This window comes from Salmo trutta, chromosome 8 (genome assembly GCF_901001165.1).
Source record: "Salmo trutta chromosome 8, fSalTru1.1, whole genome shotgun sequence".
NCBI lineage: Eukaryota > Metazoa > Chordata > Actinopteri > Salmoniformes > Salmonidae > Salmo > Salmo trutta.
In genome coordinates this window covers 49,631,903-49,703,991 of record NC_042964.1, presented here as the reverse complement: position 1 = coordinate 49,703,991, position 72,089 = coordinate 49,631,903, and the positions used below count along the sequence as shown (strand labels likewise).

The 72,089-nt window shown below is 44.9% G+C and overlaps 2 protein-coding genes and 1 non-coding gene across 5 annotated transcripts; all 3 read left to right on the top strand.

Annotated features, from left to right (window-relative positions):
• The first annotated feature begins 33,710 nt into the window (after nt 1–33,710).
• LOC115199155 (nucleosome assembly protein 1-like 1-A) lies at nt 33,711–61,051 on the top strand. Of its 3 annotated transcripts, none has more exons than XM_029761767.1 (14): nt 33,711–33,841; nt 38,863–38,904; nt 42,683–42,771; nt 44,270–44,372; nt 50,692–50,833; nt 51,576–51,668; nt 52,511–52,639; nt 53,162–53,233; nt 53,372–53,511; nt 54,096–54,261; nt 54,515–54,637; nt 54,734–54,766; nt 55,323–55,373; nt 59,135–61,051. In XM_029761767.1, the coding sequence occupies exons 2-14, from the start codon at nt 38,888–38,890 to the stop codon at nt 59,171–59,173; spliced, it is 1,197 nt and encodes a 398-aa protein (XP_029617627.1). In that variant the 5' UTR covers nt 33,711–33,841; nt 38,863–38,887; the 3' UTR covers nt 59,174–61,051. The 3 variants fall into 3 exon arrangements, with proteins under 3 accessions (XP_029617627.1, XP_029617629.1, XP_029617628.1); XM_029761769.1 differs by having other exon boundaries at nt 33,712–33,841; nt 51,576–51,656; XM_029761768.1 differs by having other exon boundaries at nt 33,732–33,841; nt 38,866–38,904.
• LOC115199277 (small nucleolar RNA SNORA14) lies at nt 53,588–53,717 on the top strand. Its single transcript, XR_003879371.1, has one exon. It is a non-coding gene; the product is annotated as a small nucleolar RNA SNORA14 (small nucleolar RNA).
• A 4,536-nt stretch (nt 61,052–65,587) lies between the features above and the next one.
• On the top strand, nt 65,588–68,159 carry LOC115199154 (pleckstrin homology-like domain family A member 1). Its single transcript, XM_029761766.1, has 2 exons — nt 65,588–66,258; nt 66,999–68,159. Exon 1 carries the CDS (start codon nt 65,774–65,776, stop codon nt 66,230–66,232), a length of 459 nt encoding a protein of 152 aa, XP_029617626.1. The 5' UTR covers nt 65,588–65,773; the 3' UTR covers nt 66,233–66,258; nt 66,999–68,159.
• Nucleotides 68,160–72,089: the final 3,930 nt, after the last annotated feature.

Here is a 72,089-nt window from a genome sequence, read left to right as displayed (position 1 = left end):
CATTGTATATAGTCTTATTTTTTTCTACTGTATCATTGATTGTATGTTGTTATACTCCATGTGTAACTCTGTGTTTTTGTATGTTGTCGAACTGCTTTGCTTTATCTTGGCCAGGTCGCAATTGTAAATGAGAACTTGTTCTCAACTTGCCTACCTGGTTAAATAAAGGTGAAATAAATAAATAAAATACACACTCTCTAGACTATATATATGGTTATATATGGTTAAATAAAGGTGAAATAAAAAATAAATAAAAAATAGTATAGCAGGTGCTGCCTCTTTAGTATAGCAGGTGCTGCCTCTTTAGTATAACAGGTGCTGCCTCTTTAGTATAGCAGGTGCTGCCTCTTTAGTATAGCAGGTGCTGCCTCTTTAGTATAACAGGTGCTGCCTCTTTAGTATAGCAGGTGCTGCCTCTTTAGTATAGCAGGTGCTGCCTCTTTAGTATAACAGGAGCTGCCTCTTTAGTATAGCAGGAGCTGCCTCTTTAGTATAGCAGGTGCTGCCTCTTTAGTATAGCAGGTTCTGCCTCTTTAGTATAACAGGTGCTGCCTCTTTAGTATAGCAGGTGCTGCCTCTTTAGTATAACAGGAGCTGCCTCTTTAGTATAGCAGGTGCTGCCTCTTTAGTATAGCAGGTGCTGCCTCTTTAGTATAGCAGGTGCTGCCTCTTTAGTATAGCAGGTGCTGCCTCTTTAGTATAGCAGGTGCTGCCTCTTTAGTATAGCAGGTGCTGCCTCTAGTATAACAGGTGTTGCCTCTAGTATAACAGGTGCTGCCTCTTTAGTATAGCAGGTGCTGCCTCTTTAGTATAACAGGTGTTGCCTCTAGTATAACAGGTGCTGCCTCTTTAGTATAGCAGGTGCTGCCTCTTTAGTATAGCAGGAGCTGCCTATCAGTGAGAACAATTAGCTGGGAGAATATCTGATACATACAAAAGATGCTACATATACAGAATATCGGTCAGGCAAATCTGTTACAGAATATCTATCAGGCAAGTCTATAACAGAATATCTATCAGGCAAGTCTATATTTTCACTATCATGTGGATTGTGGTGTGTATCTGACTGGGTTTCGGACTTTTGTCTCCTGCGAACAACAAAATTGTTAGCCCTGCAATGTGCTGGTGATACCCTGTGAAAGTGATGTCATTCTACCAGGGTCAGTACCCTAATCTTTTGATTAGGCTTGACGATTATATCATCAAATTTGTGAAAACGCAGTCATTTAAAGATGTATATAAAATAATATTTGTGTTTGTGGATGAATTTACTTCTGCCAGATGCCTTTAATGAAGTTTTGTCTCTGAAGACTACCAGGTTACTTCTTAGAAAAATGACGTGTCACTTTCATAGTGTATTGTGTGTCTGCCTGTCCCACTGGGTTTTCATCCCAGGTCCCCTGTGCACCGGGAGACCTGGTTAGACCACTGAGCTAAGGCCTGGTCAGTATATTGGGAAGCTAATGCAAGTCTTCAGATCTCAGGCAAGATTACTAATCACATGAGTACGTGTCACAGAACCACATCCAGTACCTATGGATGATACACTGAGCTTGGTCATTGTCCCAATCAATGCGTAGAGAATAGTTTATTTTGGGCTCTCCTCTTGTCTCTTTACCAACCAAATCTCCATATTAGGCATATTTCACACGTCCTGGTGTAGCCTGTGTCACTGTTGCTAAGCTACCCGCCCCTGTCTGCTCCTCAACCGTGCCAGCTCAAGGCTGCAGAGCTCTCTGCTAGTTCTCTCTCTGTGTGTGTGTGTGTGTGTGTGTGTGTGTGTGTGTGTGTGTGTGTGTGTGTGTGTGTGTGTGTGTGTGTGTGTGTGTGTGTGAGAGAGGGTGGCATCTCGCAAGGCTGCTGCCATCCTATCCACATATGCTGCCTGGCAGGCCAATGACATCCATCCTCAGTACCCGCATTCTCTTTTTTTCCCACGTGGGGTGGAGAGAGGGAGGGAGGACGTGGGGTGGAGGGAGGACGTGGGGTGGAGAGAGGGAGTGAGGACGTGGGGTGGAGGGAGGGAGGGAGGACGTGGGGTGGAGAGAGGGAGGGAGGGAGGACGTGGGGTGGAGAGAGGGAGGGAGGACGTGGGGTGGAGAGAGGGAGGGAGGACGTGGGGTGGAGGGAGGACGTGGGGTGGAGAGAGGGAGGGAGGACGTGGGGTGGAGAGAGGGAGGGAGGGAGGATGTGGGGTGGAGAGAGGGAGGGAGGGAGGACGTGGGGTGGAGAGAGGGAGGGAGGGAGGACGTGGGGTGGAGAGAGGGAGGACGTGGGGTGGAGAGAGGGAGGGAGGACGTGGGGTGGAGAGAGGGAGGGAGGGAGGACGTGGGGTGGAGAGAGGGAGGGAGGGAGGACGTGGGGTGGAGAGAGGGAGGGAGGACGTGGGGTGGAGAGAGGGAGGGAGGACGTGGGGTGGAGAGAGGGAGGGAGGGAGGACGTGGGGTGGAGAGAGGGAGGGAGGGAGGACATGGCAGGAAAAAAAGAAAGGAGGTGGGGAAGCACCTTATATATATATATGCTGAAGATTATGTAATCCTCTCCTCCTCCTCATCTCTACTCCCTCCTCCTTCCTTCTCTCCTCCTCCCTCCTCCTCATCTCTACTCCCTCCCCCTCTTCTCCTTCCTCCTCTTCTCCTCCCTGCTCCAAATATCTACTCTCTCCCCCTCTCCTCCCTCCTCCTCTCCTCCTCCCTCCTCCTCATCTCGACTCTCCACTAACATCCTCCTTGCCAGCTAGCATCCTGGCAGTGGACAGGCAGAATTGGAGCTTTTCAAGTAATGGTGCATCACAACCATTCTTACTTTTAGAAACACAACAGACAGCAGGCGACAAGGACACAAGGCTATATAAGGGCTGTGCGAGTATTTTGAGATACAGTATCTGACCCTTGATACCATTGACTCATTCGACAAGGGTGCGCCCTCCCCCTTCCTCTATCAACCTTTCCTCCCTCTCCCTCCAAAGGCAGGAATGCCCTTAACCAACATAAAAGAGAGAGGGGTAATCTGCAGCGTTTGCGTTGGTGTTTGGGGCAGGGAGCTGGCTCAGCAGTGTATTTATCCCCCTGTGGGATCGCCAGCGCATAAAAGAATTGCTGCAGCGAGGCTCTCATTCAGAGCAGGATTAGCGCATCATTACTCCATTTTACTAGTCCTGCCCCGGCCCACCACAGACATGCACAGAGCATTCAATGCAGCGACTGCTGGACAGTTCTATCTAGACCATACAGCCAGATAGTCAGCCCACTCACACTGCACTCATCCCTCCCTCTTTTCTCTTTCTCTCTCTCCCTTCTCTTTCTCCCCCTCTCTCTCTTTCTCTCTCTCCCTCTCTGTCTGTCTCTCTCTCTGTCTTTCTCCCTTCTCTCTCTCTCTCTCTCTCTCTCTCTCTCTCTCTGCCTGACAGGGGCATCTCTATTCCCTCCCTCTACAGTGGGGTTTGATGAGTGGAATCCTACATTGGATGACCGTATGTTTTGTAAATCTCATTGAGCCGGATGCTATTTTTAGCCGGAGGAACAGCTATGGGGTGGTGTCGTGGTGGTACCCCCTCTGTACAGCTACTGGCAATTACTCACTCACACCACCGCTCACTATGTATGCAATGTGCATCCCAAATGGCACCCTATTCCCTATAGACTGCACTACTTTTCACAAGATCCCTATGGGAGAGTGTACCATTTGGGACATAGAATATGTGTTGGATTCAGGTCTATTCTTCTCTGGCAAGCAAACTGATTAGCTGGATATGTTTCAGTCAGAATCAGCCCTCTGTGGGCACAATGAAGTGCTGCTTCTGAGGCTCAACATTTCTTTCAAAACCTGATGAGCTCATTCTATACCAGTATCGTCTCATTCGATACCAGTATCGTCTCATTCGACACCAGTATCGTCTCATTCGACACCAGTATCGTCTCATTCGACACCAGTATCGTCTCATTCGACACCAGTATCGTCTCATTCGACACCAGTATCGTCTCATTCGACACCAGTAGTGTCTCATTCGACACCAGTAGTGTCTCATTCGACACCAGTATTGTCTCATTCTATACCAGTATTGTCTCATTCTATACCAGTATTGTCTCAATCGACACCAGTATTGTCTCAATCGACACCAGTATTGTCTCAATCGACACCAGTATTGTCTCATTCGACACCAGTATTGTCTCATTCGACACCAGTATTGTCTCATTCGACACCAGTATTGTCTCAATCGACACCAGTATTGTCTCATTCGACACCAGTATTGTCTCATTCGACACCAGTATTGTCTCAATCGACACCAGTATTGTCTCAATCGACACCAGTATTGTCTCAATCGACACCAGTATTGTCTCATTCGACACCAGTATTGTCTCATTCGACACCAGTATTGTCTCATTCGACACCAGTATTGTCTCAATCGACACCAGTATTGTCTCATTCGACACCAGTATTGTCTCATTCGACACCAGTATTGTCTCAATCGACACCAGTATTGTCTCAATCGACACCAGTATTGTCTCATTCGACACCATTAGTGTCTCATTCTATACCAGTAGTGTCTCATTCGACACCAGCGATACCAGTAGTGTCTCATTCGATACCAGCGATACCAGTATTGTCTTCCCTGTGGCTCAGTTGGTAGAGCATGGTGTTTGCAATGCCAGTATGGTGTGTGCAACGCCAGGGTTGTGGGTTCGATTCCCACGGGGGGCCAGTACAAAAAAAAGAAAAAGAAATGCATGAAATTAAATTAAATGGATGTATTCACTACTGTAAGTCGTTCTGGATAAGAGCGTCTGCTAAATGACTAAAATGTCAAATGTAAAAATGTCTCATAAACCTTTCTGTTATATCAATAATCTCCACTCTCTGTCTCATGTTAGCTTTTTATCCACAAACAAAACAAAATGATATGTATTTCTAAAACTAGATAACACATTTCTTCCTCAATGGGAAACCTTATAAGTATTGTTACTTTCTGTTCTACATTTTTTTACTCCCCTTAGGTTACCTGATGTTAGCCACCTTATGTTACCTGATGTTATCCACCTTATGTTACCTGATGTTATCCACCTTATGTTACCTGATGTTATCCACCTTATGTTACCTGATGTTATCCACCTTAGGTTACCTGATGTTATCCACCTTATGTTACCTGATGTTATCCACCTTATGTTACCTGATGTTATCCACCTTAGGTTACCTGATGTTAGCCACCTTAGGTTACCTGATGTTATCCACCTTATGTTACCTGATGTTAGCCACCTTAGGTTACCTGATGTTATCCACCTTAGGTTACCTGATGTTAGCCACCTTAGGTTACCTGATGTTAGCCACCTTAGGTTACCTGATGTTAGCCACCTTAGGTTACCTGATGTTAGCCACCTTAGGTTACCTGATGTTAGCCACCTCAGGTTACCTGATGTTAGCCACCTTAGGTTACCTGATGTTAGCCGCCTTAGGTTACCTGATGTTAGCCACCTTAGGTTACCTGATGTTAGCCATCTTAGGTTACCTGATGTTATCATCTTAGGTTACCTGATGTTATCCACCTTATGTTACCTGATGTTAGCCACCTTAGGTTACCTGATGTTAGCCATCTTAGGTTACCTGATGTTATCATCTTAGGTTACCTGATGTTATCCAACTTATGTTACCTGATGTTAGCCATCTTAGGTTACCTGATGTTAGCCACCTTAGGTTACCTGATGTTATCATCTTAGGTTACCTGATGTTAGCCGTCTTAGGTTACCTGATGCTAACCATCTTAGGTTACCTGATGCTAACCATCTTAGGTTACCTGATGCTAGCCATCTTAGGTTACCTGATGTTATCATGTTAGGTTACCTGATGTTATCCACCTTAGGTTACCTGATGTTAGCCGTCTTAGGTTACCTGATGCTAGCCATCTTAGGTTACCTGATGCTAGCCATCTTAGGTTACCTGATGTTATCATCTTAGGTCACCTGATGCTATCATCTTAGGTTACCTGATGTTATCATCTTAGGTTACCTGATGTTATCATCTTAGGTTACCTGATGTTATCATCTTAGGTTACCTGATGTTATCATCTTAGGTTACCTGATGTTTGCCATCTCAGGTTACCTGATGTTATCCATCTCAGGTTACCTGGTGATATCCATCTCAGGTTACCTGATGTATATTTTCCTCCACATGAAAACAGAGCACAGGGGAGGCAGCTAGGAGAAATAAAAATGGTGTGTTAAGATCCACCTTTTAAATGACATCTCTGTGGCTCAGATGGTCTGAGTCCCAAATGGAACCCTTTTCCCTATATACTGTAGTGTTCTACATTTGACAAGGGCCCATAGGGAGAATAGGAGGGAATAGGGTGTCATTTGGGACTCCCTGGAACGTAAACGGCTCTCTATCCACCGGATGTGTACCAAACTCACTAAAAGTGGCAGTAATAAAGTCTCTCTTGAAAAAGCCAAATCTTGACCCAGAAAATATAAAAAACTATCGGCATATATCGAATCTTCCATTCCTCTCAAAAAAAATTGAAAAAGCTGTTGCGCAGCAACTCACTGCCTTCCTGAAGACAAACAATGTATACGAAACGCTTCAGTCTGGTTTTAGACCCCATCATAGCACTGAGACTGCACTTGTGAAGGTGGTAAATTACCTTTTAATGGCATCAGACCAAGGCTCTGCATCTGTCCTTGTGCTCCTAGATCTTAGTGCTGCTTTTGATATCATCGATCACCACATTCTTTTGGAGAGATTGGAAACCCAAATCGTTCTACACGGACAAGTTCTGGCCTGGTTTAGATCTTATCTGATGGAAAGATATCAGTTTGTCTCTGTGAATGGTTTGTCCTCAGACAAATCAACTGTACATTTCGGTGTTCCTCAAGGTTCTGTTTTAGGACCACTATTGTTTTCACTATATATTTTACCTCTTGGATGTCATTCGAAAACATAATGTTAAATTTCACTGCTATGTGGATGACACACAGCTATACATTTCAATGAAACATGGTGAAGCCCCAAAATTGCCCTCGCTAGAAGACTGTGTTTCAGACATAAGGAAGTGGATGGCTGCAAACTTTCTACTTTTAAACTCAGACAAAACAGAGATGCTTGTTCTAGGTCCCAAGAAACAAAGAGATCTTCTGTTGAATCTGACAATTAATCTTGATGGTTGTACAGTCGTCTCAAATAAAACTGTGAAGGACCTCTGCGTTACTCTGGACCCTGATCTCTCTTTTGAAGAACATATCAAGACTGTTTCAAGGACAGCTTTTTTCCATCTACGTAACATTGCAAAAATCAGAAACTTTCTGTCCAAAAATGACGCAGAAAAATTAATCCATGCTTTTTTTACTTCTAGGTTGGACTACTGCAATGCTCTACTTTCCGGCTACCCGGATGAAGCACTAAATAAACTTCAGTAAGTGATAAATACGGCTGCTAGAATCCTGACTAGAACCCCAAATTTGTATCATATTACTCCAGTGCTAGCCTCCCTACACTGGCTTCCTAAGGCAAGGGCTGATTTCAAGGTTTTACTGCTAACCTACAAAGCATTACATGGGCTTGCTCCTACCTATCTTTCCGATTTGGTCCTGCCGTACATACCTACACGTACGCTACGGTCGCAAGACGCAGGCCTCCTAATTGTCCCTAGAATTTCAAAGCAAACAGCTGGAGGCAGGGCTTTCTCTTATAGAGCTCCATTTTTATGGAATAGTCTGCCTACCCATGTGAGAGATGCAGACTCGGTCTCAACCTTTAAGTCTTTACTAAAGACTCATCTCTTCAGTAGGTCCTATGATTGAGTGTAGTCTGGCCCAGGAGTGTGAAGGTGAACGGAAAGGCTCTGGAGCAACGAACCACCCTTGCTGTCTCTGCCTGGCCGGTTCCCCTCTCTCCACTGGGATTCTCTGCCTCTAACCCTATTACAGGGGCTGAGTCACTGGCTTACTGGTGTTCTTCCATGTCGTCCCTAGGAGGGGTGCGTCACTTGAGTGGGTTGAGTCACTGACGTGGTCTTCCTGCCTGGGTTGGCGCCCCTCCTTGGGTTGTGCCATGGCGGAGATCTTTGTGGGCTATACTCGGCCTTGTCTCAGGATGGTAAGTTGGTGGTTGAAGATTTACCTCCAGTGGTGTGGGGGCTGTGCTTTGGCAAAGTGGGTGGGGTTATATCCTGCCTGTTTGGCCCTGTCCGGGGGTATCATCGGATGGGGCCACATTGTCTCCTGACCCCTCCTGTCTCAGCCTCCAGTATTTATGTTGCAGTAGTTTATGTGTCGGGGGGCTAGGGTCAGTCTGTTATATCTGGAGTATTTCTCCTGTCTTATCCGGTGTCCTGTGTGAATTTAAGTAAGCTCTCTCTAATTCTCTCTTTCTTTCTTTCTCTCTCTCAGAGGACCTGAGCCCTGGGACCATCCCTCAGGACTACCTGACATGATGACTCCTTGCTGTCCCCAGTCCACCTGGCCGTGCTGCTGCTCCAGTTTCAACTGTTCTGCCTGCGGCTATGGAACCCTGACCTGTTCACCGGACAGGCTATCTGTCCCAGACCTGCTGTTTTCAACTCTCTAGAGACAGCAGGAGCGGTAGATATACTCTCAATGATCGGCTATGAAAAGCCAACTGACATTTACTCTTGAGGTGCTGACTTGTTGCACCCTCGACAACTACTGTGATTATTATTATTTGACCATGCTGGTCATTTATGAACATTTGAACATCTTGGCCATGTTCTGTTATAATCTCCACCCGGCACAGCCAGAAGAGGACTGGCCACCCCTCATAGCCTGGTTCCTCTCTAGGTTTCTTCCTAGGATTTGGCCTTTCTAGGGAGTTTTTCCTAGCCACCATGCTTCTACACCTGCATTACTTGCTGTTTAGGGTTTTAGGCTGGGTTTCTGTACAGCACTTTGAGATATCAGCTGATGTAAGAAGGGCTATATAAATTAATTTAATTTGATTTGATTTACTGCTGCCCTATTGTTTTGGACAGGGTACAGGAAGTGAACCGCCTCATTTTTTTATTTTACTTTTGCTCTCTAGCCCCACCAAGATGGACCTGTCACAAAGACTAGGGGTGTGTGTATCTCGCATCCAGTTGTCTCCCTGTTCTCTCGTGTCATCTTTCATTTGTGTTGCTCTACCAGTGGAAAACATTCAGTAAATGTATATTTAAATGTTTAGCAGCGCTAAAATTAAAGAAAGTGATCGTGCACTTCCTTATGTAACAGAGGTGGTTTGGTGAACCACACTCCAGTGATGCCTTGTCTAAGAACTGAAGACTTGCAATAGTTCCCCAAGCTAATGCTTTCATTTTAGTTCAGTCTTGTGGCGTGCAGGAGACCCTAATTTCAACCCAGTTACACCAGGGTCTTTTAGTTACAGTACATGTAGTTTATTTTATTTACCCCATTAGGGGTTTGGGAATTTTGTGTCACTCTGGTATAAAGGATTTTGGAGACAGACGGAGGAATACACAAGAAGGGTTTTTAATCCATCCAAAACAAACATACAAAAACACTGGGCTGTACCCAAACAAAAGAGCGAGGGTAAACCTTGTTGAACGCCACGGGACGATACCAGTAATACACAATATATATAGCACGCAGCATAACAGCTGCACCAACACATAGGTACTCACACCACCAACGGACATGGGAACAATAATGGACAGCCCAATGGAAACCAAAGGGCACACTTATACAAGTACTAATCAGTGGGAATAGGGGACAGGTGTGTGTAATGAAAGTTCCGGAGGGATCCGTGACACTTTAACCAGTGACATTTACTAATGATTACTGTTGATTGTTGAACTGTGCACAATGAAATGGTTGTCACTGATTTAAACATGCTTTTCTACCATTGTAGAAACTGAGAAATGAATTGCTGAGATTGAGCCATAGCTTTGTGTTGCCGTAGTGAAGTGAATCAGAACATTCTAAAAACTCACCATATTGCAGCTCCAGCTTGGGAAGGAATGAAAATCCACTCCACACGCACACTATCCACACACACACACACTGGGTAGTGTGCTAACACTATCCATACACACACACTGACTATCCATACACATACTGGGTTGTGTGCTAACACTATCCACACACACACACTGGGTAGTGTGCTAACACTATCCACACACACACACTGGGTAGTGTGCAAACACTATCCACACACACACACTGGGTAGTGTGCAAACACTATCCACACACACACACACTGGGTAGTGTGCTAACACTATCCACACACACACTGGGTAGTGTGCTAACACTATCCACACACACACACACTGGGTAGTGTGCTAACACTATCCATACACACACACTGGGTAGTGTGCTAACACTATCCATACACACACACACACTGGGTAGTGTGCTAACACTATGCACACACACACACTGGGTAGTGTGCTAACACTATCCATACACACACACTGGGTAGTGTGCTAACACTATCCATACACACACTGGGTAGTGTGCTAACACTATCCATACACACACACACTGGGTAGTGTGCTAACACTATCCATACACACACTGGGTAGTGTGCTAACACTATCCACACACACACTGGGTAGTGTGCTAACACTATCCACACACACACACTGGGTAGTGTGCAAACACTATCCATACACACACTGGGTAGTGTGCTAACACTATCCACACACACACACACTGGGTAGTGTGCTAACACTATCCATATACACACACTGGGTAGTGTGCAAACACTATCCATACACACACGGGGTAGTGTGCTAACACTATCCACACACACACACACTGGGTAGTGTGCTAACACTATCCATACACACACACACACTGGGTAGTGTGCTAACACTATCCACACACACACAGTGGGTAGTGTGCTAACACTATCCATACACACACACTGACTATCCATACACACACACTGGGTAGTGTGCTAACACTATCCATACACACACTGGGTAGTGTGCTAACACTATCCACACACACACACACTGGGTATTGTGCTAACACTATCCATATACACACACTGGGTAGTGTGCAAACACTATCCATACACACACGGGGTAGTGTGCTAACACTATCCACACACACACACACTGGGTAGTGTGCTAACACTATCCATACACACACACACACTGGGTAGTGTGCTAACACTATCCACACACACACAGTGGGTAGTGTGCTAACACTATCCATACACACACACTGACTATCCATACACACACAGGGGGTAGTGTGCTAACACTATCCATACACACACACGGGGTAGTGTGCAAACACTATCCATACACACACTGGGTAGTGTGCTAACACAATCCATACACACACTGGGTAGTGTGCTAACACTATCCACACACACACACTGGGTAGTGTGCAAACACTATCCACACACACACACTGGGTAGTGTGCAAACACTATCCATACACACACACACGGGGTAGTGTGCTAACACTATCCATACACACACACGGGGTAGTGTGCTAACACTATCCATACACACACACACTGGGTAGTGTGCTAACACTATCCACACACACACACACACTGGGTAGTGTGCAAACACTATCCACACACACACACTGGGTAGTGTGCAAACACTATCCATACACACACACACGGGGTAGTGTGCTAACACTATCCATACACACACACGGGGTAGTGTGCTAACACTATCCATACACACACACACTGGGTAGTGTGCTAACACTATCCACACACACACGGGGTAGTGTGCTAACCCTATCCATACACACACTCCTTGCTGTCCCCAGTCCACCTGGCCGTGCTGCTGCTCCAGTTTCAACTGTTCTGCCTGCGGCTATGGAACCCTGACCTGTTCACCGGACAGGCTATCTGTCCCAGACCTGCTGTTTTCAACTCTCTAGAGACAGCAGGAGCGGTAGATATACTCTCAATGATCGGCTATGAAAAGCCAACTGACATTTACTCTTGAGGTGCTGACTTGTTGCACCCTCGACAACTACTGTGATTATTATTATTTGACCATGCTGGTCATTTATGAACATTTGAACATCTTGGCCATGTTCTGTTATAATCTCCACTGGGTAGTGTGCTAACACTTTCCATACACACACACTGGGTAGTGTGCTAACACTTTCCATACACACACACTGGGTAGTGTGCTAACACTATCCACACACACACTGGGTAGTGTGCTAACACTATCCATACACACACTGGGTAGTGTGCTAACACTATCCACACACACACACTGGGTAGTGTGCAAACACTATCCATACACACACTGGGTAGTGTGCTAACACTGTGCACACACACACACACACACTGGGTAGTGTGCTAACACTATCCACACACACACTGGGTAGTGTGCAAACACTATCCATACACACACTGGGTAGTGTGCTAACACTTTCCATACACACACACACTGGGTAGTGTGCTAACACTTTCCATACACACACACTGGGTAGTGTGCTAACACTTTCCATACACACACACTGGGTAGTGTGCTAACACTATCCACACACACACACTGGGTAGTGTGCTAACACTATCCACACACACACACACTGGGTAGTGTGCTAACACTATCCACACACACACACTGGGTAGTGTGCTAACACTATCCACACACACACACTGGGTAGTGTGCTAACACTATCCACACACACACACACTGGGTAGTGTGCTAACACTATCCATACACACACTGGGTAGTGTGCTAACACTATCCATACACACACACACTGGGTAGTGTGCTAACACTATCCATACACACACACTGGGTAGTGTGCTAACACTATCCACACACACACACACACTGGGTAGTGTGCTAAGACAATCCACACACACACTGGGTAGTGTGCTAACACTATCCATACACACACACACACTGGGTAGTGTGCTAACACAATCCACACACACACGGGGTAGTGTGCTAACACTATCCACACACACACTGGGTAGTGTGCTAACACTTTCCATACACACACACTGGGTAGTGTGCTAACACTATCCACACACACACACACACGGGGTAGTGTGCAAACACTATCCATACACACACTGGGTAGTGTGCAAACACTGTGCACACACACACACACACTGGGTAGTGTGCAAACACTGTGCACACACTGGGTAGTGTGCAAACACTGTGCACACACACACACACTGGGTAGTGTGCAAACACTACGCGCACACACACACACACTGGGTAGTGTGCAAACACTGTGCGCACACACACACACTGGGTAGTGTGCTAACACTATCCACACACACACACACGGGGTAGTGTGCAAACACTATCCATACACACACTGGGTAGTGTGCAAACACTGTGCACACACACACTGGGTAGTGTGCAAACACTGTGCACACACACTGGGTAGTGTGCAAACACTGTGCACACACACACACACTGGGTAGTGTGCTAACACTATCCACACACACACACACTGGGTAGTGTGCTAACACTATCCATACACACACTGGGTAGTGTGCTAACACTATCCATACACACACTGGGTAGTGTGCAAACACTGTGCACACACACACACACTGGGTAGTGTGCTAACACTATCCATACACACACTGGGTAGTGTGCTAACACTATCCATACACACACTGGGTAGTGTGCTAACACTATCCATACACACACTGGGTAGTGTGCTAACACTATCCACACACACACACTGGGTAGTGTGCTAACACTATCCACACACACACACACTGGGTAGTGTGCTAACACTATCCACACACACACACACACTGGGTAGTGTGCTAACACTATCCATACACACACTGGGTAGTGTGCTAACACTATCCATACACACACTGGGTAGTGTGCTAACACTATCCATACACACACTGGGTAGTGTGCTAACACTATCCATACACACACTGGGTAGTGTGCTAACACTATCCATACACACACACACCATGTCTGATGTGAGGCCCATCCTCACCTGAGATGTATGTAGTCAGAATAACAAAGACTATTACAGCTTCCTTGCTGGTCTGCTCTGACATGGAGGAGGAGGGATGCAACCCATTCACCTCTGTCTGTATACAGTAGGGTTTGGTTCCCTGGTCCAGCCCTGCAGTAACACACCTGATTCAAGAGGATGAATCAATTATAGAAATATAACTCCTTGGGTGGGTAATGGGTGAACTATGGTATCGGGTGCTAACACCCTTCTAGGAATTGCATTTCTATGGAGTAAAATGTTCCAATGATATATATATATATTGGAAGGCGTGGCCCCGTTTCCAGACAGTTATCCATCATGCAGTTAGACTTGTTGCCAGATCTGTTTGTGCTTTAGCCAACCTCCTCTATTGAGTGTGTTGCCGTGACAACAGAGGAGTTGGCTAAAGCACCAACCGATCTGGCCACCAAGATACAGTGACGGGGTAGTAGGGTTCATGACATTGTTCAACCATTGATTCACATAGCTTTTTCTCACACTGACAACCAACAGCCTGACTGCTCCCTTCCTCCCTCATCGTTTGACTCTGTCCTGGGTCCCCAAAGGTGGAAACATGCTAGGAGGAGGCCAATCTATTACCCCTGTAGTGATACAGTGATAACCCCCAGCTCTACCCTGTATTGATGCAGTGATAACCCCCAGCTCTACCCTGTAGTGATGCAGTGATAACCCCCAGTTCTACCCTGTAGTGATGCAGTGATAACCCCCATTTCTACCCTGTAGTGATGCAGTGATAACCCCCAGTTCTACCCTGTAGTGATACAGTGATAACCCCCAGTTCTACCCTGTATTGATGCAGTGATAACCCCCAGCTCAACCCTGTAGTGATGCAGTGATAACCACAGCTCTACCCTGTAGTGATGCAGTGATAACCCCCAGCTCTACCCTGTAGTGATACAGTGATAACCCCCAGCTCTACCCTGTAGTGATACAGTGATAACCCCCAGCTCTACCCTGTAGTGATGCAGTGATAACCACAGCTCTACCCTGTAGTGATGCAGTGATAACCCACAGCTCAACCCTGTAGTGATGCAGTGATAACCACAGCTCTACCCTGTAGTGATGCAGTGATAACACCCAGTTCTACCCTGTAGTGATGCAGTGATAACCCACAGCTCAACCCTGTAGTGATGCAGTGATAACCCACCCATCTCTACCCTGTAGTGATGCAGTGATAACCACAGCTCTACCCTGTAGTGATGCAGTGATAACCCCCAGTTCTACCCTGTAGTGATGCAGTGATAACCACAGCTCTACCCTGTAGTGATGCAGTGATAACCCCCAGTTCTACCCTGTAGTGATGCAGTGATAACCACAGCTCTACCCTGTAGTGATGCAGTGATAACCCCCAGCTCTACCCTGTAGTGATGCAGTGATAACCACAGCTCTACCCTGTAGTGATGCAATGATAACCCCGTTCAACCCTGTAGTGATGCAGTGATAACCACAGCTCTACCCTGTAGTGATGCAGTGATAACCCCCAGCTCTACCCTGTAGTGATACAGTGATAACCCCCAGCTCTACCCTGTAGTGATGCAGTGATAACCACAGCTCTACCCTGTAGTGATGCAGTGATAACCCCCAGCTCTACCCTGTAGTGATGCAGTGATAACCCACAGCTCTACCCTGTAGTGATGCAGTGATAACCCCCAGCTCTACCCTGTAGTGATCCAGTGATAACCACAGCTCTACCCTGTAGTGATGCAGTGATAACCCCCAGTTCTACCCTGTAGTGATGCAGTGATAACCCCCAGGTCTACCCTGTAGTGATGCAGTGATAACCCCCAGCTCTACCCTGTAGTGATGCAGTGATAACCCCCAGCTCTACCCTGTAGTGATGCAGTGATAACCCCCAGCTCTACCCTCTAGTGATGCAGTGATAACCACAGCTCTACCCTGTAGTGATGCAGTGATAACCCCCAGCTCTACCCTGTAGTGATGCAGTGATAACCCCCAACTCTACCCTGTAGTGATGCAGTGATAACCCCCAGCTCTACCCTGTAGTGATGTAGTGATAACCCCCAACTCTACCCTGTAGTGATGCAGTGATAACCCCCAGTTCTACCCTGTAGTGATGTAGTGATAACCCCCAGCTCAACCCTGTAGTGATACAGTGATAACCCCCAGCTCTACCCTGTAGTGATGCAGTGATAACCACAGCTCTACCCTGTAGTGATGCAGTGATAACCTCCAGGTCTACCCTGTAGTGATCCAGTGATAACCACAGCTCTACCCTGTAGTGATGCAGTGATAACCCGCAGTTCTACCCTGTAGTAATCCAGTGATAACCACAGCTCTACCCTGTAGTGATGCAGTGATAACCCCCAGTTCAACCCTGTAGTGATGCAGGGATAACCACAGCTCTACCCTGTAGTGATGCAATGATAACCCCCAGTTCAACCCTGTAGTGATGCAGGGATAACCACAGCTCTACCCTGTAGTGATGCAGTGATAACCACAGCTCTACCCTGTAGTGATGCAGTGATAACCCCCAGCTCTACCCTGTAGTGATACAGTGATAACCACAGCTCTACCCTGTAGTGATGCAGTGATAACCCCCAGCTCTACCCTGTAGTGATGCAGTGATAACCCCCATTCCTACCCTGTAGTGATGCAGTGATAACCCCCAGCTCTACCCTGTAGTGATGCAGTGATAACCCCCAGTTCTACCCTTTAGTGATGCAGTGATAACCCCCAGCTCTACCCTGTAGTGATGCAGTGATAACCCACAGCTCTACCCTGTAGTGATGCAGTGATAACCCCCAGCTCTACCCTGTAGTGATGCAGTGATAACCCCCAGCTCTACCCTGTAGTGATGCAGTGATAACCCACAGCTCTACCCTGTAGTGATGCAGTGATAACCCCCAGCTCTACTCTTTATGGATTTCCACTTCCTGTATCTCGCCTCACTCTTTCAGCGATAAGGGATGGGAAGACCCATAGAAATAGAATTATTATCATTCTACGGTTCTCCTCTCCTCCTCTCATCACTAGGTGTGGGTTCTCCTCTCCTCCTCTCGTCAATAGCTGTGGGTTCTCCTCTCCTCCTCTCATCACTAGCTGTGGGTTCTCCTCTCCTCCTCTCATCACTAGGTGTGGGTTCTCCTCTCCTCCTCTCATCACTAACTGTGGGTTCTCCTCTCCTCCTCTCATCACTAGCTGTGGGTTCTCCTCTCCTCCTCTCATCACTAGCTGTGGGTTCTCCTCTCCTCCTCTCATCACTAACTGTGGGTTCTCCTCTCCTCCTCTCATCACTAGCTGTGGGTTCTCCTCTCCTCCTCTCATCACTAGCTGTGGGTTCTCCTCTCCTCCTCTCCTCCTCTCATCACTAGCTGTGGGTTCTCCTCTCCTCCTCTCATCACTAGCTGTGGGTTCTCCTCTCCTCCTCTCATCACTAGCTGTGGGTTCTCCTCTCCTCCTCTCATCACTAGCTGTGGGTTCTCCTTTCCTCCTCTCATCACTAGCTGTGGGTTCTCCTCTCCTCCTCTCATCACTAGCTGTGGGTTCTCCTCTCCTCCTCTCATCACTAGCTGTGGGTTCTCCTCTCCTCCTCTCATCACTAGCTGTGGGTTCTCCTCTCCTCCTCTCATCACTAGCTGTGGGTTCTCCTCTCCTCCTCTCATCACTAGCTGTGGGTTCTCCTCTCCTCCTCTCATCACTAGCTGTGGGTTCTCCTCTCCTCCTCTCATCACTAGGTGTGGGTTCTCCTCTCCTCCTCTCATCACTAGCTGTGGGTTCTCCTCTCCTCCTCTCATCTTTTCTTTCTCTCCTTCGTCTCCCTCTCATGGACTCCTTGACACCCCACAGTCTGCAGCCGATCATCTACTTATTGTGTCTGGAGAGGAGCAGCCGCCCCTTGGCTGCAGACTGCTTTGAACAGATCCCTTTGCATTTACTGTGGATGGGAGGATGTATACCTTGCAGGTGTAACGGTAACGTGTGTTCGGGTGTTTATTTAGACCCAGAACATGTTGGTGTTGTTGTTGTCTAGTCAGACAGGGCCTCTAATCTCCCAAAAAAGATGGGATGTTATTTTCAGTTGTCAATTTTTGTTTTAAGAGATACTTGTGGTGCAGCCTGGTGCAGGCCTGAGATGTAGTTTTCAGACCCCTTTCAGAGGGAACATTTCTTAGACTGGCACCCGAGCTGCCTGTGGTGCATCCTTATTGGCTAAAACAAATTGGGGAAAATGGGTTCCCCAATCCCCACAACACACAGAGTCGGAGATAGGTAAATCATATTCTCTCTGCATGACCTCCTGCTCACAAACGTAATCACTAATTCACAATGATGTCATTATCCGTCCACATTTTTCCAGTAATTCATGTCTGGGTAGAACAAGATGTCTGTGCATTGTGAATAAGCCGGACGCCCACATCGACAGCCCTCATCGGAGAGGAGGCCATATTGTTTCTGACAGAGTTGAGGAAGTACAAGGAGATTAATGTGGGAGAGTGAGTCAACGGAACGATGAGAGAGGAGAGTCCAGACTGTGTGGGAAGCAGTGTTTGTTATCAGTGCACTGGAATGGGAGAGCTCTCCACTCCTCTAGCTTTGCAGGTCTCTCCATGCCTGCCTCAATCCCTCTGCCTAGTAGTGCCTCTTGATGGAACAGCCAGGGAGTTGAGTTCGCCTTCAGAAGGTAAACTAGCACCTGATATTCAGTCTTATTCCCAGAATAAAACACACACGTTTCACACCTCTACTCCTCAGGTAGGCAGGTTACCGCCAGGTTACCGCCAGGTTACCGCCAGGTTGGGCATTGTAATTCTAACTTGGCACAAGCAGACTTTATTCAACTACTCATGGGCTTTATGATTAGTTGAGTTGTTGAATCAGGTGTGCTGAGTTAGAACTACAATGAGCGACCATTGGGTTTCCAGAGAAGTGAAGTTGAGAGGCACTGGTCTTTGGTTCCCAAATGATGGTCCAAACCCATTGGCGAGTCTTGGTCAGTTTGTACTGGATGTTTCCTGGTTGAGAACCAGGTTACCACCAACTGGTCTCTGATACAACCAAGAAAATATGGCTTTTTCCAGTCCAGTTTTAAGTAAATACTTGCAGTACTTGCAAACTTTGCAATACATTAGGAGCTAAAGCAGATTGTGTTGTTCATTTCACCTGTCACATTATTTTACGTTATGAAGCTTACCATGGTTCTCCAGAACAGTTGAGCCAGTCACGTGTTTGTTTATAAAGAGCACAACGGGAGAAAGCTGGAGCAGGTGAGTCCAGCTGTGTATGGACAGGGGTCGTGTTTTATATTGAAAGTCAACAGTGTTGTTTTGCTTCAATAGAGGGATCAGGTACGTGCAACTATAGTTTTCCTTCACAGAAAATATATTAGTGCAACACATTCAGCAGAAAACAGCTTCATTGTCATCAGATGACAACAGAAGCGCAACACTATTTGGCTGGGAGCCACACAAGTAAATGAGCTGACAATGAAAAAGCAAAGTCTTTTTTTGCAATGTTTATCATAGAAAGAATGTAACCAGCTACAGCTTCTTCATGTTTTGCTTAAAGTTAATCTTGTATTTTACAGGAGAAAAGTAAGCTGGCTACACCAAGAAAAGTACAGTAGAAAAGTAGCTCCACATCAGTCAGAGTGCTGTCTGCTGATAGAATGCCAGTTTGGGAATTCTCATCCCAATGGAGAAGTTCAACTGAAGCACAAAATTAGTTAGATGCCGAGCAGAAATTCCAATACATTTTTGGGGGGGGATCTGCATTTAATAAAACGCAGCAAGATATTTCGCATGCGTTTTGTCTTTTGTTCCTGTGTGAAAAACAAAGAATTCTGCGTTAGGGCGACCCCTTAGATTAACTTGCTAGTTGTCTAAGTAAGTGGCTGAATTAATAAGGTCACAGGGCATCATATTGTGTTAGCTTTCTGTCTTGATTGAGAAGTCAAAGCCCTTTGGATGAGTTAGTTATCTGTGCAGCTGCCACTGCAGCTTGATTTCCTTACGTTTTTTCTCCTCTCAATTCTATGGCCCATCTGCTCCTCCTATATCTTCTCGGAGCAAAGCAGGCAGGCCATTTGCCCTAGCAACTCCCAGACTCCACACAGACACAGTGTGTACACAGTACTGTTCTTCATTCAGACAAGCATGCGACAAAACTTTCTTCATTTGCACAATGTTTCTCATTCACATTCACTTGTAAATGTCCAAACTCACCAAAAAGGACATTTGATAGCTCCTACCTATATACTGTATTTATAACTTTATGAGCTGGATTAGCTACTTAGCTAGCAGCCTCCATGGAAATGAGCTCTTACTTGTGCTAATTTTGTTAGCATTCTGATAATAGACACACAATGGGCTTTTTTGCGTTCTTTGGCTCCCCCTTGTGTACTAAGCTGGCAATACCATAAATCCTGGTGTGAGAGAAGGATGGTATGAGGATATAAAAATCTGGATACCGCTGAACCCTAGTTCAAATCTCATCATGGACAACTTTAGCATTTTAGCTAATTAGAAACTTTTCAACTACTTACTACTTTTTAGCTACTTTGCAACTACTTAGCATGTTAGCTAACCCTTTCCCTAACCCTAACCTTAACCCTTTTAGTTAACCCTTCCCCTAACCTTAACCCTTTAACCTAACTCCTAAACTTAACCCTAACCTTAACCCTAAACTCTAACCCCTAGCCTAGCAAACTTTAGCCAGCTAGCTAACGTTAGCCACATAGCCACTTAGCTTGAATTCGTAACATAAAGAATCATAAAGTACATTTTGCAAATTCGTAACATATTTTTTTTTCCAAATTCATAATATACAGTTTAATACAAATTGTAATTCTTAACATAATATACGAAATGGGTGATGGACATCCACAACTTAAACATTCCATACGAAACGTAAAATATCATACTAAATGGAGTGACTCGAATTTACATATAGAATAATACAGAATGCTCTGAGACCAGGTTACTTTTTCATAGCAAGGTCAAGATGTCATGGGAAAGAGGTCAAATTTTGGTTGTTACCTCATCAGATTACAACTGTTTATATAACAAACAGGGTGGAACAGTTATACTAAGAAGACATGAAGGCAATTCCACAGAACAGAATGATGCTGAGATTTTTCACTTAGAAATTGTTAAAAGTCATCCTTGTGCATAGTTGTATGGTTTGTTTGATTTTACAATCATTGGTTTTTGTTTGGCATACATTTTAAAGTGAAAAATCTGAGCATCATTCTGGTACCGTTGAATTGCCCATTAACAAAATTTGACATGGCACAAAGAAAGTTGGGAAACCACTAACGTAGTGATGTCAGGCTGCGTCTGCTCCACCACAATGGCTTGGGCAGACAACACCCAGCCCGGACCAGCCGATTGGGTACTTTTCTTTTTACCCCTGGATTAAAGACAAGCATGTCTGCCTCTTTTCTTTTAACCCCAGGATTGGCTACAAGAAGCATTTGTCTGCTCTGGCATGCCAGTAATTTTGTCCATGCCATTTGTGTTTTATTTATTTATTTGTTTTTAACTTAATTTAGAAGAAATAGAGACCAGTTAATGACTCAACAAAAGTGAAAGGGTACCAAAATATTTGGCCACAACTGTATTTTCTCCTGTACACAACGATAGTAAACTGCTGTGCAACCTAAGTAGTTATTAGTGTGTAATGAATTCATGAAGGATTTCTGTCAATAGGACATGGCACACACACAGTGTCATATGCCAGCCAGAGTAGTAATAACACATGCACAGGCTGGGTCCTGGTCAAAAGTAATGCACTATGTAGGGAATAGGGTGCCATTTCAAATCAAATCAAACTTTATTTGTCACATGCGCCGAATACAACAAGTGTAGACCTTACCGTGAAATGCACCTTAACCAACAGTGCAGTTCAAGAAAGAGTTAAGAAAATATTTACAAAAACAAACTAAAGTAAAAAAAATAAAAAAGTAACACAATAACATAACAATAACGAGGCTATATACAGGGGGTCCCGGTTCCCTAGTTAATGTCCGGGGGTACAGGTTAGTTGAGGTAATTTATACATGTAGGTGGGGGTGAAGTGACGACGCATAGATAATAAACAGTGAGTAGCAGCAGTGTACAAAACAAATGGGGGGGAGTCAATGTAATAGTCCGGTGGCTGTTTCATTAGTTGTTCAGCAGTCTTATGGTTTGGGGGTAGAAGCTGTTAAGGAGCCTTTTGGTCCAAGACTTGGCGCTCCGGTACCGCTTTCCGTGCGGTAGCAGAGAAAACAGTCTATGACTTGGGTGACTGGAGTCTCTGACAATTTAAGGGGCTTTCCTCTGACACCGCCTAGTATATAGGTCCTGGATTGCAGGAAACTTGGCCCCAGTGATGTACTGGTCTGTACAGTCAGATGCCGAGCAGTTGCCATACCTCATCTCCTTACCTTCATTACTACTGATCTGTAAGAAGCATTTGGGAGGCAAATACAGAGAAAACAAATCCCATGCAATTTGAAGCGGGCCATGCTGAAACCTTGAAACATACATCTAGGAAGCTGCTCTTTCCTTTATGTTCTGCTTCCACCAATCAGCTACTGCCAGTTGAAAGCAATGATATTTTAGTTTTTTGTCTTGTTAAGCTTTCCAAAAATGTGATTAAGGGTAGTCGAACCACATAACTTTCAGTATCACAACAGTGAGTCTGGAGGACTTCAAAATGAGCGATAGACTAGAATGAAGATAAAATTGGATGATTGCCTATTGGACGAGCTGGTGGTCAGAGTCATATTCATTTTTGTACGACGGTTGGCGAAATATAAGCCAGAGGGAGTAGGTAGCCTGCATGGCCCAGGGCCAGCCAAGGGTCACAGTGGCCCCACAGATTCTATCTACACAGATGTAGGATCTTAATTTGATCACTCTTTTGTTGCTGACAATTTTCATGCACAGCACAAAACTTGTGCTGTTTTTGAGTTTTAAAAAGGCTTCTAAAGTTCACCATAGCAATGCCAGACTAAGTAATCACATTTCCTGTTGCTGCAGGATTATTTTCCTGCTGTAGCAAACTGGCTCAAATTAAGACCCTACATCTGTACCTGATGTGGAGACCAGTGACTTTTGAGGACACAGAGTACTGGACGGATCTCACTGTACCTCTCTCATCTGGCTGCATCAAATCTTCCACCTCATGTATTGTTGTTGTGAAATGGAAGTGTAGTTTAGATCATTGGTATACAATTCAGTCTATGACTGGGAGCTAACAATACATGCTACTACTGCTGCACTGTGAGAGAGGAAAGCGGTGGAAATGCAGAGGTAGAGTGACAATGTCAATGACTTCATCAAAATGACAATGAGTTTGTTTTAGGGGAGATGGAAAGTTGAGTTTACTGGTCATCTCTGATACTTTCTAGAAAAAAGAAACGCACACCTATAAAGGCGAGGTGCTGGCTAGCGGAGCAGAAAACTAGAAAATAAAGGAAAGCCGCACACTCTAAGAGCTCAGATGCAAAAATGTAATAACCAACGTTTCGACAGCGAAGCTGTCTTCATCAGGGTATCATCACAAACACTGCGAGATGAGTCATTTATATAGACCCTTGCACCCTTCGGTCTCAACATAGACTTTGATCTTAAGCCATTCTTGTGATTATTGTGATTTTGCCATTGTAATTGTTTGTTAGATACATTTTAGACTACAAATACTATGATCGTATGCTATCCATTTGTTTGTCTTTTTGTATGTTCTTTGTATGCCATTTTTTTAAATATTTGAGTTAACCAATGATATTAGGCCACACTTGGCCATGATTACAAACACCTGTGTGTCTCTTGACACTATATAAATGACTCATCTCGCAGTGTTTGTGATGACACCCTGATGAAGACAGCTTCGCTGTCGAAACGTTGGTTATTACATTTTTGCATCTGAGCTCTTAGTGTGCGGCTTTCCTTTATTTTCTACATCGCTGATACTTTAACAATCACTTATCACCTCACTGTGATATTGGTGGATGAGTTGGATAGGTAGTTACTCCCTTCACAAGAAAGCTCCATTTGCTTACTCTCCTCATCTCCTTACTTTCATTACCACTGATTTGTAAGAACCGTGACAGGTGAAAGAAAAAGGGTGGGAGTCTATCCATTGCTTTCATCTGATTCAGTGATCATTAAGGAAAGGCGAGGAGAGGAAACCATAACAGAGTAATGATATACAGCCTTTGTCTCCTGCATTTGGATGGAATTAGATAGAGGTGTTTCCTGTGGGCATATGGACCCCCCCTCACCCCAAGCTGGCAGGGAGGTGGTGAACACACACATGAATGTCATCAAACAGGGAGACGGGGGTCAGGAGGACTGCATCCCAGCAGGTAGAACTAGTTGCAGTGACGTAGGTTATGATGTCATGGTCAGGTTGTGTACTGGTTGTATTTCGTCTGTATTATAAGAAAGGTTTTGTGTTACATTTGAAAATATACAAATGTAAATATATTTCTGGAGAGCTTATATTTCATGGTCTAATTTAATTGGACTTTCGGCTGAACGTGGCTGATCAGATAGGGCCAGCGGGAATGGACATACTTGGCTGCAAAACACTAATGCAAACCTGTCTCTGTGAGAGGGATTACAGAAGCGCTCGGTGAGAGGGAAACAGAGGCGGAAGAAGAACAGCGGCCTCTCATCGTGGCGCTATCACGACTCTGGATATGACCCAGATGTAGACAGGGAGGCGGATAGTACAGTTATCAGATGATTTATTAGAAACACGGGGCAGGCAAAGGTTCTTGATCAGGTCAGAGTCAGGCAGGTACAGGATGGCAGGCAGGATGGTCAGAACCGGGGAAAACTAGGAAGCAGAACAAGAGAAACAGGAAGGCGGGAAAGAACGCTGGTAAGACCTGACAAGACAAGATGAACTTGCAACAGACAAACAGAGAATACAGATATAAATACACAGGGGATAATAGGAAGATGGGCGACACCTGGAGGGGGGTGGATACAAGCACAAAGACAGTGAAACAGGTCAGGGTGTGACAGGCACATCTATTTTTAAGGGCTGTCAAGAAAGAGGTGGAAGAGTTTATGTCCTGTTCTCACTGTGATCAGGCTGTTTGGGAGGACTGTCTTTCTCTGTCTCTCTTTCTTTCTCTCTGTCGGCCTTTCTCTGTCTGTCTTTCTGTGTGTGTCTATGTGTCTGTCTGTCTCTATCTCAAAACCCAGATGAGTTCCTATGGGAATCTCACTGCTCCAGCTCTCCAGATGTTACTTGATTATTTGGGGGGAGGGGATGAGAGGGGTCCATGTTTAGGATTAAATCTCTCTGTAACAGGGACATGGTTTGTCCCCCTCTCTGACCCATCTAGATCTGCATGTCACTGTTCTTCCTCCCAAAAACATGTTCACTGGGCATTATGTAATGAGGATTTACATCATGTGCTGTAGCCTAGTTAAGAATCTATCAAGTCTCTTGTGTAAGCTGGGAAGGCCAGGCAGACAGGCTCTCTGATGCCAGCTTCCTCTGCTCCCTCTCTACCTCTTTCTCTCTCACACTCCTCTCCTCTTTCAAACCTCCCTCTATTCTTCTTCTCCTTTAGAGCGTGTGTGTGCATACACAGGATACTCGAAGGTCACGACCCATTCTGCCAGCACAGCATTCTCTCCCCTGGGCAGCCAGCCACCATGTGCCCCCTGAGTATCTGTGTTGAGGATTGTGTGTGTGTGTGTGTGTGTTGAGGAGTGTGTGCGTCAGCTCTCAGATGTGATGATTCCAGACCAGTAGTGTTCTGTTCTGTCCTGATACAGCGTCATTACTTGGTCCTCTGTCCTGAAGATGTGGTTCAGCTGGTAGAGAATGGCACTAGCAATGCCAGAATAGTTGGTTTCATACCCATACAAAAAGGCCCTCACTGTTGTAAGTTGCTTTGGATAAAAGCAACTTTGGATAAAAGCAACTGCTAAATGGTATATGTTACTAAAGGGACACTTCAGGATTTTGGCAATGAAGCCCTTTATCTACTTCCCCAGTCAGATGAACTCGTGGATACCATTTGTTATGTCTCTGTGTGCAGTTTGAAGGAAGTTGCTCACTAACGTTAGCATTCTAGTAGATACCATAGACTTCCAGTCATTGAGCTAACGCTAGTTGGCATTGGCTGATGAAACTACCTCCAACTTCTTTCATACTGGATGCAGAGACATAAAAATGGTATCCATGAGTTCATCTGACTCTGGGGAAGCAGATAAAGGGCTTCATTGCCAAATGGAAGGGACATAGAACACAGAAAACAACAATACAACAAGTTCTTCAACTCATACTGTGTGCATGGTTTCGCTAGTGTGTCTGCCTGACAGAGAGCCTTTCTGACAGCAAGATGAGTCTCTAATTCACAAATGTCGTTGTACTGCTGCGATAGACAACAGAGCATGCCCCAAATCCTCTGTGTCAGGAGACAAGTGGATTAAGTTCATCACTGACTGTCAGCAAAGCCATTCGGAGGAGGCAAATTAGCATTGAAAAGTCAACGCTTGTCGCACTTAACATTTGCGTGTTGCTACGTGCGACATAGGGCCCACAGGTCCAAAGTAGTGCACTATATAGGGAATAAGGGACATTTGGAACACATCCTTTAGCTTGTTAAAGACGGTATTGTTCAATGTAACAGTGGTTTGTGGTGTTGGTGTTTTCCCAGATATGACTCCATTTCCCTACAGAGTGGCTTTGGAGCATCGGAAGAATTCCAAGGCATCTGCGTTAAGAAACAAAGTGTCTGGAATAAGTTGTGGAATAACTTTTTGTGAGCCCTTTATATAATAATCTGAAAGGGGAGGGAAATGGAGAGAAAGGTCCTTTGTGTGATCCTGTGCCAAGTGGTAATAAAAAATACATCACACTAATATCAAGCCAATTGTCTCTTTTCTTCACTGCTCAAAAAGACGTCGGCCTTCTTTAGTATTCCCACAGACACACAGTATGCATACAGCAGTGGCGGCTGGTGGGAGGAGCTATAGGAGGATAGGCTCATTATAATGTCTGTAATGAATAAATGTAACAGTCAATCATGTGGTTTCCATATGTTTGATGTGTTTGATAGCGTTCCATTATTCCATTCCAGCCAATACAAAGAGCCCGTCTTCTTATAGCTCCTCCCACCAGCCTCCTCTGGCATACAGCCATTCCCGAACTATCTCTCCTTTAGTATCTCTCACACTGTAGAGCTGGTGCTATCACCCTCGAGCTAATAATGACAGCGGTGATTAAACAAACTCGGATGCCTATTCCCCGCCTTCCTGGGTCCCCTGCTGTACCCGCTCGTCCCGCAAAGGGATGTGTCATCATCCCCCTGGCCATGGGCCACAGGTTGGGCGAGAGCGGGAGAAAGCAAAGTGTGGGAGCTCCCACGAAGTGTTAAATAGAGACAGCGACTGGCATGAGTCATGACAATTACATCTTCTGGCTGTCTACAGATGAAGGATCTTAATTTGATCTATCTGTTGCAAGATAGATTTCCTGCAATGCAGGACATTTTTTACTTGTAGTGTATTTGAAGTTTAAAAAGGCTTTTGAAGTTTGATTTTCCCTTATGAAAAATGTATCAACCCCTACAAAAATGTCCATTAATTACAATCCACATAATAATTCACATTTCCAGTTGCTGCAGGATTATTTTCCTGCTGTAACAAACTGATTCAAATTAAGACCCTGCACACATAGACTTCAAAACCCTGACTAGAATGCTTCCTCTCTCCGCTGTTAGAGGAGATAACATATACCGAACAGTGGAGAGAGGAAGCATTCTAGTCAGGGTTTTGAAGTCTATGTGATAGGCTAGATTATAGTCTGGTTGTCTGTAGTGTGGAGGCTAAAGAAAGATTCTCTCTCCTTTAGTGTTACAAAAAATAGCCTGTCAACCCAAAATACAATTTTCATTCAAGTCCTCTGGTGTGGCCCCTTGCCAGCCCTCAATGAGATGATGTGCTCTAAAGTCCCAGTCATGTTCCCTCACCAATGACAATAGCTACATTATCTTTCTATTAGAGTCGATTAAACGGTTGTTATTGGGTAAATATTGATTATGCCAACTCTGCAGTCTGGACCAGTGTTCCTAGGGTTTCTCTCTCTCTCTCTCAATTCGCTTTATTGGCATGACGTAACAATGTACATATTGCCAAAGCTTATTTTGTATATTATTATTTTCTCTCTCTCTCTCTCTCTCTCTCTCTCTCTCTCTCTCTCTCTCTCTCTCTCTCTCTCTCTCTCTCTCTCTCTCTCTCTCTCTCTCTCTCTCCTCTCTCTCTCTCTCTCTCTCTCTCTCTCTCTCTCTCTCTCTCTCTCTCTCTCTCTCTCTCTCTCTCTCTCTCTCTCTCTCTCTCTCTCTCTCTCTCTCTCTCTCTCTCTCTCTCTCTCTCTCTCTCTCTCTCTCTCTCTCTCTCCTCTCTCTCTCTCTCTCTCTCTCTCTCTCTCTCTCTCTCTCTCCTCTCTCTCTCTCTCTCTCTCTCTCTCTCTCTCTCTCTCTCTCTCTCTCTCTCTCTCTCTCTCTCTCTCTCTCTCTCTCTCTCTCTCTCTCTCTCTCTCTCTCTCTCTCTCTCTCTCTCTCTCTCTCTCTCTCTCTCTCTCTCTCTCTCTCTCTCTCTCTCTCTCTCTCTCTCTCTCTCTCTCTCTCTCTCTAATAAAGCAAGGTGATGAAGGCCTTTATCTGTTTGTCTTGAACAGCTGACTCCCAAACAGTGAATGAGGCAATTTTTCTCAATCAGGCCATATCTGTCCCGATGCACTCTCCCCGGGTCCGAAAGAAAGCGCATGTTTTCAGGGATACAGTATTTTCAACCTAACTTTCTTTTTCCCTGAAAAGACGGAAGTGGGGACTCCGCTCAGGGGTCTTTTTATGCCTGCTACGTTTGGTTATTAACCTTGGTTATTATTAAAGACAGGCGTAAAAAGACATCTGAGCTGAGTTCCCACATCCGGTTTTCAGCGGGAAAGGAAGCTTGGTTGAATTAGCTGCATCCCTGAAAACCGGATGCATACGGTTGTTGGCAACTCCGCTAAGGGTGGTCCTGATGCTGGAAGAGGTATTTTGCCATTGGCTGCTTTCTGTCGAGACATTCTTTTAAATTTACACCTTGTTGCCAGGAAGTCGGCATCTGTCGGGACTATTAATGCAGGTCATTAAACTTTAGAAACAATGTCCTCCTTGCCTCACATGGTAATCACCCAAGGGCCCATTTTAGTGCCAAATAATATAATCACTGAGGAATGGCAGAAAAACAATCCTCTGTTGGAATATTCATATTTCGACAACTCTGTGCGTCCCAAATAGTACCATATTCCCTATGTAGTGCACTACGTTTGGCCATGACTCTGATCAGAAGTAGTGCACTATGTAGGGTAAATACTGCCATTTAGCACACTGCCTGTGACTCTGAGTCAGATGCCTTCAATTGGTCTGAAACACCACGGTCCCATTTGTATATGGTTGTGTGGTTAATTAATCAATTGACGGTGTGGTGGTGTGAGAGGTAGAGCCTGGGTATAGCAATTTGCCATCTGATGAGCACTCATGTATTCTTATGCCTCTCTGCCCGCTGCTCTTTAAGGCCCTGGTTCTCCAGTCAGAAGGCATTTATCCTAATGGTGCTTCAACATGTACCTCATAATGGTTAATTAGTTGTGAGTCACTATCACTGCAGCTCCCTGTTTATCTGCTCTCTTTATCCCTTCTGATCAGGAGAAAGAGGAAGCCTATGAGAGGAGAGAAAAGGTTGGAGAACAGCTTTATAGTTGATGAGATGGATGGGTAGGTTTTTGTATCTGTTCTTTAAAATACAAAATGTAACCTAGTTTCTTTTGTAGCTGTGCAGCCAGTTCATATGAAATAGTCTGATACTACTCTGAGCATACTGTGATAATGTGGCAGTGGATGGCTAAGTGCATCACTACTGCCTTCCTAAGACCAAGTCATCTAGCCATGGATCCAGAAATGCCTTTGCTTTTTTTGGGCCAGTGGTATAAACAGTGCTTCTTGAGTATGTTGTGTTACGATGCAAAAAGTTGTCAGGTTGGAATTTCCACTCTGTCACAACTACAGGGGGATGTTAGAAGGTCGGTTTGAATGGAACTGACAGCTGGAAGGTGCTGCATATTGGTACCATTAGACTTCCAGGTGAGTGGATATTAGGAAACATACTGTACAAGGGAAATCGTCTCCCCTCTCAAAAATTAAGAGAGCTCTCAACCTTTAAATGTGGTGCATCTTATCAGATCCCCCAGACTCCAAGGCACCATCACCAATCATGCATTCACTTCTGTTTCCAGGTATGTGCTTTTCCACAGCATTTGTGTGTGCAACCAACAATGACCAGAATCGTCCATGGGGGTACGAGGTCATTGGCGGGTCAGAGGTTATGTCATGGGTCCTCCCATTTAGGTGAATACTCTTTTTCTATAAAATGACGCAGATTGGAATTTTCCATCTTGTGATTGGTTGAGTTTAGGCAATAAATGTGATGTGAAGTTTAGACAAGTAATTACAATTGGGTAAGGTTATATGGGTTGGATTAAGTGTGGGTAAGAAATGTTACAGGTTAAAATTAGAGACCAGGTTAAGGGTTGGGGTAAGATTAGAAAACAAATTAAACCACACTGGGATTCGAACTAGCAATATTGTGTATGGGAATCTCACTGTAAGCTCCACCCACTGACGCTTGAACTTTCATCCACTCAGCTAAAATGTGGAAGTCAAAATACTTTGACTAAAACCTCAATTTTATCATAGTTCCGTAAGTACGACTGAAAGTCATGTCACCACTGAAGCAGTCGTATTTGAGTGTCATGGCGTTATCCTTTTGCGATACATAATGGGCGTCAAAACTTACCTCGCTTATCTCTTCCCTTTGTGAAGTTCCTTTGTTAATAATGCATAGTCGCGGTGAAACGGAAATGTTCGACTTGAATGCATTTGCGCTAACTACCCTGTGTGTATTTCCCTCTCGCTCTCATCCAGGTCAGTGTCACTGTGTTGGGAACAAAGCGGGCCTATGAATACACTTCTAACTTGATAGGTAGTGGGAGTTACCTGTACCAGGTAACAGTAGTGTGAGCAGTTGCCAGAAATACTATGCTTCGAAAGAACCGTGACATTTGGAATAGCATTTACAAGACCTCCTTAATTTATATGGGTATTGATGCATTACAAAACTCGTTTTTTTTCATTCACCCAACATATACCACATTTGTTCTCCAATTACACAAAACCAATTCGTTTTTTTATACACTTGACTTCCTTTTTGTCAAACTGTTTTTTTTCATGTTGCATAAAATCCCAATTAATATTGCAGGAGTAGCCTACTCTGAAATTGCAAAATTCAAATGTTTTAAGCAAATTGGACACCCACCCATGGCCATCCCACTGGGCACAGACATCAGTTCAACATCTTGTTTTCATTTGGTTGAGTTGTGAACTAACGTGAATTCAATAACAACAAAAATTGCCATGTCTTTGGATTAAGGTAGAAAATTGGGTGAAAAAAGTTCTATCAGTTTTCCATGTTGATTCAATGTTGTCACATTGCATTTTTTTGTTGTTGAAATGACGTGGAAACAACATTGATTCCACCAGTTTTTGCCCAGTGGGACGTGAATGTCATGCATTGACTACAACACAATGGATTGGATTCTCGTTGTATCTTAGTCGGAACTAGGAAACTCTGAAATTTCCGACTTGCTAACTGGTTGATCGCGGCACGTGTATAACTACAACCAGTTAGCAAGTCAGAGTTTCCTAGTTCCGACTAGCACTTGAACCCGGCAATATTTAATATCCCTTTCTATATAGGTTGTGTTTTGAAACTATTGTCATCCGTTCGAACCTGTACCTGATTTACAATAGAAAAGCTAAAACTTTGTCATTGTGAAAAATAATATGTTCTTAAGTGCCTTACCTGTATAAATTAAAAAATCAATAAACAACATCAAGATGAGCAATAGGGGGACTTGAACAGCGTGTTTCTGACCCTATTTATTTATGAGAGGTTGTTAATGAAGACTATCTGCTGAGACAATGTGGTAAACAGAAGACCAGAAGTGTCACACAATTTCTGTTTTTTTAACATGTCAAAACATTTTGAAACGTTTTCCGTTGCATGAGTTTTAAAGATAAAATGATAAAATGTCCTGGTATTTATTTATTTATTTTTATTTAACCTTTATTTAACTAGGCAAGTCTCTAACACTTCTCTGATTCTCTACAATTGATCAATGGGCACCAGTAATGATTTGTATCATACAAATAAATAATTTGGTCGGTGCTTATTTTTGTCCTGTTTCAGGAAATGTGTGTTTTTTTCCTTCATGTTCAAACGCCCCTGAGAAACCCTCGGATAATGGGGTCACAGCCAGCCATTAGGGTTAAATGTCTTGCTCAAGGGCACCGATTGATTTTTCCCCTTGTTAGCTCCCCTAGTGAACTTTCAGTTATTGTCCCAACGCTCTAACCGCTAGGCTACCTGCCGCGGTTATTGGCATCAATGGCATTCACTGAATGTGAATATCCACATCAGGAGCCCCTTGTCTTGGGGCCATGGCAGTTTTGATGAGTCATGATGCTACCAACTGTGCACAACATAAAACATAAATGTCAGAGTAGTGTATGCTCCAAGGGATGATTCTATTAATACTAAAGATCTATGATCCTCTTCTTAACCATAAGGAAGCAGGATCACTTGACAACAACTACAGTCAGGAACAACCATAGAGATTCTATAATTCATGAATATATATAAGATCTCCATGGGTGCAATAGTCAGAAATATTCATATACAATATCTGTTGTTGGAGCTAAAACACTCAAAACAATTATTGAGTAATAACTTATGAATGCACAGCCATCTGTTATGCGTAAAGTGTCAGTATGATTGGAAAGTGTTTTTGACAGGCACCCAACATGTGGGAATGACTTCCGCCAATTGGAAGATTTGGATCACACATGACTTTTGGGCACTTCTCTAAAACTGCTCTGAGTGTAGAAGCTTTGTGGGGCCTAGTGTGTAATAGTCAGTCTATAGGCCTCTTCTTGATGTATGATTCACACTGTAATCCTCACATGTTGCCTGAAACTGAGTCTGGAGTCAAGTGCAAACGATGCAATATTAGTTTACTATATGAGTTAACAACTCTTATGGTGTTGCTATGGTTTAGATTATCAAATCATCACCACTGACTATCCTTCCTCACAGACTGTGGGCAGTATTCACTCTATCGTGAAGTGTCCACCTAGCGTACAGAGCAGCTTCTCCGGTGTGTAAGAGAACGACAAATCCCACTGCTGCCACCAGTATAGCAGGCAGCGTGGAAGCTGCATTGAGCACTCGAACCGTAGAGGATGTACTGCAGAAATAAGCTTCTAATTGACAGTATCACAAAAGCCTGGGCCTCTGGGCAGGAGAACGCTCACATCGGTTAAGCAGGTAGCCTATGGGCCTGGCTTGACCTGCGATCAAAATGAAGCCTTTTGAGGATCAATGCTATGACCAAAGACTCTTTCTGATTCATATCAACTCACGGTACCAGGATTCAAGACAAGTCTAGGTGAATATATGTCGTGGTTTGCTTTAATCCCCCAAGACAATCACCCTTCTAATTGGACCATACTGTCTGGGACTCAGGTGTCTGTCTGGATGGCATGGTGACATAAGATATGATGCAAACATGCATCTTGCAGAATAAATTGTTTTAGGGTGGAATGACTAGACATATCTGATGACGATGTTGACAGAACACTTCATCAAATATTCTTTACCGGCCCCTCCCATAGACTTAACGTTGCCCTGGTTTACGTGATGACGCTGGATGTATATGAGCGCAAGCGGCGGGATCGTTCTCTCTTTTACCGCCATAAGAGCGGAGTCTTTTTCTTTTGGACCGCTTCACTGCGTAGATCCATCTAGTCAAGCCGCCAGTTAAAGGTAAGAGAATGACTTGAAATCGCCTTAGCTTGGTCTTTAGCAATACAACAGAGTGGTGCATATATATTGTACTCTTAGATGGGTAAGAATATGGGGTTGTTCTTAACGTCTTGATCTAAATATTTGTGTGCATGTAGTCGGGAAGAATAGAACGATAGCTTGCCAGCTAACTAAGTCGGATGGCTAGTAGCAGCCATTGAGAGACGAGAGGCTCCACCATGATTCGTTAGCTTGCTAACGTTACATGCACGATGATGAAAAGGGCACATTTTCCGCCCTTTCGAGACATTGTATTGTAAATAAAAACGCCGTAACGTTATTGTGACTAATCGTCGTAATTTGCATCATTCAGTTATTGGTTTTATCGGATGTCGTGTTTTTTATTTATTTAGACATGACCTTATTTATTGACTAGCCTTAGGGAGGGTAACGTTAAGTGATGGGAGGGAGATGTGGCGGGTACAAGTTTTTTTGGTCTAGGATCACTGTTCGAGCTATACAGCTAACCAACAGGCTACACTCTAAAATGGGACGCGTATGTCTGTCTTTTCACGTGATTTTTGACATGTTTGTAGTTGGCTAGCTAATTTCGATAGCCACATGGCTAGCTAACGGTTCTCTAATTTTGGTTTTTAATATTATTTGAGGGTTCCAATATTTGCCCAGCAGGTCACGTTTCCAATCAAATATGGATTGTCACTTGAGTACTTGCCCAATGAAAGTGCGTATGCCAAGCTAACGTTAGCTAGGTAGCTGTAACTAGCTAAATGTTAGTTGACTTACTGGCAAAGTAGTTAGCTAGCTGAACACATTCACAAACCAGTTAGCTAACGTTACCGCAAATGTATCCATTATAGTGCATGTGGTAGCTAACTAGCTAGATACCACGGAAATGTGTAATTTGTACGTTTCAGTGGTAGGTTAGGTAGTTAGCCAAATTCACATGCTGTTTAACAGCTAGCTGGCTGGCCGGCTTTCTTTGTCGGTGAGAGCCATTGCTCATAGCTTGCCTTGAGCATGCAACACGTGGTCGCTGGGTTTGAAAGGCTCGTTGAAGGGATGAATGTGTACCATTGGGGGATTTCAGTCACTGAAGATCTGTTAGTTTCACTTTGTTAGTGAAATGCATTGAGTTAGTTACACGCAAACAAATGTTTCAGCTGTTATCACATCTAAAGCTGCCTTTGTTTCTGCCAATGCGTATCAATGCAACAACTAGAAATTATTCGTTAAACATTCTACCTTTAGCCACAGTTTAAGCTAGCTGTAGCCTATAGCTAGATTGTGTATTTTTGACTACTACAGCCTACTTGGCTATGATTTGTATGGCTAACTTTTGTCAAGAAATGGGGGTGAACCAACTATTGTCGCAACTTGTAGAATGGATATTGGTCCTGATGACTCCTGCTAAGGCGACATTACATTTTTGTTTGGGAGAAAAGGCCCTAATGTTATAAGTAAGAATTAAACAATTTTTAAAAATTGAACCCTTTATGATCCTGCTATGGATGATAGCTACTCTTGTATTGATGTTTGACCGTCTCAGATGCTTTGTCATGTGTTTTGAGGGAGACATCTGCTACTCATGAACACATGACATTTTTATGACCCCATCAATTTGAGTTCTAATGACCCCTTTGTGAAACTGGCATGTAGAGTTGAGGTAGTCAATTGATTGAAAGGTATTCCTGGAACTGTTACTGAAACAAAGCTCACTGACAGTGTTGGAAGCTACTCTTAAAATAGTTGCCCATGCTATCAATTACTTCACACTGGAAGTTTACTGCAAAATGTTAAGTTACTAGTTGAACAAAAATATAAACACAGGTACAGTTTTGGTCCCATGTTTAATGAGCTGAAATAAAATATCCCAGAAATTGTCCATACACACAAAGCTTATTTCACTCAAATGCACAAATTTGTTTACATCCCTGTTAGTAAGCATTTCTTCTTTGCCTTGATTTTTTTTTATTTTGCTAGGCTAGTCAGTTAACACATTCTTATTTACAATGACTGCCTAGGAACAGTGGGTTTAACTGTCTTGTTCAGTTAACCACCAATTTTCTTTACCTTGTCAGCTCAGGGATTCGCTCTTGCAACCTTTCGGTTACTGGCCCAACACTACCTGCTGCCCCAGGTAGCCTAGATAATCCATCCACTTGACAGGTGTCTTGTCAAGAAGCTGGGGACAATAAAAGGCCACTCTAAGGTGTGCAGTTTTGTCACACAATGCTATAGATGTCTCAAGTTGACGGGGTGTGCAATTGGCATGCTGACTGCAGGAATGTCCTCCAGAGCTGTTGCTGGAATTTAATGTTAATTTCTCTACCTTAAGCCACCTCCAATGTCATTTTTAAAGAATTTGGAAGTACGTCCACCCAGCCTCAACAGCAGACCATGTGTAACCAGGCCAGCCCAGGACCTCCACACCTGGCTTCTTAACCTTCGGGATTGGATGAGACCTGGACAGCTGATGAAACTGAGTAATTCTGTCTGTAACAAATCCTTTTTGTGGGGGAAAAACTCAATCTGATTGGCTGGGCCTGGCTCACCAGTGGGTGGGCATATACCCTCTCAAGCCCACCCATGGCTGCACCCCTGTCCAGTCATCTGAAATCCATAGATTAGGGCCTAATAATGTATTTCATTTGACTGATATCCTTATGAACTGTAATGCAGCAAAATCATTCATTGTTGCGATTCTGTAAAGTATACATGTAGTTCACTAATCCCCAACACTATCTCGAGTTATGATTATAGTCCCCTCTGACAGTGGTGCGTTCTTTACACATCAATGTATCAACAACTTGCCTAAAGCATTAGTAGCATGCCTAGTTGACTGTTTCAGATGCTGTTTGGATCGTCCTAAATCTATTTCATCAGAGGAAATCTACTTTATCAATGTCAGACTGAAATGCAGTCAGTGTGTCTGTATTTGAGTGGTGCTGTTGCTGTTCTCAAGCATTTTATGGCTATTAAGAGCTCTGGCATTGGCTGTTGGTGGGGAATGTTTGATCTGTTCCCTGGCCAGACGTCGTGATGTGTGTGTCATGGTGTTTTGCAGGTCGATCCAAATGGTATTGGTTCACACTTTCAGAAATATGATTACGGTAGTGCTGTGTGCGGTTTTGAAATTTCAATGACTGAAGATTTGGCCTGGAATTATCCCCTTTTTGGTCCCTCTGCCTGGTAATCTCCCTTTCAGCTGCTTAACATTTGATTTTTGGACAGCTTTTCAGTTGGCCTATTTAAACTGCGCAGGTGAGTGGGCAGCCTGTGCAATTCTTAACCAATGGGCACAAGCCATTAGGAAGGTGAGGGAGAGAAGAGGAGCTGCTGAAAGATGGAGACAGTTGTGTATTTCAGACGTTGCAGGCCAGGTCTACATCAGCACTGTTAAACTGTTGCTGATTGGTTAATTATGACTCAGTTTCCCTGACAATTGTTGTAGCATTTCTCTCCAACCAGGTCAGTAGACTTTCTATACTGCTTTCACACAACACCCTTGGTTTGTCATGAATTTGGCACTATAAAATGTGAATTCCCCATACTTCACTCTTGAAGTACAGTGAAGGTTAGTAGTAAACATTGAAGGGGCCATTTTTATTTCTGTCAAGCATCTTTCAGTTGAGAGCCTTTGCCTTCACATTGGCTTTGATTGAGCTGCACTGAAATCTCTATGCTGGAGACATCAGAGCTTGCCCAATAGAATATTGTTTGAATTTGTTTTCACTCATTCCATGGAGACAGAAATGAAGATCTCTACCTGGCAGCTATTAATATGTGCTATCATTTTGTAATTAGTTGAGTTGAACACATTTTGGGGATACCAGCCACTTTGTATTTAACTCACCACTTTAAGGCCATTTGAAGACCACTGTCAACCTAATACCACAGTGGTAAGGAGAACCCTCCAGCAAATCCATCACCTAATGCCTTATGTCTTTGGAGGTTCGGTAACTGGTGTGAGCTAAAGCTGATCTGGCTCTTGTGTTTCTCCATGTGTGCTAACCCTGTGGTAAACATTCTCCCTGGGGGGGGGGGGGCTCGAGCCTAATTCAATGCCTGATGTGACTAATGGCTTTTAATTGTCAACCTTCACATGAAGGCCTCTTTAACAGCCTGTATGGTTAAAGTGCAAGTCTGAGTGGGTCCAGCTGTGTACCTCTTCAATTGTGTTAAGGGTCACTGGCCCTGTGTGAAAGGCCTGTTGGACCGATGGGTGAACTACTAGCTGTGGTCTCTGCCCCCTCTAGGATTGGGTGCTTTACATAGCTCCAGTCCCCCTCTGCTCTCTCCTCCATGCCAGGAGGTTTATGGGGGTGGGGGGGTACAGGTCTAAACAGGGCCTTGCTTTGGTGCTGTTATCAGATGGCAGCCCCAGTGTCGCCAGCATCTAAAGCCCCAGCCCAGGGCACACTGCGGAGCACAGATTATCTCTGCCCAAACCAAATGAGATGGGCAAGAGGTTGAGATATGTAGGACGATTTAACTAAGGCTTATGTTACTTAATGCCTCAGCACAGCTAACAGGGCTGTCAGTGAGCTGGGCGCTTGGGAGTTCTTTCATGCCCATTTCACTAACCAACATGACAGGAAGCCAAAAGCAGCCCTTTTTTTGTTTTCATCTGGGAGTGGGCGGAGAAACTGGGGTAGGATTACAGTTGGTGGCCATTTTGCACTAAGCAAGCGGAGTGCTTGGAATCAGATGTTCAGCCCTCCTGTGGGTGCTTTAGTCCACAAAGCCCCCAATGTCAGTTTGCTACACACTGGGATGGAGATGTCCTCAACTCTATTGAACTTAAGGATATGATACTATGTTGCCTGTTGTAAACCTACCATCAAACAAGACGATGTAATGCCAGTCTTGCAAATAAGTCATTAGGGCCTATTTCAATAAATAATCTATTCCCAGAAGCCCTTTGTTTATTGAACATATCAATTTCCTGCTGTGAATTAACAATTGTGTCCAAAAGTAGCATGTATCATACATTGTCTAACTCTCTCTTCTCTTCCCTTCAGCAGCATCACTCGAGACTTGGCTAAGATGGCAGACATGGACAAGTAAGTGCATCTTCTCCATTTGATTGTCTGTGCAGCCTGCGTTCTGTGCAGCAAGGGAAGACCCTTATTGCATAAGTGTCCTATACTAAAGCAATCCTACCTCTGCATCGTTACCTAGGGCCTTATAAATCAATTTTTTTTCCCCTTTTACATTTCTGACTGTTAGCCTTTAATTCCAGTGTTCGTCTAGCGAAAGGCTGATTAGCTGTGTGTTTGTCACACATGTGATGGTAGTTTGAAAAACAAATACCCACTGGATTGATGCCAATATAATTCTGCCAGGTCAGCATATGCTACTTTGTAGGTAGCATTTCATTTACAATATTCTTGGGAAAGCCTTTCCGTGTCTACCAGACTACTTTTAATTATCATCATTGCAGCTACAAAGTGGTAGATGCGCAAACCCTCACATACTGAGAAGGGAAATTCTCGTTGCCTTTAAGAAAGTTCAGATGCATTCTGTTCATGTCGTATGATAATCTTCTGCTAATTCATTTTCAATTCATTTAGTTGATTCCCTACTCATTTAAATAAATGTTTGAATATTGTTGATTCCCCTAATGTCTGGATTCAGTGTTTCCATCTGTGTTCTCTGCATCGTGGATTTAATAGGGCCCTAATTACCCTCCCCCTCTTGTCATTGGTTTACCTGGAGGTGTGTTGCGGTCCTGTGCGCTGTCATTTTGGCTCTACCTGCTATGGTGTCTAGCCTGGCCAGGAAGCCAACCTGGATTTGAAATGTTGGTGAACACGGTCACGTTCATTAGTGCACACCGCAGCATAACGTTTTGCAAAGGAAAACTAAAGCAACCTTTGTAGTTTTATACCTCAAATGCAGCTCAGCCAGCTTCTTGTCTCAGGCAGAAATATGCATATAGTGAAATGCATGTGTGTTTAAGTCCATGTGGGTGATTTTTCTCCCCCCTCCCCAATTCAGGCCAATGTTTGTGGTCAAACCTCCAGGGTATTCCAGAATGAGGCCCCCATCAGCACGCTAACCTGTCAAGTTCAGGATCGTTGTGGAGCTCTTGGTTAGCAAGGAAACTAATTATGCAGCCAAGCAGTCTGATTTGTTCACCCAAGGCATCCATGTACCAAAAAACTATTTGGATAATGGCACAGGAGTGTTGGGTGAAATCATGACATTAGTCCAATGCACATACTGTTTAGGAATGCCATTATCCTTTATCAATTTGGCTTCTAGTAGCTGTCAAATATTAGACACCGGTGGGTGTATATATCAAGCGTCTGAGTAGTGTTGACATTTTAGAGCACAGTTAATATAATAACATGGGGTTCCTGATCCTAGATCAGCACTCTTGCTCTGAGATGCTTGGCCCATATGTCCGCAGAGCCGAGTCAGTCCTCTTCCCCTGGTATCTGATGCAGAGGAGGATGGCCAGCTGTCGCTCTCACTGCGGAGACGTTTCCTCGCTGGGCTGTGGCTCGAAGTGGCTATTTACTCAGCCTGGGCTGCTTGGGATGCCATGGCTGGGCTTGGGTTACGCCGGCTCCCTCCAGCCACTCAGACACCTCCCTGAGTTTGAGTAATGCGCCTTGACCCTGGTCCAGCAGGCCTGTGGCTGTCTCACTCCACAGGGGACATAAAGTCTACACACCCCTGTTAAAATGGCAGGTTTTTGTGATGTAAAAGAATGAGACAAAGATAAATCATGTCAGAACTTTTTCTACTGTTAATGTGAACAATTCAATTGAAAAACAAACTGAAATCTTCGAGGGGAAAAAATAAAAACCTTACAATAACCTGGTTGCATAAGTGTGCACACCCTCTTATAACTGGGGATGTGGCTGTGTTCAGAATTAACCAATCACATTCAAACTCATGTTAAATAGGAGTCATTACACACCTGCCATCATTTAAAGTGACTCTGATTAATCACAAATAAAGTTCAGCTGTTCTAGTAGGATTTTCCTGACATTTTCTTAGTTGCATCTCAGAGCAAAAGCCATGGTCCGCAGAGAGCTTCCAAAGCATCAGTGATCTCATTGTTGAAAGATATCACTTAGGAGAAGGGTACAAAATAATTTCCAAAGCTTTACATATACCATGGAACACAGTGAAGACAGTCATCATCAAGTGGAGAAAATATGGCACCACAGAGACATTACCAAGAACTGGACGTCCCTCCAAAATGTATGAAAAGATGAGAACTGGTCAGGGAGGCTTCCAAGAGGCCTACAGCAACATTAAAGGAACTGCAGGAATTTCTGGCAAGTACTGGCTGTGTGCTACATGTGACAACAATCTCCCGTATTCTTCATATGAATGGGGTAGGGTGGCAAGACGGAAGCCTTTTCTTACAATGAAAAACATCCAAGCCTGGCTGAAGTTTGCAAAAACAAACATCAAGTCCCCCAAAAGCACGTGGGGAAATGTGTTATGGTCTGAAACCAAAGTTGAACTTTTTGGCCATAATTCCAAAAGTTATGTTTGGTGCAAAAACAACACTGCACATCACCCAAAGAACACCATACCCACAGTGAAGCATGGTGGTGGCAGCATCATGCTTTGGGGCTGTTTTTCTTCAGCTGGAACCGGGGCCTTAGTCAGGGTGGAGGGAATTATGAACAGTTCCAAATACCAGGCAATTTTGGCACTTAACCTTCAGGCGTCCGTTAGAAAGATGAAGAGGAAGTCCACCTTTCAGCACGACAACGATCCAAATCCACGAAAGCATGGCTTCACCAGAAGAAGATTAACGTTTTGCAATGGCCCAGACCTGAATCCAATTGAACGTCTCTGGGGTGATCTGAAGAGGGCTGTGCACAGGAGATGTCCTCGCAATCTGACAGATTTGGAGCGCTTTTGCAAAGAAGAGTAGGCAAATATTGCCACATCAAGATGTGCCATGCTAATAGACTCCTACCCAAAAAGACTGAGTGCTGTAATAAAATCAAACGGTGCTTCAACAAAGTATTAGTTTAAGGGTGTGCACACTCATGCAACCAGGTTGAGTTTTTTTTGTTTTTCCCCCTCAAAGATTTAAGTTTCTTTTTCAATTGAGTTGTTCACGTTATAAGTCACATTAAAGGTGGAAAAAGTTCTGACATGATTTCTTTGTCTCATTATTTTACATCACAAAACCCTGGCATTTTAACAGGGGTGTGTGGACTTTTTAAATCCACTAACTGTTTATTCCTTCATCTGCCTTATTATATACAGTCCTGACTGACTGCAGGAGTCTCTGGGTGAAGTTTCCCCTATATACAGGTCTAGCATCAACTTCCCCTCACCCAATCTTAACCTTAACCACTAGTGGTGGAAAATGCAAAACTGACCCAAGATCAGTGTATAGGGGTAACATCACCCTATTTTACCTCATGACTAACTGCAGGACGGATGCTAGCATTTTAGCCAGAAACCACATGGTTGTCATTATGTTGATCAGGGGCTTATTCAGATAGAAATGTAATTATTTTTGCACTGGTTCGGAACCTGGTTCATGGATCAGTATGAACGGGGTTTAAATCCAGTGTTAGATGAAACTGCAGGGGAGCAGTATACCCTGTGTCCCTGTTCACTCTCTGGGAACATTGCCTCCTAGTCTGTCAGAGGTACTGTGTGGAGGCCTCTATGTATTAGTATTGTCTGACACACCCCTCCTTTTGTATCTAAGTAATTATTAGTTGTTTCCCTATTCTACACAATAGATATACTCACAACATCTAAACAGTACATTGCTTTTGTAAAATTCCGTTCCTGAATAAGCTCCAGGTGTCTGTTTTGGCTGATTTCTCTTTCTCTGTGTGTGTGCAGTAAGGACCAGGCTGAGCTGGACCCTGCAGATTTGGAGGATGTGGAGGATGTGGAAGAGGAGGAGACTGGAGAGGACGTCAACAGCAAAGGTAAGGCTCAGCACTACCTGTCGAGGAAGCAACTGGGATTGTTAAACGTTAATGTCTGTGCCCACCGTGGATTTGACTTCAACTGAACAACCAACAGTGAGATCTGAATCAGTTCATCATGAGCCTCTGCTTGCTGGTCAGTCGTTAATGTTAGGTTGACAGTTGAATTAAAATCCTCTGTGCCCACATTGTCTAGGTTTGAAATCTGAATGTTTTTACCTGTCCACGAATGATTAGGAATCATGTGTTTATTAATGAGGTTTATCATGTTTAACTGGCAGTCCTTTGTAGACTGAATTAGATGTCTCTCTGCCCCAGGTATTTATAGCCCAGCAATGCTTATCGTCTCCCACCACAGTAATATGTCACAATGATCTCACACTTGACAGAGGCTTTCATACGGCCAGAGCCTAACAAATATCCTAATTATCGGCCGATTTCTGTAATGACACTCGTCATCAGTAGAATCGTCCCTTGTCTAGAACCGATTCAGAACATTTTGCCTTCCCACTCCCTGTCCCCACTCCGCCGCAGCACTGTGTTGTCACTCAGCTGAGGAGTTTGCCATTTCGTCCTTAATGGCACCCTATTCCCCCTATAGCGCACTACTTTTGACTATAGACCCTGCTCAACAGTAAAGCACTTTAGGGAACATTTTGTTGTTGTTGGGACAGGCACAGCAGGGCCCTCAAATCCAAGGTGTAAGGAATGTTAATCGTGGCGTAGGTAAATCAAGGCAGGCAGAGTATACCTGCTGACTGTAAATTATGCAGCAGCCCTCTGCCTCGTCCCATGGGCAAAGCGTTTGTTCTCCGCTTTGGAAATGTCTCTAACAGCTTTTAGGAATAAGTTTGGTGGAAGGGAAGACTGATTCTAATGCTCCCTCTATGGGCTCTAGTACAACCTGTCTTCAAGCAGAGGCTGGGACAGTCTGACCAACTCACTGTTGAGCACTAAGCACATTTCTATCGCCGTCTTAATCGGATAGAAATGTCATTATTTTGGAACTGGTTCAGTGTTGGAAGAACTTCAGCGAGGCAGGGGAGCAGTATACCCTTTGCGGTCTCCCTGGTCGCTCTCTGGGAACATTGCATCCTAGTCTCATGTTCTGTGAAGGAAACACAGGGCTCTGTGTCAATAGTGTGAAGTGACTTCCTTTCCTTGTCTCCTCTCATTCGTCTGCACCAATCTGAAGAGGTTTGACGGGTGGCAGCGTTTTGGCAGTAGCATTCTTCCACCTGTTCAATATGGTCAGATCAGTGAAGATGGAAGGGAGCAACCTGTTGACCAACAACGCAGCCCTTTATTTGATTTAGGTTTTTATTTTGTGACTTTGTCTGTCCTTAGTTGACGTGAAAATATTTGGAGTAGCCCGCCCTAGAATTTCTTATGCCGAACTCCCTTCCTTTCGTCTATGCATCTGTCCGTATGGTGTCTGATGCTATGAATGGTTGTCTGTGTCTGACGGTAGTGCCTGGCTTTGTCCATCTCCCCTCAGCTCGTCAGCTCACCGTGCAGATGATGCAGAACCCACAGATTCTGGCCGCGTTGCAGGAGAGGCTGGACGGCCTGGTGGGCTCGCCGTCAGGATACATGGAGAGGTGAGAACCCCAACCAGGAGAGACACTGAGGCTACAGCCATACAGATTCTGCATCGAGACAATCCTTTTTCAATGGGGGGAGTCAGTAGGATGGGCAACAGATTGTCCATCAGAGAACCCACTCTGTTTTAGGTCCTGTATGTACTCGTTCTAAATAGTTGACTTGAGGTGACGGACAGTGGCTGAATGCATCTACGATTTCCTCAGTGTTCCTGCGACTGGCCATAGCCTGACTCTGTCCCACTCTGCAGCTCTGGGGGACTAGCCTAGTTATGCAGCCCTGCTTTAGATGTTATGGCTCCAACAGAAGTTCTTCTCATTAAGGTAGTGGTCTAGTTGTTTGTTTATACACTGCTCCAAAAAATAAAGGGAACACTTAAACAACACAATGTAATTCCAAGTCAATCACACTTCTGTGAAATCAGACTGTCCACTTAGGAAGCAACACTGATTGACAATAAATTTCACATGTTGTTGTGCAAATGGAATAGACAACAGGTGGAAATTATAGGCAATTAGCAAGACACCCCCAATAAAGGAGTGGTTCTGCAGGTGGGGACCACAGACCACTTCTCAGTTCCTATGCTTCCTGGCTGATGTTTTGGTCACTTTTGAATGCTGGCGGTGCTTTCACTCTAGTGGTAGCATGAGACGGAGTCTACAACCCACACAAGTGGCTCAGGTAGTGCAGCTCATCCAGGATGGCACATCAATGCGAGCTGTGGCAAGAAGGTTTGCTGTGTCTGTCAGTGTAGTGTTCAGAGCATGGAGGCGCTACCAGGAGACAGGCCAGTACATCAGGAGATGTGGAGGAGGCCGTAGGAGGGCAACAACCCAGCAGCAGGACCGCTACCTCCGCCTTTGTGCAAGGAGGAGCAGGAGAAGCACTGCCAGAGCCCTGCAAAATGACCTCCAGCAGGCCACAAATGTGCATGTGTCTGCTCAAACGGTCAGAAACAGACTCCATGAGGGTGGTATGAGGCCCGACGTCCACAGGTGGGGGTTGTGCTTACAGCCCAACACCGTGCAGGACGTTTGGCATTTGCCAGAGAACACCAAGATTGGCAAATTCGCCACTGGCGCCCTGTGCTCTTCACAGATGAAAGCCGGTTCACACTGAGCACGTGACAGACGTGACAGAGTCTGGAGACGCCATGGAGAACGTTCTGCTGTCTGCAACATCCTCCAGCATGACCGGTTTGGCGGTGGGTCAGTCATGGTGTGGGGTGGCATTTCTTTGGGGGGCCGCCCAGCCCTCCATGTGCTCGCCAGAGGTAGCCTGACTGCCATTAGGTACCGAGATGAGCTCCTCAGACCCGTTGTGAGACCATATGCTGGTGCGTTTGGCCCTGGGTTCCTCCTAATGCAAGACAATGCTAGACCTCATGTGCCTGGAGTGTGTCAGCAGCTCCTGCAAGAGGAAGGCATTGATGGTATGGACTGGCCCGCCCGTTCCCCAGACCTGAATCCAATTGAGCACATCTGGGACATCATGTCTCGCTCCATCCACCAACGCCACGTTGCACCACAGACTGTCCAGGAGTTGGCGGATGCTTTAGTCAAGGTCTGGGAGGAGATCCCTCAGGAGACCATCCGCCACCTCATCAGGAGCATGCCCAGGCGTTGTAGGGAGGTCATACAGGCACGTGGAGGCCACACACTACTGAGCCTCATTTTGACTTGTTTTAAGGACATTACATCAATGTTGGATCAGCCTGTAGTGTGGTTTTCCACTTTAATTTTGAGTGTGACTCCAAATCCAGACCTCCATGGGTTGATAAATTGGATTTCCATTGATTATTTTTGTGTGATTTTGTTGTCAGCACATTCCACTATGTAAAGAAAAAAGTATTTAATAAGATTATTTATTTCATTCAGATCTAGGATGTGTTGTTTAAGTGTTCCCTTTATTTTTTTGAGCAGTATATATAATACTTTCAAAACCTCCATTCTTGGCATGCACGCTATCTCCCTGTACCCGTGTATGTTATGGAGGGATAACAAGGCCGGTGCCAGAATGTTCCTTGTCTTCTGGTTGTGTCCTCAATTCGCTGGTACATCCCTCTGACATCTCTGTGGAAAATGAGTATTGGTAGTTTAGGGGGGTGATAGGCTGAATCTAACCTACACCCAAAACCGGTTTTGAAGGTGCTAGAGGGAAAACTGAACATTTCTGCACACTCCGTTGCTCTTAAGGTCGACTGACCAAAAGCTCAGCTACCATTTATAGTATAGGTTGACAAAATGATGCTTTAAGTTCATCCTTGAGGTAATCACTTATCTGTACGTGATTGGGTATGTGAAGGTAATGCTTTTCATTCAGGGATTTCCTCAAGCAAGGTTGCCTAGTTACAGTATTCAAAGAAGGCCACTGCTACGGCGATGGGAAGCTGCTGCATTCCCCTTTAAAGCAATGTCCCATAACTGTAGTCCTGTAGGTCTGCTCTGTGCTGGGGTGTCCTTCAATATGCAAATGATTTGGCCATGGTGAGTTGGAGTTGACTCCTTGGCCAATGACTTCACTGAAGAGCTATGGCACACAGACATGATGCCTAGGCACTAGGCGTTCTGGACCCAGTTGTGCACCTCTTGATTTGGTGTTGCAGTGAAACGTGTTTAAAAGCGGTCTCCGCATCTGTGAACCGAGGCCCTATGTATCATTCTCGGAGTAGCGTTGCTGATCTAGGATCAGGTCTCCCTGTCTATGTATTCTTATTCCTTATCTAAAAGGCAAAACTGATCATAAATCAGCACTCCTACTCAGACGCTTGATGCATACCCCCTGATCTGACCCAATGCAGATGGTATTATGGCTCCCTCCTTCCACCATTCCACTCGCTTCATATGATGGATGAAACCAATCTGTAGGGTGTCCAATCAAAAATGCACTTTTTGACCAATGGGCCAAATCTTAATTGTGGTCCAAACCTTGTCAATCATAACCCGTTCAAGTTGTTAGTTAATAGGTTAGCCAGAATTAGGGTGACTAAATCAATGGATGCCCGAGGGTAAAATGGTGAAGTTGCATTGTCATCTGTGTAAGATTTAAGGCTACTGAATACGTGACAGGCTCACTTTCCCATTGAACTCGCCATCTTCTCAAATCCACAGGACATAAAACAATAGAGTTAAGATGGATGTTGAGACATGATGATGTAGTATTTTAGTATACTCTTATTTGAAATTACCCTTTTTTTTTGGAACGCCAACAAAATTATATGCACATCACTGGTGTCAACAGAGTACTGAGTGTACAAAACATTAAGAACACCTGCGCTTTCAATGACAGGCTAACGAGGTGAAGGCTATGATCCCCTATTGATGTCACTTGTTAAATCCACTTCAATCAGTATAGATGAAGGGGAGGAGACATTAACTTCATGTGGGTACCTGGGACGGTAGAGTCCCACCTGGCCAACGTCTGGTGAAATTGCAGAGCGCCAAATTAAATTACTATAAATATTTAAACTTTTATGAAATCACAAGTGTAATACATCAAAATAAAGCTTAACTTGTTAATCCAGCCGCCGTGTCAGATTTCAAACGAAAGCAAACCATGCGTTTTTCTGAGGACAGCGCTCGGCACACATTACATAGTTACCAGTGAAGTAGATTAGTCACAAAGTCAGAAATAGCAATAAAATGTATCACTTATCTTTGTATGGTTGCACTCACAAGACTCCCAGTTACACAAATGTTTTTGTTCGAGAAAGTCCCTCTTTATATCCAAAAACCTCCATTTTGTTGGCCTGTTTTTTGTTCAGTAATCCAATGGCTCAAATGTGGTCACGAGGCAGACAAATTCCAAATAGGATCCGTGAAGTTCGTAGAAACATGTCAAACGATGTTTAATCAATCCTTAGGTTGTTTTTAGCCTAAATAATCTATGATATTTCAAACGGACAATAGCGTCATCAATATAAAAGAGAAACTAAGTCGCGTTCTCGGTCACGAGCAGTAACCAGCTCTTGGGACATCCCACTATCCACTGACTCAATGTGGTCATTCTCCCTAATTTTTCAGAATAAAAGCCTGAAACAAGGTCTAAAGACATGCTAACAGTTTTAGAAACTTGAGTGTTTTCTATCCAAATCTACTAATTATATGCATATCCTAGCTTCTGGGCCTGAGTAGCAGGCAGTTTACTTTGGGCATGCTTTCCATCCGGGGCTGAAAACAGTGCCCCCTACCCTAGTGAGGTTAAATAATGTTTTTTAAGCCTTGAGACAATTGAGACATGGATTGTGTGTGCCATTCAGAGGGTGAATGGGCAAGACAACATTTAAGTGCCTTTGAACAGGGTATGGTAGGTGCCAGGTGCACTGGTTTGTCAAGAACTGCAATGCTGCTGGGTTTTTCACACTATCGTTAATGGTCCATCACCTAAAAGACATCCAACCAACTTGACGACTGAGAAGCTTTGGCATCAATATTGGCCAGCATCCCTGTGGAAGGCTTTCCACATCTGACTTTCTGAATATAATGTTAATGATATATTGTAGAAAGACCCCACACAACCATTCAGAACATGAAGAATAATTTGTCTTGGTACAATGTATTTTGTAACATAAGGAAAGGACATCTTATCACCACCAAAGCATGTTTTCACCCACTCAGTAAAGAGTGGGTGGACATCCTAAAATCTGTGTAGAAACATGACATTTTTAAATGAGTCAAATCCCTGTCAAACTGCTCTTGGCATGGGTTTCTTGACCCAACAGCATACCAAAGCATTGCAGTGCGGGACATCAAATTCTACCTTGATTAATGGAAGTGGCTGTGGTATTTCTCACCAACATCTCAACAGATTAATTGTGCCCTCTTCACCATTGGAGCGTGTGGCTGTGATGCGTACACACTTGTGCACCTTTAATTTTTTTGTTTTGGAGCCCGTCTCTGTCCTAGTGGCTGTGTAGGAGCCCCCCCGTCTCTGTCCTAGTGGCTGTGTAGGAGCCCCCCCGTCTCTGTCCTAGTGGCTGTGTAGGAGCCCCCCCCGTCTCTGTCCTAGTGGCTGTGTAGGAGCCCCCTCGTCTCTGTCCTAGTGGCTGTGTAGGAGCCCCCCGTCTATGTCCTAGTGGCTGTGTAGGAGCCCCCCCGTCTCTGTCCTAGTGGCTGTGTAGGAGCCCCCCCGTCTCTGTCCTAGTGGCTGTGTAGGAGCCCCCCCGTCTCTGTCCTAGTGGCTGTGTAGGAGCCCCCCCCCCCCCGTCTCTGTCCTAGTGGCTGTGTAGGAGCCCCCCCGTCTCTGTCCTAGTGGTTGTGTAGGATTCCCCCCCCCCCCCGGGCTGAGGACCAGGCCATTACGTAAAACGTTGTTAGTTTAGTTACCGTAATTTTCGGACTATTTAGCGCACCTGAATATAAGCCGCACCCACTGAATTTTTAAACAATTATTATTTTGAACATAAATAAGCCGCACATGTCTATAAGCCACAGGTGCCTACTGGTACATTGAAACAAATTAACTTTACACAGGCTTTAACGAAACACGGCTTGTAACAAAAATAAATAGGCTTTAACAAAACACAGCTTGTAACAAAAATAAATAGGCTTTAACAAAACACAGCTTGTAACAAAAAATGTAAAATTAGCAGTAAACAGTAGCCTACCAAGAAAGTCATTGCTCCAGACCAAGCTCCCGTGCAGCAGCTCTATTTCCTTTTCCAACAGCCAGATCAATCGCCTTCAACTTGAAAGCTGCATCATATGCATTTCTCCGTGTCTTTGCCATGATGAGGGTGACAAAATGACTACCGTAATCAGAATGATGGGAAGTTTGAGAGCGCTCGATTTAATCTAAACCGTAAACAAAAAAAGTTGTTTGACCTTAACCCGTTCGGCAATTTCATTGGTCTAATGAAAGCTTCATGCCGCCTAAAAACTGAGCACGTCACAGAATATATATATATATATATATTATTATTTTTTGAAAGCGGGAAAAATCCATATTAGCCGCGTCATTGTTTAAGCCGCGAGGTTCAAAGCCTGGGAAAAAATTAGCGGCTTATAGTCCGGAAATTACGGTAGTCTTTCTCAATGTCAGTGGAAGTAGTCCTCTACTTTCTGGTCCTATGGTTGCTTATGTATTCCTAGCGGAGGGTACTAGGTCCTGCAGTCATTCTCCCTGGCACTGTTGCTCTGCAAAAAAGCGTCTGTATGCATAGGTCTGCATGCTTAAGTGTTTGTTATTAGTTGGACGTTTATTCCCATTGTCAGAGCGGCAGCTCCAGTATCTTGTTATATACACTACCATCTTTGGGGACAGTCAAGATGTACTTCTTCACCGTGTGGAATTCTGACGTTTTTCTCTCCCTGTCTCCAGCTTACCAAAGGTAGTGAAGAGACGGGTCAACGCCCTAAAGAACCTACAAGTGAAATGCGCCCACATTGAGGCCAAGTTCTACGAAGAGGTCCATGAACTGGAGAGAAAGTACGCCGCTCTCTACCAACCCCTCTTTGACAAGGTAGGAACACCCCAGTTATGTTCCTTGTATCAATATGATCTCTCATTCATTGTACCTTTTATAACTATGCTGCATTTGACTGGGCACTTTGTGCATGGGTTGTTTTCATTGGTGCACACCGTAGCAAATTGAGCCACTTCTTTTTGGCCAAATCCAGGTAGGTCCCTCCCTGTTTCATCCGTGTGCATCCAAAAAGTTATTTGCTGTGACCTGACTCCGAGGGTGGGATATCCAAAACACAATTTCCAATTCACGCATGCTTATTAATTCACTTGTGAAATAGGACAAATATAAGCACCCACCAAATTGTTCTTATTAATGAATACACCCCAGTATTCTCAATCTAGTGTTGGTCAGTCACTCCTCTGCCCATGTGTAGTTCCTGCTGCAGCTGCTCCTTATCCAATGCTGACAGACTGTAGCTCCCCCCCACAGTCTCCTCTTTGGAGCGGACTGGGGATTTAGCAGAATCCTCTGACAAAAGAGCTGCAGCCTGTTCCAGGGATGCAGATGGAGCTGACAAAATGGGGTGGGGTCAAGCTGGGATGCTCACACATGCAGACGGCGTGGCCAAACTGCTGTCTTGCGTAAATAATGCGCTGGCTTGGCACCTCAGCCCCAAGTCCATTATCTTGGTTTAAACAAATTACTTTTCTGGCCTTTTTGTTAAATGTTTTGCTCTGTCCTCCTGGCTGTTGGCATTACAGGGACTGACTGTTTTCCTCCCCCTCTCTCCCTCCAGCGAAGCGACATAGTTAAAGCAGCCTATGAACCCACAGAGGAGGAGTGTGAGTGGAAGGCTGATGAGGAGGAAGAGTTGACAGTAAGTAAGCAGGTACAGGTGACTCCATGTCTTATCTAACCTGGGGACCTCTACTGTCTGGTGCCTCAGCAGGTCTTATTAATCTAACCTGGGGACCTCTACTGTCTGGTGCCTCAGCAGGTCTTATTAATCTAACCTGGGGACATCTACTGTCTGGTGCCTCAGCAGGTCTTATTAATCTAACCTGGGGACCTCTACTGTCTGGTGCCTCAGCAGGTCTTATTAATCTAACCTGGGGACCTCTACTGTCTGGTGCCTCAGCAGGTCTTATTAATCTAACCTGGGGACCTCTACTGTCTGGTGCCTCAGCAGGTCTTATTAATCTAACCTGGGGACCTCTACTGTCTGGTGCCTCAGCAGGTCTTATTAATCTAACCTGGGGACCTCTACTGTCTGGTGCCTCAGCAGGTCTTATTAATCTAACCTGGGGACCTCTACTGTCTGGTGCCTCAGCAGGTCTTATTAATCTAACCTGGGGACCTCTACTGTCTGGTGCCTCAGCAGGTCTTATTAATCTAACCTGGGGACCTCTGCTGTCTGGTGCCTCAGCAGGTCTTATTAATCTAACCTGGGGACCTCTACTGTCTGGTGCCTCAGCAGGTCTTATTAATCTAACCTGGGGTCCTCTAGTGTCTGGTCATGATGACAGGGCCAGGAGGGTGTACCCATGATTGACTTATTGGTTTCTGACTGCTTTGGTTCCAGTAATGGTGGATGTGCTAGATATACATTATATCTTGACTATTTAGAGGTTTAACCAGGGACTAATGTATCTGTTCTGTTTATAGGCATCAGTGAAATGGTGCATTAAATCCCCTTTTTTTGCTGATCTTCCTCCTGCCTGTTTCTTCCAGGAGGAGATGAAGGAGAAGGCCAAGGTGGAAGAGGAGAAGAAGGATGAGGAGAAGGAGGACCCCAAAGGCATTCCCGAGTTCTGGCTAACGGTTTTCAAGAACGTCGACCTGCTTAGCGACATGCTGCAGGTAGGCGGGCAGCGTGTTGGGGAGGGAGTGGAGGACTGTCAGCAGGAGAAGAGAGGAGAGCAGTAGAGGAAAGTAGGTCAGCAGACAGCAGCTGCTGCTGCTGCTCCCTAAAGATGAGGCTTCATCACCACCTACAGGCTTGATGAGGCAAATTCACCCCTGAAAATAAATGGTGTATACATACAGCACACTGTTGTAGTCCTGGACAAGCCCTCAATGAGTTGAAGCAGGTGACTTTGTTCCGGGCTACAGCAAGAAGGTGCTGTTTGGTGGGGCTGGAGTTTGGAAACACTGATTTTAATTGGCACTCTTATCAGAGTGACTTAGTCAGTGTATTTGAGGTAGGTGAGACGATCACAGGTATTGGAAGTAAAACGTTCCTCAATAAAGCAGCTGTCGGATAAATCGGTGCTAGTTAGAAAAGACAAGTGGGTGTTGGTGCCAGAAAGACCAGTACAACGGTAAGGTGTTTCTGTCTAGATACCTCACCAATGTTCAAGCTGCTATTCATGTGTTTTACAGGAACATGATGAACCCATCCTCAAGCACTTACAAGATATCAAAGTCAAATTCTCAGACCCTGGCCAGCCCATGGTAGGTCTGTGCACCGCACCGCACTGCTCTGCTGATGCAAGTCACTACTAGACGTTCTATCAATGTATTGAAAGCCAATGAATCTTGGGTATTCCCAATGTTCCCAATATTCAACTTTTTCTTGCTCTTTTTCTCCAGAGCTTCTCTTTAGAATTCTACTTTGAGCCCAATGAGTTCTTCACAAACACTTTGTTGACAAAAACCTACAAGATGAGGTCTGAGCCTGACGAGAACGACCCCTTCTCCTTCGACGGGCCTGAGATCATGGGCTGCACAGGGTAAGACGTGCTGCATCAAACTGCTCCTTGTGTTGTCCCATAGAGATCCTATTCAATTAGGATTCTTCATCCTATGGTGCATCCTTAGTAAACCCCCTAGTTGCTAATCGTAGCCTCTGGGACAAGGAAGGATGCTAGATCAAACTAGAGATCCAAAGCTGAGAGTCTTGTCTGTGTCTCTTGGTTATTTCAGCTCTGGGACAGTCATTGCAGGCACTAACATTGTCGTTTGTTTCCTGAGGGGGGAGGGGTTTAAGGGTCATGTCAGTAGCTAGAGTTTGTTAAAAATTCGATCCTTTTTAAATTAAGTTTGAATTAATATAAGATCAGGTTTATGCACCCCTATCTGTTGTCTGCTTGTTTGGTCAGTTAGAACAGACTACCGTTTATTTTAACTCTAAGACATGGGTGAGGAACGCTAAAAGTAGTGGTCCTTTTTAACAATGCACCATGTTGATGGGCTTCTATTAAAAACCTTTGGCTTATCTTAACCTTTAGGGCTCAAAGCAACATCATTGGTTGGTGTGTTTAGTCCTGTGTCTGGTCTCCTGGTAACCCTGGTGTCCACCGCTCTCGCCCCGCAGTTGTACGATCGACTGGACGAAGGGCAAGAACATCACCCTGAAGACTATCAAGAAGAAGCAGAAGCACAAGGGGCGTGGCACAGTCAGGACAGTCACCAAGACAGTCCCTAACGACTCATTCTTCAACTTCTTCACCCCGCCTGATGTCCCTGAAAGTGGAGATCTGGTATGTAATGCTTTCCGTTGTCTAGTGCAGTGCTTGAAGTGGACTGAAGTGAGTGCAGGTATTTATTTTTGTTGCCGCAACTCAATATTTGTCTTTATGCAATATAGAATTTTGGCAAAATGGTAAGGTGCTGGAACTCAAGCAGTAGAACATTTTGGGTATGTTCCAATTCAACCACTGGTGCAGTGTGGTCTTTCTATTAAAGTTGGTGAGTCTCATAACTCTGACGTGCTGGTGACTCTTGCCCCTCCAGGACGAGGACTCTGAGGCTGTCCTCGCCGCAGACTTTGAGATCGGCCACTTCATCCGCGAGCGTATCGTCCCCAGGGCTGTGCTGTACTTCACGGGGGAGGCCATCGAGGATGACGATGATGATGTGAGTACCCACCACAGCCTGTGTGTAATGACCTCTGAACCAAGCCACTGGCCTTCACATGTGTTCCCCTAACACTGGTGTCCCCTCTTGTTGCAGTACGATGAGGAGGGAGAGGAGGCCGATGACGAGGTAAGGTCTTAGCTAGCTAGGTCTCTTCACCTGGTCCTCACTAACCTGGTCCTGTTATTGACCTTAGCCATGGCCGCTCACTGACCCGGTCCTGTTATTGACCTTAGCCATGGCCGCTCACTGACCCGGTCCTGTTATTGACCTTAGCCATGGCCGCTCACTGACCCGGTCCTGTTATTGACCTTAGCCATGGCCGCTCACTGACCCGGTCCTGTTATTGACCTTAGCCATGGCCGCTCACTGACCCGGTCCTGTTATTGACCTTAGCCATGGCCGCTCACTGACCCGGTCCTGTTATTGACCTTAGCCATGGCCGCTCACTGACCCGGTCCTGTTATTGACCTTAGCCATGGCCGCTCACCGACCCGGTCCTGTTATTGACCTTAGCCATGGCCGCTCACTGACCCGGTCCTGTTATTGACCTTAGCCATGGCCGCTCACTGACCCGGTCCTGTTATTGACCTTAGCCATGGCCGCTCACTGACCCGGTCCTGTTATTGACCTTAGCTAGTTGGCATCTATCTGTGTTTAACAGTTTCTTCTTGTGTTCTCCTAGGAGGGTGAGGAGGAGGGAGAGGAGGAGAATGACCCCGACTATGACCCCAAGGTGGGTAGGAGAGCTTACTGTTGATGTTATGACCTAATGTGAGACCAATGATCAGAAATATCAGATTTCAACATACAGAATAGAATGTGTAGCGCTACTCCAAATGCATCATGAACACCAGCCGCCATGTTGTGTTTTTCTGTTTATATACTACATCCAACGTCGCATCAGAACACACAGCCGTCGGAACCGTTTCCCTGTCACCTTGCTTCTAGTGTAAGGGCTGGATTTCCAGACACACAGTAAGCCTGGTCCTGGACTATAAAGCATTCTACATTTGTGTTTTGGTACACCAAAGTACATTTTATTTCCAATGGAACGCTGCATTTGTCTTGCAACACTGTTGCAGTGCGTTCTGTGTTGCAGTGTGTTCTGTGTTGCAGTGCGTTCTGTGTTGCAGTGCGTTCTGTGTGGTGCATATACAGTGCCTTGCGAAAGTATTCGGCCCCCTTGAACTTTTCGACCTTTTGCCGGCTTCAAACATAAAGATATAAAACTGGAATTTTTTGTGAAGAATCAACAACAAGTGGGACACAATCATGAAGTGGAACGAAATGTATTGGATATTTCAAACTTTTTTTTAACAAATAAAAAACTGAAGAATTGGGCGTGCAAAATTATTCAGCCCCCTTAAGTTAATACTTTGTAGCGCCACCTTTTGCTGCGATTACAGCTGTAAGTCGCTTGGGGTATGTCTATCAGTTTTGCACATTGGGAGATTGACATTTTTGCCCATTCCTCCTTGCAAAACAGCTCGAGCTCAGTGAGGTTGGATGGAGAGCGTTTGTGAACAGCAGTTTTCAGTTCTTTCCACAGGACTTTGACTTGACCATTCTAACACCTGGATATGTTTATTTGTGAACCATTCCATTGTAGATTTTGCTTTATGTTTTGGATCATTGTCTTGTTGGAAGACAAATCTCCGTCCCAGTCTCAGGTCTTTTGCAGACTCCATCAGGTTTTCTTCCAGAATAGTCCTGTATTTGGCTCCATCCATCTTCCCGTCAAGTTTAACCATCTTCTCTGCCCCTGCTGAAGAAAAGCAGGCCCAAACCATGCTGCTGCCACCAGTATGTTTGACAGTGGGGATAGGGTGTTCAGGGTGATGAGCTGTGTTGCTTTTACGCCAAACATAACGTTTTGCATTGTTGCCAAAAAGTTCGATTTTGGTTTCATCTGACCAGAGCACCTTCTTCCACATGTTTGGTGTGTCTCCCAGGTGGCTAGTGGCAAACTTTAAACGACACTTTTTATGGATATCTTTAAGAAATGGCTTTCTTCTTGCCACTCTTCCATAAAGGCCAGATTTGTGCAGTATACGACTGATTGTTGTCCTATGGACAGAGTCTCTCACCTCAGCTGTAGATCTCTGCAGTTCATCCAGAGTGATCATGGGCCTCTTGGCTGCATCTCTGATCAGTCTTCTCCTTGTATGAGCTGAAAGTTTAGAGGGACGGCCGGGTCTTCGTAGATTTGCAGTGGTCTGATACTCCTTCCATTTCAATATTATCACTTGCACAGTGCTCCTTGGGATGTTTAAAGCTTGGGAAATCTTTTTGTATCCAAATCCGGCTTTAAACTTCTCCACAACAGTATCTCGGACCTGCCTGGTGTGTTCCTTGTTCTTCATGATGCTCTCTGCGCTTTAAACGGACCTCTGAGACTATCACAGAGCAGGTGCATTTATACGGAGACTTGATTACACACAGGTGGATTCTATTTATCATCATAGTCATTTAGGTCAACATTGGATCATTCAGAGATCCTCACTGAACTTCTGGAGAGAGTTTGCTGCACTGAAAGTAAAGGGGCTGAATAATTTTGCACGGCCAATTTTTCCGTTTTTTATTTGTTAAAAAAGTTTGAAATATCCAATAAATTTCGTTCCACTTCATAATTGTGTCCCACTTGTTGATTCTTCACAAAAAAATAGTTTTATATCTTTGTTTGAAGCCTGAAATGTGGCAAAAGGTCAAAGTTCAAGGGGGCCGAATACTTTCGCAAGGCACTGTACGTTGGATTTATGGAACGTATGTTAGATGGCTTGACAGAACTGGTAGCAGAAGGTGAATGGTGAACTTTAGTTGCACACATCAAAATGATGCTACATAACAATAACATTTTGCTCAATGCCACTATCAGTGTGATCGAGGTGTTAGTCCAGGACCTGGCTCATTCTGTGTCCTGGAAAACGCTAGAATGAGAGGAATGGTATTTCTAAACTGTCTCAAAATATCACTTCAAGAACCTAATCAAATACTCTTTTGTGAGCGTCTGGTCATGGAATGTTTTTTCCACTTTCTTTTCAATGGAATGCTTTCAAAGCATGTTTCTACTTGCTGTCTACATCCTTGCTAAACTGAGACTGCATGTAAATTGGAATCGGATACTAAATCTATTCAGGTTTTGACTTTGTTTCATAGCTCTGCATGCCAAAGCTTTATTTGGTTTTGTTTGGGCGAATGGGAACAGTACTCCTTCTCTTTGCTGTATAAAGCCTCTTGAATTCTGTATTCTGCCTATTTTTTGCCTTTAATTCATTAATGTTCATCTCCAATCACTTGGCACCTTTTGTCAGCTATACTCTTTAAATTTTTCCTCACTAGGTTTAAGTGATGTCTGTAGAAAATAACCCTCTCCTGGTAGGTACAGCTTGTGAATTGTCAGCTTACCGCACCCCGCCTGCACCTTTTCATTTTGACACCTCCATTCATCAATCTCCTTGCACCCACCCTTCCACCTCCATCTGCACTTACAACTAACATAGTGGCTTTTTTCCCCTTTAACTGTAGTGGGTGCTGCATTTGAGTTTTCTCTTCTGTATGTTGAAGCTAGTCAAACTTTGCTCCAATTTTACCCTATTTGTCTTTGTACAAAGTATTTTGTAACACCAATATTTACATTTGTTTGGAGAAGAATGGATTGTTTGCCACACCTGTTTTGTGGCTTTTTATATTTTTGAGTCTTAAGCCATCGCTCTGTTCATTCTGTCATTCTTCACTTTTGTACTCCAGAGACTGTAGTCTACATCTGGAAGGATGCTTGTTGTCTTTCTCCCATTGGACATGCCTGAATTGTTAAGACTGCGTGGGGTGAATCCGACTTCCACTTCAGTTAAAGTTTCACTTGGTCTCCCACTGACATCAATGCACGGCTAAGTGAAAGTTTGACTTGAGTTGATGTTCGGCTTCACCTCTGTCCCGGAGAGCTGTTGACCCCTGTAGGTCTGTTAATGGCCCTCTCCCTGCATTGCTGCCAATAGATTTCATTAGTTTTCCTCCCCTGTGAAAGAATGGCGTCTGTATGACATCAATGGTGCCCCCCCCCCCCAATCACTGTTATGAGCACTACGGGTTAGTGCATTTACAGTATGGAGGTTCTATGCAGCAATAGTGAAGGCTCTCAAAGTAGTTATTAAACTTTAAAATGTATAATATTTAAATGTTGAATATTCACCACCACATTGCCATTGATGGTGTCTTGTATTCACCCCCCCAACTCGGGTCTGATACCAAAGCACATTGCCTTTTTATTTCCAGTTGCAGACTTTAAGAACATACTAGTATTGTGTGGAGTGTTATTGGGTCACTGTTCAGAAATCTCTAGCCTCAGTGCCAGGATGACATTGCCCTATACCCTGTCAATGTTTGTCTCAATTGGCCATAGAAAAATGTCTGAAGCCTAAACCTGCGTGTGTGAGAGGGTGATTAGTGTGTGTTTGGCTCAGTTCGGCTCTAACGTCCTCTTTTGGTCTCTTGCAGAAGGACGCAAATCCCCCAGCCGAGTGCAAGCAGCAGTGAAGGCTGCGGCTTTGAGGATCAACTGCACTGTAACAGCTTCTCAAATAAAACACTTACTTACGCCTTATAATGTTTTGTATTTTTCTTGGTAGAAATAAAAAATAAAGGGTTTCAAGATTTTTGTTACAAAAAAACTCCTAATATAATGTGAGCAGTGGCTCGATATGCATAGTATTTTACTAGACCCCCCCCCCCCCCCCCCCGTACAAATAGTTAGAATGCCACAAACTCCCTGAAAGCATGATCTTGTTTCTCTCACTGCTAAACTAGTTTGGGTTCTTGTGAAGTTTTTGTTGTATTGCTCTTGGACAACAGCTGTGGTTAGACTGCATTGAGGCAGGTGATGACAAAGCCAGCCTATTCCTTTTCCCTCGCGCTACCAAAGTTACCGGTCAGTTTAGGTTGAGAGTTGGAAGTCTTTGTCATTGTATTAGCGGGCCTCGAGCACGGTCAGAGCAAAACACTGCTTTTAGTCATGGCTAATGAAAAACTTTGAATCGCTGTGCACATTTGGCCAGTCAAGTGTGCCATTTAGAGCAGGGAAAGTGGTTATTGGCCACTTGGGTGGGCTGAATCAAGTTGTCAATCTAAAACATTCCAGTTTGCCGACTGACAGGAATTGGATGTTTGAATGCTCTCTTGGGATAAATATTACCTCGACTATATGGTCTGATTTGTTAAACAACCATGCTGCTAAATTTAATGAGCTGAGTCTGCAAGTTTTGTTTCTATTAAATCCTTAATGCTCTTTTTGAATTTTAATTTGCATTAAGGGAATGTTTTTCCTCCAACACGCAGCTTGGTCTTGTCCAGTCACTCCTTAACATTCCAGATGATTTGACGAGGGACAGTTCTGAGGTTTCGCCAGCAGGGGGCATCAATGCCCATCTGCTTCAGGCTCTTGTTAGGCCTACAGTTGACTTGTCTTTTTCTATAGCACTTTGTACTACTTAGTCATGTCTCAGTGGTGTCCTCTATGGTTGGCTGTCGGTCCAGTATCCCTTGTGCAAATCAAAGTGAGCAGCACTTTTGAGGTGGCCCTTGTCATACTGCGCCCTGACGATGCCCTATGGGCTTTCTCCTGCGCCATGAAACATTTCCCTGTAATACATGATTCTCCCAAGTGCATTACCCTTTCATTTGGGAATCCCACTTGACTTGTGTACTCTCTGATAGCAATCGGTTTGGAACGGGCTCCTTTCTGAGGAAGAAAATGACCAAATTCAGGCATATGTTGGCATGTGGTCATGGCTTTTGAGCCTTGTAACTCTTGGGGTTAAGATCGTGCCTGTCTGGTCCCTGAGCGTACGGCTAATTTATCACTGTGAAGAAAAGGTGGCGATGAGTTCTGGTAGAAGTCCTGTCTGTCAACCGCCCTCTGTAGCCAACCCCACCCAGCAGGTCACACTGAAGCATGTAAGAGCAATACTTAGTCAGGGAATGGAAATAAAATGAAAAGTAGCTTAAGCCCACCCACCTTTTCCTTTAGTGGAAACAGTCATGTTGTAGGTGTATGTTGGGTGGTGCTGCTGTCTCTAGTGGCGCGCCTGGGGAGCGCTGCTGTCGCTAGTGGAGTGCCTGGGGAGCGCTGCTGTCGCTAGTGGAGCTCCTGGGGAGCGCTGCTGTCGCTAGTGGAGCTCCTGGGGAGCGCTAGTGGAGCTCCTGGGGAGCGCTAGTGGAGCTCCTGGGGAGCGCTAGTGGAGCTCCTGGGGAGCGCTGCTGCAGTCAGTAGGAGATTAAGTCTGGACTGTTCTCGGGACGACTGGATTCTGTCTGTGACTCCTTGAGCAGCTGTTGTCAAAGCTAAGTGCTATGCTACAAAATACTAAATGTACTCAATAACTGTATGTATATTCATGAATAAATTGGTTAAACGTGTTTTGCTTTTGTTCCTTGTCTCTGCGGTTTCTTCAACATGAGCTGCTTGATATTTTAACACTGAGCTCTAACATTTCCGTAGCTCATTGAGGTGACCAGTTCATTTGGCATATGTACAGACTGGTGTAGATGTAGTGTAGACTGATTCTTAATTCTCTAAAAGTTACCTAGGGTAAATGGAACACGTACAATGACCGAGCACTAAAATGCGGTCTGTGCAGTATACAGTGAAATGAAGTGCTCTGTGTATATATCAAACTTTAACACATCCTAACATTGAGTTACAGGCCCGGCCCACAGAACAGACTCAATTTGTCAGGGAATGAACACTAAGGTGGCAAGCGTTCCATGGGGATGCTGGCCCATGTTGACTCCAAAGCTTCCCACAGTTGTAAAGCTGGCTGGATGTCCTTCGGGTGGTGGACCGTTGGTACACACTGGAAACTGTTGAACAAAGAACCCAGCAGTGTTGCAGTTCTTGACACTCAAACTAGTGCGCCTGGCACCTACTACCATAGCCCGTTGAAAGGCAATTAAATAGTTTCTCTCAATGCCACACACAAAGTCTCAAGGCATAAAAATAATTTTACCTGTGTCCTCCCCTTAATCTACACTGATTTAAGTGACATCAATAAGGAATCCTAGCTTTCATCTGGTCAGTCTGTCATGGAAAGAGCAAGTGTTAATGTTTCATACGCTCTGTGTATATTGAACAAAAATATAAACAACAATTTTACTGAGTTACAGTTCATAGGAAATCAGTCAATTGAAATTGTCATTAGGCCCTAATCTATGGATCTCACATGACTGGACAGGGGTGCAGCCATGGGTGGGCCTGGGGAGTATTGGACCACCCACTGGCAAGCCAATCCTAGACAATCAGAATGAGTTTTCCCCACAAAGGGGATTTATTACAGACATAAATACTCCTCAGCACGCCCTCAGACGATCCCGCAGGTGAAGAAGCCGGATGTGCAGGTCCTGGGCTGGCGTGGTTACACAACGTTGGACGTACTGCTAAATTCTTTAAAATGACGACAGAGGCGGCTTATGGTAGAGAAATGGACATTCAGTTCTCTGGCAACAGTTCTGTTGGACATTCATGCAGTCAGCATGACAATTGCACCCCCCCCTTTAACTTGAGGCATCTGTGGGAGTGTGCTGTCTGACAGAACTGCACATTTTGGTGGCCTTTTATTTTCCCCAGCACAAGGTGCACCTGTGTAATGTTCATGCTATTTAATCAGCTTCTTGATATGCTACACCTGTCACGTGGATTTATTATCTTGGCAAAGGAGAAATGTTCACTAGCAGGGATATAAACAAATGTGTGCACAACATTTGAGAGAAATCAGCTTTTTGTGAGTATGGAACATTTCTGGGTTCTTTTACTTCAGCTCATGAAACATAGGTCCAACACTACATTTAGTGTTTATATTTTTGTTCAGCACATATACATATATACAGTATCTACGGTCTCACCACTGAAATGAAGGACCAGATGACAGAGCTCAACGGAAGTGCCCATTGTATTCTCGTAGAGAGGTGAGAGCCAAGCGTTCTACAGATTGTATTCTAGTGGAGAGGTGAGAGCCAAGCGTTCTACAGATTGTATTCTCGTGGAGAGGTGAGAGCCAAGCGTTCTACAGATTGTATTCTCGTAGAGAGGTGAGAGCCAAGCGTTCTACAGATTGTATTCTCGTGGAGAGGTGAGAGCCAAGTGTTCTACAGATTGTATTCTCGTGGAGAGGTGTGAGCCAAGCTTTCTACAGATTGTATTCTCGTAGAGAGGTGAGAGCCAAGCGTTCTACAGATTGTATTCTCGTGGAGAGGTGAGAGCCAAGCGTTCTACAGATTGTATTCTCGTGGAGAGGTGAGAGCCAAGCGTTCTACAGATTGTATTCTCGTGGAGAGGTGAGAGCCAGGCGTTCTACAGATTGTATTCTAGTGGAGAGGTGAGAGCCAGGCGTTCTACAGATTGTATTCTCGTGGAGAGGTGAGAGCCAGGCGTTCTACAGATTGTATTCTCGTAGAGAGGTGAGAGCCAAGCGTTCTACAGATTGTATTCTCGTAGAGAGGTGAGAGCCAAGCGTTCTACAGATTGTATTCTCGTGGAGAGGTGAGAGCCAAGCGTTCTACAGATTGTATTCTCGTGGAGAGGTGAGAGCCAAGCGTTCTACAGATTGTATTCTCGTGGAGAGGTGAGAGCCAAGCGTTCTACAGATTGTATTCTCGTAGAGAGGTGAGAGCCAAGCGTTCTACAGATTGTATTCTAGTGGAGAGGTGAGAGCCAGGCGTTATACAGATTGTATTCTCGTAGAGAGGTGAGAGCCAAGCGTTCTACAGATTGTATTCTCGTAGAGAGGTGAGAGCCAAGCGTTCTACAGATTGTATTCTCGTAGAGAGGTGAGAGCCAGGCGTTATACAGATTGTATTCTCGTAGAGAGGTGAGAGCCAGGCGTTCTACAGATTGTATTCTCGTGGAGAGGTGAGAGCCAAGCGTTCTACAGATTGTATTCTCGTGGAGAGGTGAGCGTTCTACAGATTGTATTCTCATGGAGAGGTGAGAGCCAAGCGTTCTACAGATTGTATTCTAGTGGAGAGGTGAGAGCCAAGCGTTCTACAGATTGTATTCTCGTGGAGAGGTGTGAGCCAAGCGTTCTACAGATTGTATTCTAGTGGAGAGGTGAGAGCCAAGCGTTCTACAGATTGTATGAAACATGTCACAAATACATTATGCTACTTCCTGCCTTCAGAAAGTATTCATACCACTTGACTTATTCCACATTTCCTGTTAGCCTGAATTAAAAGTGGATGAAATAGTTTTTTCTCTCTCACCCATCTACACAATATTCCATAATGACAAAGTGAAAACATGTTTGTAGAAATGTTTGATAAGAAATATTGAATTTACATAAGTATTCACGCTCCTTTGCTATGACACTAAATTGAGCTCAGGTGCATCCAATTTCCTTTGATCATCCTTGAGATGTCACTACAACTTGATTGGAGTTCACCTGTGGCCAATTAAATAGTTTGGACATGATTTAGAAAGAAACCTGAAACACACCTGTCTATATAAGGTCCCACAATTGACAGTGCATATCAGAGCAGAAACTATACCATGAAGTCCAAGGAACTGTCTGTAGATCTCTGAGATAGAATTGTGATGAGGAATATATCTGGGGAAGAGTATAAAACAATTTCTAGAGTGTTGAATGTTTCTAAGAGCATAGTGGTCTCCATAATTAGGAAATTGAAAAAATATGGAACTACCCAGACTGCCTAGAGGTGGCTGTCTGACCAAACTGAGCAACCGGGCAAGAAAGACCTTGGTCAGGGAGGTGACCAAAAGCCCAATGACCATTCTGACAGAGTTCCTTAGCTGAGATGGGAGAACCTGCCAGAAGGACAACAGTCTCTACAGCACTTCACCAATCTGTGCTTTTTGGGAGAGTAGCCAGACGGAAGCCACTCCTAAGAAAAAGGCACATGACAGCATGCCTGGAGTTTGCAGAAAGGCATGTGAAAGACTGAGATAATAAGGCAAAAGATTGTGGTCAGATGAAACAGAAATGAAACTCTTTGGCCTAATGCAAAGCACTATGTCTAGAGAAAACCAGACACAGCTCATCACCCTTCTAACACCATCACTACTGTGAAGCATGGTGGTGGCAGCATCATGTTATGGGGATGCTTTTCAGCGGCAGGTCCTGGGAGACTGGTAAGGATAGAGGGAACAATGAATGGAGCCAAATTGAGGCAAATCCTTGATGAGAACCTGCTTCAAACCACCTTAGACTGTGGCAAAGATTTACGTTCCAACAGGACAATGACCCCAATCACACAGCCAAAGCAATGCTGGAACGGCTTCAGAACAAGAATGTGAAAGTCCTTGAGTGGCCCAGACTTGAATCCCATTGAAAATCTGTGGAAAGACTTGAAGATTGCTGTTCAGTGCCACCCCCATCTAGTTTAAGAGCTTGTGAAAATCTGCAAGGAAGAATGGGAGAAAATCCCCAAATCCAGATGTGCAAATCTGGTACAGACATACCCAAGACAACTCAAATCTGGAATTGCCGCCAAAGGTGCTTCTGCATTAAAAAGTATTGACTCAGTGGTGTGAATACTTATGTAAATGCAATATTTCTGTATTTCATTATTAATAAATGTATCAATACATTTGCTAAAATTTCTAAAAACATGTTTTCACTTTGTCAATATGGGGTATTGTGTGGAGATGGGTGAGGAAAAAAATAACAATTTCATCCATTTTGAATTCGGGCTGTAACACCAAATGTGGAATAAGTCAAGGGGTGTGAGAACTTTCTGAAGGCAGTGTATACTTGACTCAAGACATTCACTCGCCTTGAGTTCTTAATTAAATTGTATAGGCCCATTTGATTTCCAATATAACATTGATCCTCGCTGCACTGTGCTGGAGAGGCACTCTGACATGTGAGTCCTCTTTCCGCTGGATGTCACTCGGGGGGCGGTCCACAAGCTCGAGAAAACCCCAATCAAACTGTGCGTATCAGTCACTCCAGCGACCGCTGCCGACGAACTAGTACCAAATACCCTGCACACACATCCACGAGTTCCACAGCACATAGTAACCCACTCACTGCAGTGACCATTTCAGCATCCGATGCCTTTACCTCTACGGGCAAGGAGAATAAGAAGTGTTTGCATTTGCTGAGGAAATTGGGGCGTTTTCTCAAGATGCTGGAGAACGGCGGCAAGGTGCTGAAAGAGGGGCTTCTGGAGAAGCGAAGCGACGGTTTGCTGCAGCTGTGGAAGAAGAAGCACTGCGTCCTCACGGAGGACGGGCTTCTGCTTCACCCGCCGAAGCAGCACGACCATCCGCACCATTACAACCACCACGGCGGCGGAGACACTGGCAAAGTCAAGGAGCTGCACTTCTCCAACATGAAAACTGTGGACTGCGTCGAGAGGAAAGGGAAATACATCTACTTCACGGTGGTCATGTCGGAGGGCAAGGAGATCGATTTCAGGTGTCCACAGGACGAGGGCTGGAACGCCGAGATAACTTTGCAGATGGTGCAATACAAAAATAGGCAGGCCATCCTGGCGGTGAAGTCGACCAGACAGAAACAGCAGCTCCTCGTTGTTCAGCTCCCGGGACAGAAAATGATTCGGAGCTCGCCAAACGTTGCGTGACCTGCGCCTTGGACATTCGACATGCGGTAAGACATCAGAGAGAGGTCTTAGCAGGCTTGATTACAAATTACTACTTAGCCCCTTAGAAGTGGAAATCCTCTGCGGGGAAATTGCTTGGATATACGTTCCCCGGCAACGTTTGATATTTGACCCAAGGCTCAGGATATGAGGCTCACCTACCCGATAAACATGGGTTTACGCGCGGCGATGTCGGCAGGGGAAGCTTTGATGCTGTTAAATCAGCATGCATTGTTCCAGATGCTTGTAGCCTCCTCAAATTACAGTCTCCTACATAAAAATACACTACATTGGCCATTCCAACAAGGAGAGTCTGCAATGTTATAGGTCTTAACTTTTTGCCTAATTACGTTTTAATGTTTTATTATTCACTATTATTATGCTATTATTCATTATTATTGGTAAGGCATATTATGGTCCAGTTACCATCGGCACTTAATTGTTCGTAAAAATAAGTAATATTTAATGAAATGGTTTAATATTATATTCATTTTAGAGTAAGGGTTCAAACACTGCCAGTGCTGTCACTGTCTTCTAAACATTCTTTGGAGCCATTGGGCTGCGTTTACACAGGCAGACCAATTCTCATCTTTTTCCATTCATTGGGCAAAAGATCAGAATAGGGCTGCGTGTTTAAACGCAGCTCAAGAAAGCCACGCTATTTATGTTCAGGTGTAGTCTACGGAGATTCCTCTCCTCGTGTCACGCACTGCCACCTCTGAGATGGTCTAATTTATTGTATCCGCAGGTCAATTGGACATTCAGAGGAGGCATCGATGGACTCCGGCTGCATCTCCCGGCCTCACAAAAGGAGCATCACACCCTGCGGAAAGCATCTCTTAATTTAACTGTTGTTCGGTCCTGACAACAGCAGCAGTCTTTTCCAAGTCCTATTTTTCATTAGCGACTCTGTATTTGAGAGAGATGGACACTGATGGACAAAGCTCTGCTAAAGCACGAGTGAAAACAGCTGTATTCTAACGGGCGATTCTCTGCCATCCCTTATTTATTAGATTGTGTATATATGTTTTATCTTTACAGTGTCATTGACTAATGTACAACGTGGTTGTTGCTGGAGTTGAAACTGAAAGCTATGCTCGGAGATTCCGTAGGACAGTATAATGTTTAGAAATGGTTGGAAATAAGCCTCAGTATCGTTGTGATCCTAGTGGGATGGTTGATTGTGTTGCACCTTTAAGGATGTACTATAGTCCTTTCACTTCTATTATGTCTTAAGTTGTGAGTAGCACGTCCTATTGTACAAACATGCCGTGATACACATCCTCATTCTTTTATTGAACCAAAGACATAGCTATAGTTACATTTTCCTGCCAAGTGTAGTTGACTGTAAAAATGACAGGATGTTTCGATGATGAGGGAAAAGTTGACAAATCTTTTATTTGTTTCATTTCTCCATAAATCAGACTTTTTGTGATTATCCTCGTGCCAGATATGGCGCCCATGTTACATTTGCATTACAACTATGGAACACGGTTTGACTTTAGGAAGCAACATGTGTCAACGCTGCATATTCTTTTGGGAGTCTTAAATCTGTACAGATTAGAAACTGCAGTCCTGTTCAGTGGCAACTGATAGAAAGAAAGGTATCCTAGTGAGCAAAACTGGTTGAAAATACATCATTTCAATGGCAAAAATGGCCGAAAGGACTTATTTTCAACCAGTTTTGCCAAGAGCAAGTCATTAGGCTAAAAATTCATCACCATCTTTCCTGAGGAAGCTATGCTGAGACTGTTGAGTTGCCCCTCACACCACCCCCAGGTGTGTCAGCGTTGTCCTCACCTTAACCCACGTCTCCTTTTTTACAAACTTACTGTTATTCAGTTGGGTTCTTATTTTGATGTGAGAGCTATTTTCATACTTCTGAAATATACATTCCATTTCAAATGAACAGCATCTCGTGTGATTTCCTGCTATGTAGTGCATAGAAACAGCTTGCAGGGAGAACATGTGCCATTTAAATCCCCAGCAGATGTGTGTTCAATAGCTGTGTGTAGTGTTGCCTGTCTCAACCCTTCCATGCTAACAGCCTGTGAACTTCTCACCCCTATTTCCTGGGCTAAATGTAGAAGCTGTTGCTGTTCTGAGAATAATATTTTACCGTCAGCCTTCAGACTGAGACAAACTGCCATCCGTGGCGCGACAACACACGTGTCTCCCTGCCTCTCTCCATTAAGCTCATTTATACTACAGGGGGTGAAACGTGGATGACAGCGCCATTTCTACTCCTCCGCATGACATTTTGGCGGGGGGGGGGGGGGCACTTGTGCATGCCCTTTGGACTGCTCAAAGCCACGTCAAGCCATGAAGGAGGTGCTAGGCTGGGACACTGTGTAAGACATCCACCATCCACCCTGGAGGCCTCCAGTTGTGACAGGCGTCCTCTGATGGTGTGCTGACACCACCTGAGCACTGTGGCCGCTGGCTGGGCCAGGTGCTGGAGTTCACCGATGATAAAGTCATGTTGACAGGCAAGAGAGTGTCGATGGGCCGCTCTGGGTCTCTCACTGCACTTGGTTGGGATTCCACAGTGCCCCTCTCCACCACCCTCCTCCCTACTAGGGCAGCTTGGGTAAAATTAAAAAGTCTGGGTAGCAACAAACAGTTGGCTGACTCCAAGCTCCGCTTGCCTACTTGGCTCATCTACCTCCGGCTCAGAGGTGAAGTTTAATCTAGGTACAGATATAGGATCAGTTTCGCCTCCCCAATCCTAACCGCAAGCATTGGTGGGGAAAATGCCAAACTGACACAAGATCAGCGTTAAGGGGCAACTTCACCTTACATTGCTCCTCTGCCCACCCAGCCCCAGCCCTTCACCACACCCACCCACCCCAAGCCCTTCGCCCTTTCCAACCAGGCCTTCCACCCAGCCCTTCTCCCCTCTCACCCAGCTCCAGCCCCTCCACCCAGCCCTTCCACCCAGCCCTTCCACCCAGCCCTTCTCCCCTCTCACCCAGCTCCAGCCCCTCCACCCAGGCCTTCCACCCAGCCCTTCTCCCCTCTCACCCAGCTCCAGCCCCTCCACCCAGCCCTTCCACCCAGCCCTTCTCCCCTCTCACCCAGCTCCAGCCCCTCCACCCAGCCCCTCCACCCAGCCCTTCCACCCAGCCCTTCTGCCCTCTCACCCAGCTCCAGCCCCTCCACCCAGCCCTTCTCCCCTCTCACCCAGCTCCAGCCCCTCCACCCAGCCCTTCCACCCAGCCCTTCTCCCCTCTCACCCAGCTCCAGCCCCTCCACCCAGCCCTTCCACCCAGCCCTTCTGCCCTCTCACCCAGCTCCAGCCCCTCCACCCAGCCCTTCCACCCAGCCCTTCTCCCCTCTCACCCAGCTCCAGCCCCTCCACCCAGCCCTTCCACCCAGCCCTTCTGCCCTCTCACCCAGCTCCAGCCCCTCCACCCAGCCCTTCTCCCCTCTCACCCAGCTCCAGCCCCTCCACCCAGCCCTTCCACCCAGCCCTTCTGCCCTCTCACCCAGCTCCAGCCCCTCCACCCAGCCCTTCCACCCAGCCCTTCTCCCCTCTCACCCAGCTCCAGCCCCTCCACCCAGCCCTTCCACCCAGCCCTTCTCCCCTCTCACCCAGCTCCAGCCCCTCCACCCAGCCCTTCCACCCAGCCCTTCTGCCCTCTCACCCAGCTCCAGCCCCTCCACCCAGCCCTTCCACCCAGCCCTTCTGCCCTCTCACCCAGCTCCAGCCCCTCCCCCAGCCCTTCTGCCCTCTCCCACTCTACTTCCTCACTTTAATTGGTTTGTTAGGTCTGGAATGTCATTCACATGACTCCCAATGAAGATTGGCGCCTAGATAAGTCTTGATTGTCACATGATCTGCAGTGATGTTTTCAGTACACTCAGTACTTAGTTCTTAGTAAGGATAATGTAGGTTATTGCCAACACTGTTTTTTTAAAGAGCTCTCCTCATTTTTGCACTGATTAAACACATATTGTCTCATTTTATATTTACTTATTGGCAGTGTAAATCTAGCCTTCTCAAGATTCCCTAAAAACCCAATGTGGATCTAAAAAATACAATGTAGAATTTCTGTCCTGTGAATTTCCTTGTGCTCATTGTGGCAATACACCTGCTCATCAGTCTAGTGAATGGAGCCCAGATTGTTCATGACTTTGTTTTCTCCCTGCTCTTTGAAATGCTCTGCGTAGGTGGAAGGAAGGTAGTGAGATACTGTAGATTAGCAACTCTCTTTATCTCTCTCTCTCTCTCTATTTCTCTCTCTGTGGCTGGAAAGGCTGAGGGATAGATCACCTTCAGGGGTTTTGTTCCTTATCTTTTCTCTTTGTGTGGATGGTGATACAGGTGTTGAAACAGGAAAGGACTTTGCTAAGCGAATTTCAACCAAACAGGAACTCTCACAGTTATATAATGGAGAGAAGCTAATTATAATTACATATTAGCAGGAAGTTTAGGATTACATATTCTGGTTGCTGCACTATTATTTATCATTTAACATACCATTATACCATATGTACAGTAATCAATACATTACATTTACTCTAGTAATTTAGCAGACACTCTTATCCAGAGCCACTTACAGTAGTGAGAGAGGTAGTGAGTCTTCAAGCTGTGTATTATTGTACAGATGGGTAATGTGCATTATTGTACAGATGGGTAATGTGCATTGTTCTACAGATGGGTAATGTGCATTATTGTACAGATGGGTAATGTGTATTATTGTACAGATGGGTAATGTGTATTATTGTACAGATGGGTAATGTGCATTGATGTACAGATGGGTAATGTGCATTGTTCTACAGATGGGTAATGTGCATTGTTCTACAGATGGGTAATGTGCATTGTTCTACAGATGGGTAATGTGCATTATTGTATATGTGTCTTGAATTTCAAATTCCAGGTGCCTTAGTGCTATAGAGCTGTAATGATAGAATGTAACTATTGGACAATAAGGTGAGACCCAAGGAGGATATAGGTGAGTTTCACTACAACTACTCCATCCTATATGGAAGGTTGAGCCTGAATGTTAACTAATCATTCTGACACAGTTGACTCTGTGTCGTGCAGGTGATGGAAAGTTTCAGCCAATTAATTACAATTAGCCATTGATCAGTGGGCTGCAATGATCATGCTCCCATGAAGATTTCTTCCTTGAGGGAGTTGTTCCTAGCCATTGTGCTTCTGCTTGACATGTTGGGTCTAAGCAGAGTTACTGAAAGTACTTTGTGACAACTGCTGATGTACAAAGGGTCTTATATATACATTTGATTGATTGACTGGTCCTTCATCTCATATCATGGGTTAACTAACAGGGTGAGTAAAAGCTTGTTTAAAAAAAGCCAACGTTTCTCCTCTGCCACCTCATAAAAGGCAGGGTCGTGTTCATTAGTCACCAAACAGAAGAAAAGGACTGAAACAGGGAGGGACAACTTGGACTTGTCCAATAAGGAACACTCATTTTAATTTTCTGTTGCAAAATGTTTTAAAAGATTTTTCCGTCATGTGCCCAGATGAACATGACCCAGGATTCCTGAGGAATGTTGGGGTGAACTGAGTTCTTTTGACCCTGTGTCACCCCACCCACTCGGCACCTGTTCCCAGACCACCCAGCAGCAGCAACACTGGAGGTCAATCAGCTCAGCTGTTGTCTCTTTTCACTGATTAGGGCAGGAAGTCTGCGATAGGAGCAGGACATAGACTTAGATAGACATCGCATCGTTGTATCTGTCCCTTTTATGGCATCTAAAACAGGATTTTGGGCACTAAAAAAGTCCCTCTATCTATCTCTATGGGGCAGGAATGTCACCTTGACTGTACACCGCTGCCCTGACAACTCCATGAAACTCCACAGGATAA

Coding starts and splice junctions, on each gene's coding strand:
- LOC115199155 (XM_029761767.1), top strand. Junction 42,772..44,269: donor AGAGGACGTCAACAGCAAAG/GTAAGGCTCAGC, acceptor ATCTCCCCTCAG/CTCGTCAGCTCACCGTGCAG. Junction 51,669..52,510: donor AGTTGACAGTAAGTAAGCAG/GTACAGGTGACT, acceptor TGTTTCTTCCAG/GAGGAGATGAAGGAGAAGGC.
- LOC115199154 (XM_029761766.1), top strand. CDS start 65,774: ATGCTGGAGAACGGCGGCAAGGTGCTGAAAGAGGGGCTTCTGGAGAAG.